The sequence below is a fragment of the Phoenix dactylifera genome, chromosome 11 (assembly GCF_051530095.1).
Source record: "Phoenix dactylifera cultivar Ajwa chromosome 11, Ajwa_hap1_PhDact_Kaust_v1.1, whole genome shotgun sequence".
NCBI classification, from domain to species: Eukaryota; Viridiplantae; Streptophyta; class Magnoliopsida; order Arecales; family Arecaceae; genus Phoenix; species Phoenix dactylifera.
The window spans coordinates 13,380,808-13,452,896 of record NC_143200.1 but is presented as its reverse complement, the minus strand read 5'-3'; the positions used below and the strand labels follow the sequence as shown (position 1 = coordinate 13,452,896).

The window sequence follows — 72,089 nt, the reverse complement described above, 5'->3', positions numbered from 1 at the left end:
TGTCAAAAGAAGAATATGAGCTTTTGAATTTCGAAAGTGTTCACACGGATTAAGACATAATAATGAATGTACCAATAAGCAAGTAATTCTAGGAGAAAAAAATCTCTAGACTTGACACGGGTATGTTGAGGTTTAAATCAGAGCGTGCAGAGGAAGTGTGGTGAATAGAATTATTTGACATTGGTTAAACAAGATGACTTTGATTTGAAGAGTGTTATGACTTGATTTGGAAGAAGTATTATTCTTGAACTGCATGTACAAAAATTTCATAGATTAAATTTCTTTTAAGGGAGGAAGGATGTGGGACCCTGGAACGGAGCCCAGTCCACTTGACCAGCCCAGCTCCAAACTTTCGGCCTCACGTGCGTTGCATGTGAGGGGGCGTGATGAAGGGGAGAATCATCCCGAAGAAGCCAGGAATGCCTGGTTATTTTTAGGGCTTCTTCCTCCTCCTTTGAAGCCATCCAAAGCGGAGCCGCCATGCCCAACTGGTTGGGGGTTCTCCTTCTTCTTCGTGTTGCCGCCCAAGAGAGAGGGAGGCGAGCCATTAAAGCAATGGGTTGGGTGCTCTTCTTCCTCCGTTTGCCGTCGGAAGGAAGCCGCCGGATTTTTGCCGAGGCTGAGGTAAAGATTCCTAGCCTTCACCTCTTTGTTATACCATTTGAAAAAAAAAGAGAAAGAAAGAAAGAAGAAGAGAGGGAAGAAGGAGAAGGCCGACCGCTGCGGGCTCTTCTTCTCCCATGCGCATGCCTCCTCCGCGGGAAGAAGGAGAGGGCCGGCCGCCGCGGGCATCGCCGGCCTCGACTTGGCCTCTCCCAAGTTCGCCGACCTCCCTTTGCGGGAGAAGAAAGAAGAAGAAAGAAAGCGGGGGAAGGAGAGGAAGTCGGGTGAAGAGAAGAGGAGGAGAAAGAAAAAGAAAAAAAGAAAGGGGGGAAGGAAGAGAGGAGTTGGGAGAAGATTCTGGAGAAGAAGAGAAGAAAAGAAAAGAAAAAGAAAAGAAAAGGAAAGAAAAGAAAAGAAAAGAAAAGAAAAGGAAAAGAAAAAGAAAAAGAAAGAGAAAAGGAAATATATATATATATATATAAAGGGAGGGAGGTGGTTTACGGGTATGAACCTGAACTCGGAGTGCTAGGCACTTCTGCAGGCTCGACCATGGAAGGATGTTAAAATTTAAGTTTTATATATATATATATATATATATATATATATATAGTGATGAATTTTAAAAGAAGAATATGATTTTTGGATATTAGGTTCTGTGAGGGATTTGCGTAATTAATTGGATTTGTTGTGGATCTCGTTCATAAGGTAAGTAATGTAACCTTTTTCTAGATTTATCGGCAAGTTATAAATATTTTCTCGAGTCGAGTTATTCTTGATTTACAAATTCGATGCATGGTGTTATATGTCTATTTTTAGAATATTGTATAATTCTGATTGAACATATTTGCTTTCGACTTGGATTGTGTTTGATTGATTCGATATCATATTTTCGGTTTAGAAAATTGAACGTAATGCAAGAAAAGAATAAGAACTCGTAATAGATTTGGACTCGCAGTCGGGCTATGTTGAGAACCCTGCCAATAGGGGCTAATACATTGGTACCGCAAGAAGATTAGTCGGTGATATGACCTTGCCACAGGAAACATGTGGTCATAGTTCTCGGCTGTTAAGTTGAATTCTGATAAATTGAAAGAAATTGAGATATGAACGATATTTGGTTTTGACGCTGCATGTTTTCATAACTGAAATATGAAATAGAGAACTAATTGAACTTCGACCTAGCTATATTGAGGACCCCGCCAATGGGGGCAGATACGTTGGCAATTGACTATCCTGAAGGACTCACCGCGAGAAGATTAGTCGGTATTGATGACCCTGCCACAGGAAACATGTGGTCATAGTCCAGGATCGACAAGATGAATTGAATATGTGAAAGAATCTCGAAACCGTGAAAAGAATCTTAAGAATTTAAGAAATATTTGATTTGTATCTTAGAACTGCATATATATTTATTTTCTGCATATTATTGCCTGATTTATCTAGCTAGAGTGTTTGTTACTTACTGGGCTGTTTAGATCATTATACAATTTATTGTTGTTTTACAGATCTCGAGAACTAGTCTATTGAGGTTTCAAAATGGGAGGGCGACTAGAAGGATTGTGGCACAAGCTATCTTAAATTAGGGTTATTTAAGTTGAACTATTATCTTGGACATTTATTATAATTGTTAGACATTGCTAGGTTTTGTTATTTTAAGAACTAAGTTTTGCATGTTGGTAAATTATTGTTCCGCTGCATATTTAGAACTGTGAGACTTTATGACTTGAGTTAGTCAATGAAATAAGATTGCATTTATTTAGTTGAATTATTTTAAATTTATATAAATTGAGATGTTGGCTAAGATGCCTTGCATGCTCGTGGGGAGAGTTTCCTACTGGTGTGCGGCGGTTGGCGCGACCCTTGGCTCGCGATTTCGGGCTGGGGGCGTGGCAATTTTAGTCATTTTGAAAAGGCAATACCTTCATCACTGCTTGCTATCATCAAAGAGTGTCAAAAGTTCTCATGGTTGTAAGGCCGTATCCAGCATATGTATTGGTACCACTAAACTTATTGTTGCTACTTGTTCACACTGAGGGTGAAATGACTTGAAACAATCAGTGCATTGTTGCCAGTTCAGCATTCTGGCAGCTCAAGTGGTTCCAAATATTTTCTTTCCTAAGGTGCAGCTTAATTTAGTTGTCAGAGTAGTTACAAAGGATAATCAAATTAAATAAACCTGCTTTTATTCCATAGCGTTTTCTTTATATGTTCATAATCTTTGTGCTCTTGTTAAAAATGTTTTTTTTTCTATTAGAGAACCAGCACTTGTGAAGAGAATTGGGGCTGCAACTGCTCTTGAAGTGAGAGCAACAGGTATTCCTTATGTTTTCGCTCCATGTGTTCGATAACAATGACATAAAACCATTATGTTGCTGTGAATTTTGGTTCTTACAGAAAAGATAAATAAGCTAAACATATCTCACGGAGAACATCCAGGACCATTCAGTTTCAGTCTTCTTCTGCTCGAGCCTTGTGCAGGTTTGTAGAGATCCAAGATGGGGTCGCTGCTATAAAAGCTACAGCGACGATCCAAAAATTGTCCAAGCAATGACAGAGATCATCCCTGGCCTGCAAGGAGAAATTCCAGCAAATTGTCCTTGTAGATCGGTTCGGTACGTCCGGTATGGAGATTGGTTCGGCATACCTCTCAGGTGCTCTTCGCGCTCTATTTGACCTTTGAAGAGGAGATGTGTGTTGTGGTTGTACCTTATCCATGGGTACATTTGGTTGAGGAATATCTTGTGTCTCCATTTGTAGGTCTTGAAGATGGATCTTCCTAACACTTCATGCTACACCGAAGATGGATCTTCCTAACACTCTTTATGCTTTTATTTTAAAAGGCTTGTAGCCAATTTGCATGCCTCTCCAAAAGATAAAAATTAAGAACACAGTCCCTAATGCAATGCTATGTGGTGGATTCCAAACCCTAGATCTATCTACTCTAATAAATTTCAATTCGCACTCATAGTTTAATTTAGTTAAATCAAGTTAGCAAATCCTTCTTCTTGATTTATTTTTAAAAGAAAAATAACTTATTCTTCAATCCCTGTGGACCGACACCCGTAATCACTATCCGACAGGATACGTGCTATTGCGTGGTTTATTTTCAAAATTGAAAGAACCGATCAAATTTTTGGCGCCGTTGCCGGGGATTGCTAGCATAGTTATTTTTCCTATCATTAAAAAAAATTAATTAATTAAAAAAAACTTTCAAAAAAAATATATATCTAAAATAAAATAAAAAATTATTTTCTATTATTGTTACTTTTTTATCTCCTTTTTCTCTTCTACTAATTTTTTTTTAAAAATTTTCTTTTGGTCTTATTTGATCAGGAATCGAAGAGGAGATCTGGGCTATCAAAAAGGAATGCTTTAGAGGTTTGCTTAAAAAAATTTTAAATTGCTGGAAAAATTCTCTTTGGTAACCTCTAAACCTTTCTTATTTAAATTAATTATTAGCTTGAAATTTTGTGGTGATTGTTTGATTTTAATTTCAGCAAAAGTGTGAATGCATGCTTGATATACATACACAAATTAATCCGCACATAGTAAGGGCAATCATCCCAACAAGATAAGAGCCGGATTTCATCATCGGACTCTTGCCCAACTTAGGTGAACTCAATCTCACATAGTGTCAGCTTAATTAAAATCAATTAGACATTGGCTCCTAGGGACATTCGAGCTCAATAGGACGAATATCACCGAAAGTTGCACCAATTTCGCTCTGTGGCTTAGTTGATGTCTAGGCAAGCTTTGTCCCTATAAGGGAGACAATTCATCTGTTCGAGGCAAGTGGGTTTTAAGTGGAACCTTTGCGAACGCATCGTGACCCCTCTACTTACCTGGGAGCTTACCTGGTCAACTCGGTTCATTAGACCGGATTGGAGGCTTAGGTGCCCTCTTCAAACCAGTTAGGAGCTGTCTAGTGGTTTTAGGACAAATACAAGGATTTATGTGTTTTTCTTTTATTGCATGCTTGATTGATCAAGTACTAGTGTATGCAAGAAAGTCGTTCTAGAGTATGTGACCTATTACCTTTTGACCCTGAAATAGAACGGACCCTTAGAAATATTCGAGCTGAAATCAAAACCTTAGAATCATTCCCACCTCCTGAGATGGCTGAAGAACAACCTAAACTCCTGAGGGAGTACTTTACTCCCACCATTTACACTTCCCCATCTTGCATTCGATTACCTGAAGTAGCAGCCGTACAATATGAAATAAAATCTAGTGTGATCCAAATGCTCCCATCTTTTTATGGGCTCACCAATGAAGACCCATATAAACACCTAGATGAATTCCTTGAGATTTGCACTACTGTCAAGATTCAGAACTTTACTGATGTTGCTCTAAAACTTAGATTATTCCCCTTCTCCCTCACTGAGCATGAAGCATGGCAATTATTTGAAAATCTAAATGAAAACTCCCTCCACTATGCTTCTTGTTCTCGTCAAGCACCCCCGAATTCTCAAAGAAAAGGGACCATTTATGAAATAAGTCATTCTATGGACCTTCTAGCAAGGTAGATGCATTGTCCCATAAGATTGACCAACTGATGATAGGTGGACATTACATGAACTCTTCCCAAGCACAAGTGTGTACTATCTATTCTAGCCCATCCCACCCTATTCATGAGTGCCCTTCAGCGCCCCAATTCCCCGAACTCGTGCAAGAACACATCAATGCTGCTCAAACACAGCCTAGATCGGGTACTGACCCATTTTCCAATACATATAATCCGGGATGGCGAAATCATCCAAATTTTTCTTGGAAGCAGCAAGCTTCGAACACAGCCCAACCCTATTCCCAAAATTTTCAAAATCCTCAGAATTTTCAAACCCCACAAAATATTCATCCCTACCGTCCCTCGATTCAATTTCAACACACTCCTCCTCCACCCCAAAGAAACACAGCCTTTGAGGAGAAAGTGTTGAACGCCCTTCAAGGTTTGGAAACCATTACACAATTGGTGCACTCTCACACGCAATCCATCGCCAAGCTAGAATCCCAAATGGGGCAACTAGCTAATGCACTGAACAAGCGAGAGGAACGAAAGCTTCCAAGCCAACCACTAAGTAATCCTAGGGGACAATATATGGCTCAAGAAAATCAATTAAATGCAATTCATCAGGAACAAGCCAATGCTTTGACTACCCTAAGGAGTGGACGTGTAGTAGACAATAAGATTGGGGAAGATAACAATAAGGAAGATGAAGAAGAGGATAGACATGTGTCAAATAAAAATCTAAAATCTTCTTATTCTTCAGCTAGTCCACCTTCTGCCAAAACTCACATCCCAAAGGCCCCATTTCCTGAAGCTCTTAATTCACCCTCTCCCTTTGGCAAGAAGGGAACTTCACTAGAGGAGATGATGGAGGTTTTCAAACAAGTGAAAATCAACCTTCCGCTTCTTGATGCTATTAGACAAGTTCCCTCCTATGCCAAATTTCTCAAAGATCTTTGTACACAAAAGCGAAAATCTAGGGCACATGTGCCTAAAAAGATCTTCCTAACTGAGCAAGTGAGTTCTATTCTCCAACACAACACTCCTCCAAAATTCAAAGATCCTAGTGCTCCCACCATCTCCTGTGTCTTAGGAAATAATTTCATTGATCGAGCACTCTTAGATCTAGGGGCAAGTGTCAACCTTTTACCTTATTCAGTTTATGAGAAACTTGGTTTAGGTGAGTTAAAACCAACCTCGGTATCCCTTCAATTGGCTGATCGATCTGTAAAAACACCACGTGGGATAATTGAAGATGTTCTTGTCAAGGTAGACAAATTCTATTATTCAGTAGATTTCATTGTCCTTGATATGGAGCATGAGCCTAATCCTAAGAAACAAATCCCCGTGATCCTTGGGCGGCCCTTTTTAGCAACAGCCAATGCATGCATCAATTGTAGAACAGGGGTAATGAACATATCATTTGGGAACATGAAGGTAAAATTAAATGTGTTCAATGCGGCCGACCAACCCGCGAGGGAAGTTGAGTGTTTTATGATAGACAAAATAGATGACCTCATAAAAGAAGATGCAAAAAACTATCTCACTGTGTCTGGCTGAAGACAATAAACTTAGCGCTTGTTGGGAGGCAATCCAATTCTTTTAGTTTTCTTTAACATTGAGGACAATGTTAGGTTTAGGTTTGGGGGTATTTTTAAGTATTTTTAATCATTTTTTGTTTTGTTTGCATCTCTTGCATTCGTTTTCACTTCATAATGTCAGGTTTATCAAAAAAATAAAAATATAAAAATATCTTTTTTAAAAAAAATATGTTCATTTTCATTTTTTATAAAAAAATAATAATAAAAAAAATTTAAAAAAAGTTTTTGTTTTTAAAAAACCTCATTTCTATACATTAATACGAGAATGCTAAACACACAAGGTATATAAAATCTAAAAAGCCCAATGACTAGTCGGAAGTAATACAAATTTAAGTTCTTTTAATTAAGTCTCTCTTAGGGAGTTGTAAGCTAATTAATACTTCGGAATTTCACTACACACTGGCCGACACTTCTAAGGTCTAGGCTCGACATTATATTGATAGTATAGTAGCAACCTTGGACCCTGATGAATCATACTTATCTAATTCAAAAAAAAAAAAAAATCATCAATAATAATGGATTTAGTCTGGAACATCGAAAAGGGCTACCTATTGTCAAAGGTCAAGTGGGCTTTTGATGAGAACTCCGAGCATAAGTCCGTAGGGGAGTCTTGATGCCTGACACCTTGTGCCAACTGGTGTGAGAGTTGTCGACTGATTGCTCGTTACATGGAGAAATCACGACAAGAGTAAAAGTGCACAATTTATATATCTTTATAAAAAAAAAACTCTGTATTGACCTTGAAAAAGATAATAGTGTGAAAGCCGTCGTTGTAAAAATTCGAGTAAACTGGAATATTACAGATAAAGCCCGTGAGGTACTAAAGTAAACATCCACAACTCTCGAAATCCTGCAGATAAGATGATTTTGAATCAGTAAGCAGGTTCTTTCGACCAATCCTTGGAAACTACTGGTATTAGCAACATTTTGGAGATCCAAACCCTTAGCTTGTGAACGGTCCAGATTTCACCGAGCACTCCAGTATAAATGAGTCTTACAACTTCCCTAACGGAAACTTGATGACTTCAACTTGAATTGCATCTTGACCTAGGATTTGGGCTGACTTAGTAAATAAAACCGTGTGTGCTTTGAAATTCTTATCATTTATGTATGTTAAATTAGATTTTTTTTTAAAAAAAGAAAAAGGAAAAAAAATTCATAACAATAATGATTTATTTTAATATTGAAGTTTGTGGGTATCTTCACTAGAAACCCTCACGAGAAAAAAAAAGAAAAAGAAAAAAAAATTCATAACAATAATGATTTATTTTGAAGTTTGTGGGTATCTTCACTAGAAACCCTCACGAGACTATAACTCGTCCACTAGGGTAACCTAGGGGTTTAAAGCCTTGTTGCATATGGTAAATGCAATCGCGATGCCTGCGAAAGTGAGTTAGAGCTTTTCTTTTTTTTTTTTTTTGCTCGAGGACTAGCAAAATGTAGGTTTGGGGGTGTGATAAGTGCTGATTAATCTATAATTTAATATTCTTTTTCCAGCACTTTTCAATGTTCTTAAACGGATAACCACTTATTTTACCATAAAATAGAACAATCTTTGAAATAAATTTAAAATATGATAAGAAGTAAATAATTCACATATCCTCGCCTTCCAAGCGTATCAGCCAGCACGTTTCAGTTCAATAACACTGGGTTCGAGCCCAATGCCCAACTGACATGCATGCACCCAAGCAATCTAACGGTTCATAAATTCCCATCTCCGTATCACGTTTGCAAACTAAGCAAAACAGGGGAGACCTTTAATTTAAATCCACATATGCCCATTTTCATGTCAAAATAGAGCAAGAAAAGAATTTTTTCCGAAAATTACTGGAATCACTGTTCATATGAACAGTGTTCCGTGAAAACACTGTTCATATGAACAGTGTTAGAAAAAAAAAAAACTAAAAATGCATTTCACTGTTTATCTTCTTCCCCTCCCGCAGATCCCGTGGCCGTCCACCTTCCACGGCAACCTCCCGACGATCCCGCGACCAGATCCTCCGGCCCTTCTTCTGCCCGTGACGCATCCGGAGCCAATCTCATCTTCCTGCGATCCGGCCTCCACCGAGAACTCGTGATCCATTTCTTCCTCCGTGATCCACGTAGTGCACCAGCGCCATTAGCCCGTTCCAGCCGCATCCAACGAGCACACTAGCGAGCAACTCCTCCGGATTCACCTCCCAGCAGCCAATGGTCCAAAGAAGGAAAGCAATGAAGCATGATTCCATCCACGGATCCACACCAGCCACCAGCTGCCGAATCACAGAAATGGCGTTCCGCCTCTTCCTCTTCCGGATTCCCATCGATCCTCCGATTGGCTCCTCCCAGCGCATCCCCGGCATCCGTGAAGGAAATCCCAGCAGCCGGTGATTCAGCCTCTCGCATCAAGCCAAGGATCACGCATCCAAATCGGGACATGTATTCAACCCCTTCTCCTGTCCGTATTCATCTTCCACCGACCACTCTTCCGCAACCAGCTCCCATGATCCAGCCGTTGATGCGCATTTCGCCCAAGGATCATGCGTCCGTTCCCCTTAGATTCATTGCCAGGGAGAGATCTATATAAAGGGTAGAAGAAGAGAGCCGAGGGAGAGGAGGGGGCTTCGACAGAAAAACAGGGGAGACCCCCTGTTTCGGTGAAAAGAAGAAGAAAGCCGAGAGGGAGAGAAAAAGAAATAAAAAAAAGAGAAAGGAGGGGAAAAGAGAATGTTTTGTGATATTTTGGGAATGATGGGAGGTGAAGGCTTTTATTTGCAGATGGGAGGTTGTCCGGAAGCCATGCGCGGCTAAACGTCTAGTCTAGGGCTAGATGAAGCCCTAGCAATGTATCAGGGCATTGTAGTTCTTATTTTTTTATATTATTTTGGAGCTTGTTTAAATTCTTATTTTCAATGAAATATTCCTTTATGATATTTAAACTTTGAGCATGCTAGTTACTAATCATGTTTGCTAAAGTAGTCTAAGATGATTCATGCCTAGAAAGATGAAGTGTGCTGCATCCTAGATTAGCATACTTAGGTAGACACTTCATGCTACACCGAAGATGGATTTTTCTAACACTCTTTATGCTTTTATTTTAAAAGGCTTGTAGCCAATTTGCATGCCTCTCCAAAAGATAAAAATTAAGAACACAGTCCCTAATGCAATGCTATGTGGTGGATTCCAAATCCTAGATCTATCTACTCTAATAAATTTCAATTCGCACTCATAGTTTAATTTAGTTAAATCAAGTTAGCAAATCCTTCTTCTTGATTTATTTTTTAAAGAAAAATAACTTATTCTTCAATCTCTGTGGACCGACACCCGTAATCACTATCCTACAGGATACGTGCTATTGCGTGGTTTATTTTCAAAATTGAAAGAACCGATCAGTAAGATGATAGAAGAGGTATCCTATACTCTCTTTAGGATAACCTACAAATACACACTTATCTGATCTAGCACTTAGCTTGTGTCTAAAATTTCTTTTGACATAAGCTTGACAGCCCCATATCTTAAGGTACTTAAGATTTGGCTTCTTACCTCTCCATATCTCATATGGAGTGCTAGATACAGATTTAGACGGAACCATGTTTAATACATATGCAGTAGTCTCTAGGGCAAAATCCCAGAAGAAAATAGAAAGGTCTGTAAAGCACATCATGGACCATACCATATTTAATAGAGTATGATTTCTCCTTTCTGCTACACCATTTAACTGTGGCGTATACGAAGGTGTCCATTCAGAGAGAATACCCTTTTCCTTAAGATGATTTAAAAACTCACTAAAAAGATATTCACCTCCTCGATCTGATTGAAGAATTTTAATACTCTTTCCAGTTTGTTTTTCAACTATACTTTGATACTCTTTAAACTTATCAAAGGCTTCGGATTTGTTTCATAAGATACACATATCCGAACCTTCATAAATTATTAGTGAATGTGATGAAGTAAGAGTATCCACCTCTAGCTGGAGTTGTCATAAGACCACATACATCTGTATGCACAAGTCCTAATAACTCACATGCCCTTTCTCCATGTCCAGTGAATGGAGACTTGGTCATTTTTCCATAAGACAAGATTCACAAGTTTCCAATGATTGATTCACTTATGTGACTAAGTCAGTAATGCCAAAGGAGGGTGTTATTCACATTTTCTCTTTTCCTTTTGCTGCTTTTATCAATATGATAGATATTGTCATTAAGAGACAGAGCTAGAAGACAATTTTCCATAATGCCATTGCGATAAAATTCATTAGAAAATAAAATAGAGCAACCATTGCTCTTTACATTAATTTCAAATCCTTTCTTTAATAATAAAGAAATAGAAATTACATTTCTAATAATTTTTGGCATATAATAACAGTTTTTCATTTTCAAGAGCTTGCCCGACGGCAACTCCAATCTGTAGGTTCAAACAGCTTCAGCCTGGATGGACTCTCCTCCGACGCCATAAAGCTCGAAGTCATCTTTCTTCAAACTTCTAATTCTTTGTAGTCCATGTAATGACTTGCATATATGAGAACCACAGTCGGTATCCAATATCCATGAATTTGAATTTGAAGAACTTAATGACAAACTGGCATGCAACATAAACATACCTTTTGATGCAACTCTTGCATCAGGCTTTACAGTTGCAAGAAAACTCTTGCAATTCCTTTTCTAGTAGCCTTTCTTGCCGCAATGAAAATAGATACTTGATCCGGAGATTTTCTTTTCTTTCTTCCTCTTCATCTTGCTACTTTTAGGGTTCAATGTTTTCTTAGAACTCTTACTGCCTGACCTTCTTTTATCTATAAGGAGTGGACCCTTATCTTTCTTGATATGGGTCTCGGCTGTCTTGAGCATATTCAACAGCTCAGGCAAAGAGGTATTCAGTTTGTTCATGTGAAAATTCACAACAAACTGAGAGAAGGATTCAGGAAGTGATTACAGGATCAAATCTTGACTTAGCTCACCATCCATAGCAAAACCTAGTTGACTCAATCTAGTGATCAAGTTAATAACCATAAGAACATGGTTTTGTACGGATATTCCTTCATTCATTCTTGCACGGAATAACTGCTTAGATATCTCATATCTAGCAGTTCTACTTTGTGCTCCATATAGCTCCTTTAGATTGAGAAGTATAGAGAGAGTATCCATGCTATCATGCTGCCTTTGCAATTCACTGGACATGGAGGCCAGCATGATACATTTGACAGTCAAACTGTCATTCTTCCACATCTTGTGTGTGGCAACCTCATCTTCAGTAGCATCATCTCCTATTGATCCAAGATCAGGAGTTTCGAGGATGTAAGAAAGTTTTTCTTGAGTGAGCGCAATCTTAAGATTCCTCAACCAGTCCACATAGTTCGGACCGGTCAACTTGTTGGCATTCAAGATGCCTCTCAATGATAGTGAAGAAGCTATTAATTCAGAATTAATTCTACATAAGCAAAGAACAAAACTAACATAAGCAGACCAATCATGATGACATATATACAATTAGATAAGAACTTCTATCTAATTGTTACTTTCACTATTTTTATCGAATATCATAGCCCTCTCCTATGATAAACGAGAAAACCCTAATTGATTTTTCTTAGTAAGGTTGAGATCCTAATTCCTCGTAAAAGGCTGTGTTAGTACAACAAACCTTTATGAGTTCAGAGGTAGGAAACTCTTTCCAATTGCATCTCATGCAATTCTCAACATTACCTTGTCCTCTAAAAACACTTATAGCCTTATGTTAGCACAAGAAACTATAATGTTTTAGTTAAGTCAGACCCTTCATTTCCATAAAGTCATATTTGAATAATGCTGCCCTTGTGTTAGCACAACAAAACAACATATTAAAATATGCCATAAGCATCTTAATGCACCAAGACAATATTATATCAGTCCCCTGAGCAAGCCTTGTGTTAGCACAACAAACTAGCATGGATCTTGACAAAATAGTATCGACGCATGAAGAAAGGCTAGGAATAGTGTTTTTCAACATTAAGCTATCTATAAAAGATAATTAACCAAATTGGCCAGGTAAGTAGGTGGGAGGCTCCCCGTGCTTTCGCAACGGTCCTAATTAAGTAACCACATTTAACACTTTCCTAGACACCAATTGATCAATTGATCCAGAATGGGTAAGCTTAAAGTATTTTTCACTACAACTTAATATAATTTTTATGAGGGCTTTCTGGTCTCTGGCACATTCTATGAATGTAACACATTCATACATAGCATTTCTATAGACATACTATAACATTGCTATCTCATAGCATATAACAATCATATAATATTGCACTCTTATAGCAATTATGAATCCTACATCATGCATGGTCATTTGATTGAACCAATAAAGATTGGCCTGATACCACTGTAGGGTTTCGAAGCGATCTAGGGGCGCAGCGGAAGCAAGGAATTTCAAAAATTTCTTAATAAAATTCCGTTACATTAGCCCGACTTCAATTTCATGTGATGGTAAAGCTTCACCAATACCAGATCACCAGCCTGAAACTCAGCTGCCCGCCGCTTTATGTCAGCCCACTTCTTCATCCAATTGGTCGCCTTCAACAAGGAGATCGGAACCAAATCTATATCCTCCTTCAGATCCCTCACGAACCTGTAGGCGGTCAGACTACGTCCCATGTAGTCCGCTGCGATACTTCCCGGAGTGTCTGGTTGCAACCCTATAATTACCTCAAACAGTGATTTACTTGTAGACTTCGATCGCTGTAAGTTGTAGCTGAATTGGGCTTGGTCCAAGAGTCGCACCCAATCCCGCTGGTTGACACTTACATAGTGCCTCAAATACATCTCCAATAATGCATTGGTTCGCTCTGTTTGGCCGCCTGACTGAGGGTGGAAGGCTGTGGACATCTTCAGCTCCGTTTCGAGATCCGAAATAACTCCGTCCAAAACCTCCCCGTGAAGCAAGCATCGCGATCAGAAACGATACTCCGCGGTATCCCCCAATATTTTACCACATATGTGAAGAATAACTGTGCCACGTCCTCCGCATGGCAAGTAGTAGGTGCTGGAATGAAGGCCCGTACTTCAAAAAATGATCCACCACTACCATGATAGAACTGTTCTCATCCATTGGAGGTAGCCCGATGATGAAGTCCATGGAGACACTCTCCCACGGATGCTCTGGTATATGTAATGGTTCCAACAACCTCGCAGGTCCTCGATGTTCAACCTTGTCTTGTTGGCATAGCAAACAAGTGAGAACATACTCCTCGATGTCATCCCGCATCTTCGGCCAATAATAGTTATGTTCTATGAGAGCTTGGGTCCCGCCCACATAGAATCATGGTGTTCTCGCAGCACCTCGCGCCTTAGCCCTCCGCCTGAAGGCACATAGACACGTCGCCCTCGTGTCAAAATATGCCCTCCTTCGGTTCAGAAACGGCGCGCCTTGCCGTCCATGATGAGTTTACCCATGGAAGTGGCCCACGGATCCTTCTCCATCTCGGCCTTGACCCTCTCTATTGGGTTACTTGCTGGTCCGAAAAAGGAAGAAACCGTAGCCAACTGTACCTTCCTACTCAAGGCATCAGGGACTGAATTAGTTCGGCCCGGCTTGTACTCGATGTCGAAATCAAATTCAGCGAGAAATTGCTGCCATCTCGACTGCTTAGAGGTGAGCTTTGGCTGGGTCTGAAAGTAGCTTGTGGCCATGTTATCCGTGCGCACCAGAAACTTAGATCCAGCGAGGTAATGGTGCCAGGTTCAAAGGCAGTGCACAATCGCTATCATCTCCTTTTCATGAACCGTATACCTACGCTCGGTGTCGTTCAACTTCCGACTCTCGTAGGCCACTGGGTGCCCTTCCTGCATGAGCACCCCTCCAATGGCAAAATCTGATGCGTCGGTGTGGACTTCAAAAGAAATGGAAAAGTCCGGTAGCACGAGGACCGGCTCCACCGTGACCACCTGCTTGAGACGATCAAACGCCTCCTGACATTGGTTTGACCACCACCATGGTCGATCCTTCTTTAACAAATCCATCGGTGGGGCACATAACTTTAAATATCCAGTGATGAACCTCCTAAAGTAATTTGCCAAGCCAAGAAAAGAGTGTAAGTGTGTAACTCATGTAGGTACCTCTCACTCGGCTATGGCCGAAATTTTCGAGGGATCCATCATGAGCCTTCCATCCCCAATGATGTGCCCGAGGAACGGCACCCTCCGCTGCGCAAACACATAGTTCTCCCTTTTCACAAAGAGCTGGTGCTGCCGTAAGGTGGAGAAGACTTGCCTCAGGTGCGCCACATGCTCATCCAACGTTCGGCTGTACACAACAATGTCATCCAAGTATACTACCACGAATGTATCGATGATTTAGAGCCTTTTTATACTATCAATGTCATCCAACAATGTCATCCAATGATCCAACAATGTCATCCAGGTGTGATATGTTGTGCTCAAGTTCGAAGATTTAGAGCCTTTTTATAGCCTCAGCTCAGGTAACCACAGGAGAGGCCCATAAAGACCTCAGCAGCTCTCTCAATAAAGACCTTAATGGTTTATGGACGGTAAGTTAGAAGTGATCGCACTCAAAGGCTACAGTATAAATTATGCAGCTGCAGAAAGAATGAGTTTAATATTTGCTCATAAAAAATGAATCAGTTCAATCATGCAATGAGATCTCAACTGTCTACGGCCAGAGAGGCCTTCAAAGCTATCAAGCAAAAGGCCGCAGAGCTTTCTACGAAGCTAGGTTAGGCTGAACAAAAGGCTAACAAGGTCTGAGAGTTTGTCATCTGAGCTAAGGGGTAAGTCGCAGAGGCCAAGGAGCTCGTCATCCAAGCCAAGTAGAGGGCCGCCAAGGCAATTGAGGAATATCTCTCCTTAGACTAGTATAAGGATGACTATGAGGAGAACGCGGCTGATGCTTTTGTAAAGGGCTTTGAGGAATGTTGAGCTCGGGACCAGCAACTCTTCCCGGAGATGGACTTTTTCGACCTTCAACCTAACTTCGGTGAAAGAAGCGATGAGGACGGCGAAGGTAGCGAGGCCGGCGGAGGCGGCAAAGATGGCGAGGACGGCGATGTTGGTGAGGGTGAAGGCAAAGAATGAAGCCCTTCACTTCTTTACCTTTTTTGCTTTGGACTGGGCTTGTACTTCATTTTTGGCTTGATTTTTACCGAGGTTGATGTACATCTATTTTTGCTCGACCTTTGTCGAGGTCAATGTATATATTTAAAAGTAATGAAAATAAAGAATTTTCTAAAATACCTAACTTCAGATTTTGCTTATGTTGTCTACTTTTTGCTTGTGTTTGGGTTATAGCATTGAACCTTCCTTTGACGCATCTTCTTATATTCAATTCCAACCACAGGATTGGCAAGGGTTTTTGGCCTATCTTGGGCTCCTCGGTTGATCCTTCTTGAGTTTGTCTCTAGATAAACTCTAGGTGAGCTTGGCTTTAGGAGGTTCCCGGTCGGCCTTGGGTGTCTTCTTAGTTGACCTCTTTGGAGTTCGTCTCCGAAGGAATTTTAAGTGAGCTTAGCTTGAGGAGGTCCCAAGTTGGCTTGGGGTGTCTCCTTAGTTGACCTCTTCGAAATTTATGTTAGGAGGAATTTTGAGTGAGCTTGGCTTGAGGAGGTCCCAGATGGATTCGGGGTGTCTCCTTAGTTGTTCTCTCTAGAGTTCGAGTCTAGAAGAACTTCAAATGAGCTCGGCTTGAGGATGTCCTAGACGGATTTGGGGTGTCTCCTTAGTTCGGAGCCCAGGCATTTGTGGGGTGTCTTGAGTCAAAATGCTTGTTATACTTGTCCAATCTAAAAGATAGAGACATAACGAGAAAATTTTTATTAGAAATAAACTTGAAATACAAACGAACCTTATTGGTGATAAATATGAAGATTGTCGAAATTCTAAGTTCATGGGATCAGAGCATCGTCAAGGTGCTCCAACTTATATATTCTAGGTCGCATTGATTCGGCTACTCAGTATGGGCCTTCCCAGTTTGGGTTTAGCTTTTCGGGCTCTCTTGGTCAAAATACTTCGATCTTTCTTAAGACGAGGTCGCTAAGTCAGAAGATCTTACTCTTGACCTTTGAGTTGTAGTACCGAGCTGCTTTCCACTGGTACTTTGCCAGGCGGATTTGAGTTTGCTCTCTAGTTTCTTCCAATAGATCAAGGTTGGCTCGGAGCTGATCGAGATTTGTTTGGTCATCAAAGCTTTTCACCCGAAGTGACGGAAGCCTAATCTCTAATGGGATTACTGCCTTTGTTCCAAAAGCAAGGTTGAAGGGCGTCTCTTTGGTGGGGACTCGAGACGTGGTTCTATATGCCCACAAAACACTGTAGAGCTCTTCAACTCACATGCCCTTTACTCAGTCCAGTCTTGCCTTTAGTCCCTACAAAATCGTTCGGTTGGTTACTTTGGCCTCTCTGTTTGATTGGAGGTGTGCCACCGAAGTAAACCGGTGGTCGATTCCGAGCTTAGTGTAAAATTCTGTGAATTGGGCATTGTCAAACTGACGCCCATTATCGGTGATGATCACTCGAGGGAGTCCGAATATAGAAATTATGGCCTTCCAAACAAAATTTTGAGCTTTCACCTTGGTAATCCAAGCCACTAGGTCGACTTTTGCCCATTTGGTGAAGTAGTCCACCGCCACAAAGAAAAACTGGCACTGCCCGATTGCCTTTGAAAAAGGTCCAAGGATGTCGATTCTCCACTGTGCAAATAACTAAAGGGCACTAATCGGTGTCAGCGACACAGCTAGTCATTATTGGATGCTTGCCTAGCATTGGTATTGGTTGCATCTCTTGACGATGTCGGCAGTATCCTTTTGCAGGGTGGGCCAACAGTATCTTTGTCGTAAGATCTTATAGGCCGAGGATATTCCCCCCAAGTGATTTCCACAGATGTCCTCATGCACTTTCTGAAGTGCATAATCTACCTCAGTCAGACAAAGGCATCTGAGGAGAGGCAATGAAAATGATCTCCAATATAACTTGTCATCAAGGAGAGCATTGTGGGAGGCTTGTTGCTTCATCCAGCAGGCTCCACCCTAGTTCGTAGACAATTTTTCGTCCTTCAAGAAGTCGAAGAGGGGATCAATCTAGCTCGGCTCGACAATAGTGTTTATCATGAACTCGGGCTCGTCGATGCTCGGCTTCTCTAGGACTTCGAGAGATGTAGCTTTGGTCGGGTCGACAATCTTCGAGGTGGCTAGTTTTGACAGCAGGTCGACCCTTGCATTCTCCGTATGAGAAATCTAATGTATATCAAAGCTATGAAAGGCTAAAGTGATGTCGTTTACTTTCTGTAGATATATGATCATCGATGGCCACCGAGCTTCGAATTCTCTTCGAACTTGGCCGACGATCAATTGTGAGTCTTTGAAGACCTTCAACTGCTGGACCCATGCTCCTTGGAAAGCTTGAGCCTGGTGATGAGCACTTCATATTTAGCCTTCTTATTTAAGGTCGAAAACTTGAATCGCAGAGCGTACTCTATGATTACTCCATCTGGGCTGGTAAGTATGAGCCCAACCCTACTGCCCCCTAGGTTTGATGACTCGTCTACGTGCAGGATCCATAACCACTCTGTGGTCTTTATTTTGGAGAGCTCGGCGGGATCTTCATTAGGGATGGTGCATTCCACCAGAAAGTATGCCAACCCTTTTGCCTTGATGGATGGCCTAGGTTGGTACTCCAAGTCGAATTCTTCGAGCTTCACTGCCCACTTCCCCAACTAATCTGCATTTCTGGGCTTTCTTATAATTTGCCTCACTGGCTGGTCGGTCAAGATTGTGACTGAATGGGTCTAGAAATATGGGCGGAGCTTCCGAGCAGAGATGATGAGAGCATAAACCACCTTCTCCAACTTAGAATATCTGGTCTTGGCATCTTGTAGGATACTACTTGTGTAGTAGATCAGTTTCTAGCATCCTTCTTCCTCCTGCACCAAGATCACACTCACAGCAGAAGGAGAAACGACTAATTATAAGTAAAGCATTTCTCTAACTTATGGCTTGGTGAGGAAAGGCGATAGAGCTGAGGTATTTCTTTAGTTGGTCGAAGGCCTTTTGACACTCTTTGATCCATTGAAAGTTCTTTGGATGCTTTAGGATCTTGAAGAATGGAAGGCAGCACTCCACTGATTTGGAGACAAATCTTGCCAGCGCGGCGACCTGACCAGCCAGGCGCCGAATTTCTTTGACGGTCTTTGGGAGTTGTATGTCCTGCACTGCTCAGATCTTCTTTGGATTTGCCTCAATGCCTCGCTGTGTCACTACGGAATCCAGAAATTTTCTTAACGCAACTCCGAAGGCGTACTTCGTCCGATTGAGCTTTATTTGGAACCTTTTGAGGGTCGCAAAAGTTTCCTCTAAGTCGGCTATGTGCTGCCCCATTACTTAGCTTTTTACAAACATGTTATCCATATACACCTCCATGTTTCGGCCGATTTGCTCCTTGAAGATCTTATTGATGAGGTGTTGGTAAGTTGCCCTTGTATTCTTTAAGCCAAAGGGCATTACCTTGTAGCAGTAGAGGCCTCTGCCAGTGAGAAAGGTTGTTTTCTACTCGTCTTCGGATGTCTTTTGGATCTGGTTGTACCTAGAGATTGCATCTATGGAGGTTGGTAATTGATGTCCAAAGGTCACATCTACGAGCTGATCAATCTTGGGGAGTGGAAAGCTGTCTTTCGGAAAAGTCTTATTCTGGTCGGTATAGTCGATGCAAACTTGTCATTTTTTGTTAGTTTTATTCACAAGTACAATATTGGCTGACCAATCAGAATAGTTCACCTCGTGAACAAAACTATTCTCCAAGAGTTTGTCAACTTTTTGGTCGATGACTTGTTGTTTTTCTACGATGAAGTTTTTCTTCTTTTATTACACAAGTCGATGAGTTGGGTCCACATTGAGCCTGTGAACCAACACCTTGGAGCTTAAACCCAGCATGTTGTTGGGCCGACTAGGTGAAGTCATCCGCATTGGCATAGAGAAATTGATTACTTTACCTCGATTTTCTTCACTCAAGTTGGAGCTGATCCAAACAGTTTGGTCAGGCTTATATTTCTTTAAGGGAACCTGCGCCAACTCTTCGGCTAGTTCTCCTCGCTGCTCCTTCAGTTTGTCCCTTGTGTCCAACCCTTCTATCGGTAGGATTTCTATGGATTTCTTTCTCTTGAGGGTGGCCCTGTAGCATTGACGAGCTATCATCTAGTCACCTCAGATTTCTCCTACTCTGCTCCTTGTGGGGAATTGCATGAGCAAGTGGTTGGTAGATACCACAGCCCTTTCTCCTCATAAATATGAGGTGGATTTATTGCTGGAAGACAACAGCCTCTAGCCAGCTTTTTTTTTTTTTTTCGGTTGAGCTGCTGAAGCAACAGGGCAAAAGGAACCATTAACATGCATATCAAGGCCCAAAGGAATCCACTGACCTACTATACATTCCAAATTACATGATCACCACATCAATCAAAATTAGAAAGAGATGTTTGATGATCTATCATGCTCATATATCTAAGTTCATTCCTTTCTCTTTGATGTATATACACCATCTTTAAATATCCAATGACACTTCTAGCTGCAGGATCTATTAGAAGTATGCCCTAGAAGCTAATTTGGCAGAAAAATTGTATATATTCTGAGACATAAATTTGTACTTGATCTTTTTATTAATTAATAAAATTGGATATTTTTTTCATTCATGTTATTATCCGTCCATGAATTGTCCAAAGAATTAATAAGATAATGACATATATTCTCAAGAGTTGAGAATTTAAAGCATGTGCCATTGTTGATTAATTTCTGAATTACTCTTGATCGATGGATCATTACGAAGGACGGTGATCGATTCGATGAGATTAGTGCACATATCATATTTTTTAATGGACGAGTCTTGAGTCCACAGTGTGGGGACACTGAAATGATTGTGCAAGTGCTTGTTAGAGAATAAGTGTACTGAGCGTGACCAAAACAAGAAGTCACTTGGATGTCAGTGATTTACTTGATGCTGCAGTTGTATGATTGGTACTTAGACCTGCGATGCCATAGCTATTCACAGTGAGGTCGCTGTAGTTTGACGAGCACATAAACACGGGCCCTATCCATTAGGATCCTTGTGGTGCAGATTGGCTGCAGTAGGTTCACTGTCGAATTAGGATTGCATCTAGATGGGATCTATCGATCTTGATAGACTAAGAGAGATCCTATGTGATTTATGAGTCTGAGTTCGAAAAACCTTGGCTAAGACATTTTGGAAAAGGAGTTTTCTAATCTCGAACTTAAGTCAAATAAATTTTGACATATGACAGATGATGGGGTTTGAGGAGTTATCCATGACCTCCATCTTGTCGGGATCCATGATAGAAGGACTATATCATACGCTAACTGCACCTAGAAGTTCATCTATTCCGTTTTACTGGATTGTCACTACATGCTGCTAGGTATCACTGGTGGATTGTGAGACTCGAAGGCATTCACTTGATGATCAGTAAATTCTGAAGAAAAGAGTTGAAATTATTTCAACCAATTGAAAGGAGTTTCAATAATATTATGATGGAGATCACAATATATCTCACTATCAGACAGAATAGAACCTATGGGATCACACATATAAGAGATTTTGATCATTCCGACGGTTGGATTGCGATTTAGAATTGCAATATATCTTGATTGTCAATTTGATTGATAATTGGTTTAACCCACTAAGAGTTAGTGAGTTAAAGAAGGAGGATTTCAATTGGACTAAATCAATTAGGCTTAACCTTATTAGATAAGGATGGAAAGTCCTAATTAATTAGAACTCCTTATTTGATAAGGAACTTAATTCATAAATCCAATTTGGATCCTAATTGGATTAGGATTTACATGAATCAAATTGGAGGACATATTGGGTCCTAATTAGATTAGGATTCAATTAATCAAGAGGAACCATATAATTCCTAATTGAATTAGAAAATCTAAAGCATAAAAGGAAGGAACTCCCCCTCCTTTTCTTCCTCGGGTGAAACAAAGGAGGGGCATCCACCCCTCCTTGAATCACGCCAAGAACCTCTTGATTGCATCACGCCCCACCCCTCCTTCCTTTTTTGGCCTTCCACACGGCACAAGGAGAGGCCATGTTGCCTCTCCTTGGTTCTCTCCAACCTCTTTTAAGTAAAGGATTGGAAGGGGTGAATCAAGAAAGAATTTCTCCAAATCCTTTTCCTTCTTTAAGCTAGACATGAGATGCTTACATAAAGAGGAGGGGGGCGTGAGGGCTAAATATGCATTAGAGATTATTGAATTCAGCCTTCTCTTCCTCTTCTTTAGCCGCAAGGAAGTCCTTTTCTTCTTCCTCCTTCCAAGAAAAAGAGAAAATGTTTCTTTTTCTTCTTCCTTCTTCCTCCTCTTGGAAGCAATCAAAAGTTAATTGCTTAAAAAAGTTTCAACCTTCAAAAGAGAATCTTCTATAAGAAAGCCAGCACTCTGATGAAATCAAGATGCTTGAAATGATCTGTACCTTGTGTGGATACCTATAAAGGTTGGACACTTGTACGGTTTAATCCTTCGATCATCAGATAGCGGTAAAGATCTACCCGCTCAAAGGTAAAATAGAATCCTTACAATTCTTTATTATAGAATTAAATTAATCAAGTTTTAATTTTAATCTCTTTTTTTTAATTCATAATTTTCTGAGTTTGTGAACTCAGAATTTTTTTGAATTCTACCCTTCCTGGAATGTTCATGTGATGAACAACCCCGCACGTGTGTTTCCACTGCAATCGTCGCAACGCGTGCGCGAGTAACCCGACGGGATCAACGCTCCAAAGCAATACAAGATCTAAATTACAGCCTTTTATGGCATATATGATACAGCAAGTTACACAGACTACAGATATGTACCACTTGACAGCAGCAGCCATTTTAACTAGGAGAGAAAACAGGTATTATAACTAGTTAACCGCACACAGCAGGCAGCTGCTGACACACTGCATTATGCATGATTGCAGCTATCTGATGATTGATTCCTTTTAATGGGAACACCTGAGGCTTTGCATCTTCAGACAAGTCATTGCCATCGTGGTGTTTCTTGCCTGTCACAACCAAAACGATATTGTTTTAAGGGAAGCATTTTCCTAGAATGTTAAGGATCAATCTCATGGTATAACAGAATTAGGCTTACACTATTCTCTTGACTGAATATATTCAGTACGCTAGTAGGAACAAACAATACTTAGCATATACAGTAAGTCTGTATTTACTATTAAGAATAAACTGAAGAATAGGTAATATTTGGCATATCAAAATCCACCGTATGGAGTACATCAACTTCTCTTTTTTTATGCTTCTCTGAATTGTGGGTGATGGCCATGATATATACCCTTGGTTAGATAACTAACATAAAAATAAGTTATATCTGATTGGAAGGTTAAAGGGATGAAAGGAAGAAACAATTTCTGATCAATAAATCATGCTGGGATTCTGTGGAGACGGTCAGTAACAAGCCGGCTCTGCTTTAGCTCTGAGCTGAATGGTGGAAAAGGAGATATTGCATTTAGAAAATGTGCACGAACTACTGCACCCAAAATCCTATCTGAATCAATTTTGTGGACTGGGTGACCCATGGTGGTCAAGATTTTCCTCCTAAATGAGCTATTGCCCAAGTATGTCCCTAGCACGCCGTATTTTTAAAACAAATTTGGACATCATATCTGACTGGGAAGTTGGATTTGCTGCAGCATAGCGAAACAAACATTTCCAGTTCCTTTCCCAGTCTTGATTTCATTTGGTCACTGAAGAAAAACAAACTAGCTTATTCAAAGTAACAAGTAGTTTTTATACACATGCAAGATAACATCCCAAGTTTGCCATACCTTCTTCACTTCAGGAACTGATTTACAGTCTGGAGGTTTCTCAACAGCCAGTTTGGTTTTGTATGGTATCAAGTTGTGACCAGGTGCATGCTGTGAGACTCCGGTTCTAGAATTTGTCACGTCTGACACAGACCTGTTGGTAGGAGGCCCAGATTCAACATTAGACCCTGGACTCTCCTGTTCCCTCAGAATCTCTCTGTCATCAACACTACTGATATCATTCTGTTCAATCTCTTCTATGCTTCTACTTAATGACGACAAGGATTCTCTGTCCAGGTCTTGCATCACAGCATGGTTAAAGTTTTTCTCTGGCTCAATTTTTTCCATGCTTCTTCTCAGCGAGTCTATATTTGATGTTGTGGATCCTGGATACAGCGGTCTAGTTTGAAGAGCTTGACTGCACTTCGTATCCTGCTTGAAGTTTAGTTCATTTTCAGTTTCTGTAGAAGGGGCATCAATAGTTTCTGCTGCCCCATCTCTAAGACTTCCATGCTGCAGAGCTGTTTCATCATCTTCTCCAGTTTGGCTAGAATTACTACCATCACCACCATAATCCAATGTGAGCTCAGTTTGCTGGTTCTGTTCCAAGGCCTTTAAAGCTCGAAGCCTTCTGTAGTATTCTTCAAAGTATGCTTTCTTTTCGGCAACTAAGCCACTAAACTTGTCCAGTTCCTCCTGGCGTCTGTCGTGAGTAAACACTGACCTTTTCTCCCATGACAATGACTCAGCTGCAAATCTTCCAAAGGATATAGAACCATGATCAAGCATTTGCGAGACCGAAGCTTCCTGCAAACCACATTAACAATATTAATACTCTACATAAATGAAAGAAAACAATATATTTAAATAATTACAGCACCCCAATTATCTTTCATTGGCTTCTTTGTATCACATGCTATATTCTCTGCTAACTTTGTATCAAACTTAATATAATATCCATATAAATCAACAGAAAATGTAAGAAACAAAAAGGGGAAAATTAATATACCAACACAGCTGAAAGGTAATGTATCATGAGTTCAGAATTCAATATAGGAGAAGAATAACAAAGTAGGTCACATCAAGAAATACAGAGAAATGAAACTCAGGTACTTAATAAAGCTCAAGCACCCATTTAGCCACCCAATAACAACAGAATAGGAAAATTATATTCATTATAGACCTTTTGCATAGCAATCTAACTTAATAAGCAGATGTAAGGAGTTTATATCATCCCAACTGTATATACTTCAAAAACAGCAATGAAACTGCAAGGAGAGGAAAACAAGCAAAATAGAACCAATAAGACCACAGCAGAGAATAAAAGAACTCGTACCATTCTGTTGCAAATATAGTGTAGAATTTGATACAATATATTACATGTAGGATCATATATTAAAAAATCTGAAATGCAAAATGAAACTAGCAATAGATAAATATCGTATCATTGTAGTTAGCATTTATGTAACCTGAATAATGTCATTAAAAAAGGGTTAAAGAGCAAAAAATAGATGGTTTGATACATGTAAGAATGAATTGCTGTTAGTTTAGCACTCTAAAGGAGCATTAAAGATTTTTTTAGACAAATAATTATGATGGTGAACAACCCAAAGAGATTAGAAAAAAATTACTTGAGAATCATCTCGATCAGATAACTCCTCCTGTGACCATCCATAATAAGTCTGACCAACACTGGTCGCCATTTCATGTCAACCAGTTACTTTACAATTATTACACAATATTATGGAGGCAAAAGCAGTCAGTTGATGGTGCCTCCCATTCTACAAAAGTATAAGCAAGGGCAGATACCTACATTAGGAAAAAGAACGACAGTTTTAGTCCTTAACCTTGATAGCGTAAAAGTCAAAACACTGAGAATCATATTCTAGTTTAGATTGTCACGGTAACAATGTCAAAATATGGGATAACGATGATAGAGGAAATGTAATAACATGAGATAAAGTTGCGAGTAAAGTAGGAAAAATAACGAATCTCCTGAAATTTGAGTATGTAAAAGGGAAGAGTACAGCAAAATCTTGTCACAGTGATTTGTAAAGTACTTGCAAACTTTGCTAGATTTTTAAAAATACTCTATTCATCAAGAAAATTATAAATATATTTTCAATGACCATTGTGCTAATAGCATGGGGTTGAAAACTTCTTGACCACAAGCAGATGAGAGTATAATCAATTTAGGTTTACATAAAATTCAACTTCTTTAATTGCATTTAAGAAAGTCTTCATCCAAAACAAGAAAACAATATCTGAAATAGGCTGGGTCAAAAGCAAGGTAGTGTTCCAACTTTAATCCAAGAAAAATTAATGTTTTTTCCATAGGTTTGACTTTGGGGCAAAATTTTATATCACATTTATAATTGTCTTGTAAAAATTGGTTGAAATCCTTTACATGATAAAAAAAGAATTAACAACAGTAAAATTATGATGCTCTGATAGGGATAGGAAATTGATGGGAAAAATGAAAAATCAAATAACTTAATACAGACTAAATAAAAAGCCATGGAGCAAATTTTTCTTCCAAGCCTCAAGGAGAACAGTAAAGGAATGATTTAAATTCCTTGGGGACCTTTTCAGATGCGACATACTTAACAAAAGACTGCTGTAATCATTAAACAATCCAAATAAATTAAGTTTTGTAAACGAGCTAAGATAGTAAATTAAAGTTAGTCCAACACTCACGGCAGTCATAGTTAAAACATAAGCTGAAAACATATCATATCTACTTTTACGAGGTCAGAACATTCTTGGACAAGCTAAACAATTGAGAAAAAAAAAATCCTGGCTTCTGAATATTGCCACCTATTCTTCAATCTTCAAAACCCAAATTCAGATCTTTTTGTTTTTCACAACTCAAGCAGATGTTTAACTAGTGCCAAATTTCGACTCTCAATAAATAGAAACTAAAATCAGGAAAAAAAAATTATCAAAGCAGCTCTTCCATGATATTATAAAATCCAAACTCCAACGTTAGATAAGTGACTCTAAATACCTGGCATGAGACGCGCGCGCGCTGGAGAGAGAGAAATAACAAAGCAAATAAGAAATAAAGAATTCAGCTAAATAATAATTAGAAAAAAAAGACAATGAAAAATTTAAAGAGATCAAGATAAAGGTTCCATCTTTGATGGGCAATCAAGATAGAGATTCCAAAACCAAATCTTTGGCAGAAAATCGAATCCAATAGAAAGAAAAACATAAAATCTAGCTCCCGAACCTTGGCTAGGGGCAACAAATCATCCATTTTGGGATCAAAAACAAACCCAGAAAGAAAAAATCCCCTTCGAAAAGGCATAAAAGTAATACTATGACAAATTGTTGGCAAATAAATCAAAATATACTTACATACTTCAAGAAATACTGCGATCGGAAAACAAAGATGTAAATGTCAGAAAAACACCAGAGCATCCCAAATTAAATGAGAGCAGAAATAAAAATGAAAAAACAAATTAAATTAATTAGCCAATCGCAACAATTAGGAGAAAAGTTATCCAATGGTGAAGCAGGCATTTCAGCTAACTTAATAACAAGAGACATAAAAGAATTGCAGAAAAAAATAGCACAATAAGATTCACACAAACTGGAAGTTCATGTAAAAAAGCCCATCTATTTATGGTCGGGATTTTGTGAAGGAGAAAATGTAAATATGCGACACATTCTAGTATTGAGCAAACAACTCCTGATTTCTGACAAGCAAAACACGAACTTTGAGAATGTCGGTTCTCGAAGTCAAAATCGTACCTTTATTGATACCATCTTTATCTCGAAACTATCATCAGCCTCCAAATCATATGAATTCTTCAGGAACAGCAGAAAAAACACATCAGAAGAAATTTAATTACAGTTTTGTAATTAAAGATGCCTTAAAAAAATATAATCTTCAAAAAACAAGAAATTAGAAGGCAAAATGGGAAAAGGAAAAAGAGGCTCAAATTCGCCACTTCCAGATGTTCCCCGCCAATTGCTAGAGAAGCTGACACGCAAAGAAGAAAAGAGCAATTTTACAAGTCACCCATCATCTCATCAATATACATACATACACACAAAAAAGAGGAGAAGATCCCCGCTCCTCCTCTCCTCGGGTGATGACCTCTCCAACTTACAATGAATGCAGATTGGTTGTCAGCAGTGTAGTAGACCTTCCAAAAATGCCTCGCCTATTGCCAGAGAAGGTGGCATGCAAAGAAGAGAACAAATTTAGAAGTCAACCCTTGTTGCATCAATATTCCTGCAAAAATGCATCCATACAAACAAAAAAGCAAGGAATGCTGTACCGGCCGGTTCAGCCCGTACCGAACCGATACTGGCTCCGAACGGTCTGGTTCGGTGTTAAAAATCCGTACCGGCCCGAACCGGCTAACCGTATCGGCCTGTACCGGTTCCAAATTTTTTTGGAGCATTTGGATACGTGAACCAAGAGGGTTCCCTCCCAACCCGCAAGCTACCAATGCTTTCAAATCAAGATCTGGCCAGAACAGGTCAGCAACACATGGATAATTTAATCTAGTATACCAGTCCAAAAATTGATGTCCAAGACTATTGATGCTTGTTGAACGTCAATAATAGACCAAAAAGCTAATTTGATTCAAGAAATCACAGCCTAAAGCAATAAAAGTAATACTATGACAAATTGTTGGCAAATAAATCAAAATATACTTATATACTTCAAGAAATAATGCGATCAGAAAATTTTTCGACCTGAGCACGCTGTTCCACCAATCAGATATGCTTGCTAAAGAGACATCAATGGTTAGGATTTATCGAGGACAGCTTCCACAGAAAATCACGAATCAAGCCCCTATAAGATAAGATGACTAGGAGCTGTAATATTTCATTTAAAGGCTATCAAAGAAAGGAGTAAAGATGTCATCATCACCCAAAAGGTTCGGACTTTAGCTGCTGCATAGGGTCAGCAATAGCTCAGAAGATAAATAGATAAGTAAGACAACAACAGACACGAATATACTTGAACAGTTTTTATGAGTTTGGTAAAATTCTAGGATGATGCAGTTTGAAGGTCCGAGCCACAAAAACTGATGAAGTAGATTTACCATGAATAAAGCGGAATGCAAAGTGTATAATCAACATAAAAGTTGTGGTTAAAAAGGGATAGCTGGCAAAGAGAGTGGCTATCCATAATTACCTAAACTACAAAGGCCGGCGGACAATAGAAACTCAAGCAAGTACATTATCATCTGAACGCAATACAAGTGTACTATTTATGTAAATAAATTAAACAAACTTAGTCTCAAACTAGGTGGAATCAAGCAACTTCATCTCATCTAAAGGGAACCAGAAAGAGTATGGCCGTCAAACCACGTACAGGTCAAGGAATTATCTATGTTCAATAGAAATCATTAGGTCTAGCATGGAAGGTGCAAGAAGACAACGTTTTTTATTAAAAAAAGAAAAAAATATTAAAAAATGTTAGAAAAAAGAAAAAGAAAAGAAAAGAATGGCTTCCAATAATAAAGAACACAAAGCTATATCCACTACAGGCCAGACACAAGTCAATTCTTGTATAAAAATAAATGGAGCCTTTTTGGAAGCCAAAAAAGGAATCATGTTTAGCCTACGAGAAGTGAGTCCTAAGAAACCAAAACAGACAATTTACCTAGAATACACAATATTTGGCTTTGTAACGAGCCAACCTCAGTTCGAAAAATAAATCACCGAGTCAACCAGATATGCTAATTGTTGGTCCATTTGAACTTTAGAAGATAAGACTACATCCTAAAAAATAATAATCATAAAACAATCATTCACAACTTAATAGAATATAATCATCCCGACATATCACAAGCCTTACCTTTATGATACATAATACATTCAAGAAAACAAAAAAAGGCATCCCCAAGGTTTCTGCCACTTAGCATCTGAGCTGTTTCGAATACATGATGCACAGGTCAAATGGAGCAACCTTACCATTGCACCAAGCCCCGCCCGCACGTAATACATTAACAAACATGCTCAGGCATGAAATCATGAAAATTAAAGAGAAAGAGAGGTTGAAAAAGAAATGGTAAAGTATCCAGAACAACATGCAGAAATGTTTTCCAAGCCAATGGAAAGTCATGCAGATCAATGTAACCAACAAGGTTAACAAAAAATGATTAAATGATTGAAGGATTGGAATTACCACACAGTATGTCACAAGGATATAACCATAACTGATGGCCAGCAGACAAAACAAAGAGAAATTCTTCTGGTTCTGAACTTGATCTAATATAAAAAGGCATAGGAGCTATACAGGGATTAGTCTAATAGTTCGGTTCTGAGATTATGCAAATGCATTTTCAGAAGATCATGTCATTATCTCATGGGAACTGCATATGATACTATTTGAAAGTGTACTAAGAGAACCAACCACATTTGTCAAATAAAATATTAAGCAACATACACAGCACATAAAAATGGGAGCAAAAGTAGAGCTGCCACTGTCATGATTTATAGAAAACAAGGATGTAAATGTTAGAAAAACACCACAGCTTCCCAAATTAAATGAGAGCAGAAATAAAAATGAAAAAACATATTAACTTAATTAGCCAATCGCAACAAATGGGAGAAAAAGTTATCCAATGGTGAAGCAGGCATTTCAGATAACTTTATAACAAGAGACGTAAAAGAATTGCAGAAAAAAAAAAGCACAATAAGATTCACACATAAACTGGTAGTTCATGTAAAAGAGCCCATGTATTTATGGTCGGGATTTTGGGAAGGAGAAAATGTAAAAATGTGACACATTTGAGTATTGAGCAAACAACTCCTGATTTTTGACAAGCAAAATACAAACTTTGAGAATTTGGGTTCTCGAAGTCAAAATCGTACCTTTATCGATACCATCTTTATCTTGAAACTATCATGAGCCTCCAAATCCTATGAATTCTTCAGGAACAACCGAAAAAACACATCAAAAGAAATTTAATTACAGTTATGTAATTAAAGAAGTCTTACAAAAATATAATCTTCAAAAAACAAGAAATTGAAAGGCAAAAAAGGAAAAGGAAGAAGAGGCTCAAATTCACCACTTCCAGAAGTTCCTCGCCTATTGCTAGAGAAGCTGACACGCAAAGAAGAGAAGAAGAGTAATTTCACAACTTGCCCATCATCTCATTAATATACATGCACACAAAAAAGAGGAGAAGATCCCCGCGCCTCTTCTCCGATGGTGATGACCTCTCCAACTTACAATGAATGCAGCTCAGGTGCCAGCAATGTAGCAGACCTTCCACATATGTCTCGCCTATTGCTAGAGAAGATGGCATGCAAAGAAGAGAAGAACAATTTTTAGAAGTCACCCTTGTTGCATGAATATTCATACAAAAATAAATCCGTACACAAAAAAGCGAAGAAGAAAAGGAGAAGGAACAATGCTTGAAAGGTAACTGAGAAATCACTATAGATGCTCACCTCCTCTCTCAAGTAGAAAGCTAGGAGAAAGGAGAGGTGGAAGGCTGAGCCTTGTTTACCAACATATAAGAACCAGCTCTTTGAGAAGGCGATTATCCATCACATTGTATGCCCGCCCATGCTCCTAATTCTTGGAACCATTATAAGTACCATTTTGAACCTTATGTCTTACATGAAAAGTTAACATAATCTGCGGCATTAGATAAACAGGTCTACTGCAATAAATAAATAAGGTTTACTGCAAATCCGAATATGACTCAGAGGGTACCCTCTCAACTCACAACCTACCAATGCTTTCAAATCAAGATATGGTCAGAACAGGTCAGCAACAAATGGATAATTTAATCTAGTATACTAGTCTAAAAATTGGTGTCCAGCACTATTGATGCTTGTTCAACGTCAATAACAGACCAAAAAGTTAATCTGATTCAAGAAATCACAGCCTTAAGCAATAAAAGTAATACTCTGATAAATTGTTGGCAAATAAATCAAAATATACTTACAAACTTCAAGAAATACTGCAATCGAACAGTTTTTCGACTTGAGCATGCTGTTCCACCAATCAAATATGCTTGCTAAAGAGACATCAATGGTTAGGATTTATCGAAGACAATTTCCACAGAAAATCACGAATCTAGCCCCTATAAGATGAGATGACCATGAGTTGTAATAGTTTATTTGAAGGCTATCACCGGAATGAGTAAGGATGCTGTCATCATTGCCCAAAAGGTTCGGACTTTTGCTGCAGCATAGGGATCCAACCATGGAATGCCGTACCGGTCCAGTCCTAGACCGGTACCGGAACGGATAAAAAACCGGTATTTTCTGATTTTTTATCCGAACCGGCCGGTACGGATGCGTACCGGCCGGTTCGGAGCCCGTACCGGCCGGTACCGGCCTCATACCGGTGCGAACCGGCCGGTTCGCACCGGTACGATTTTTTTTTTTTAGAACCACAGCGCCGCGCGCTGTGGTTTTTGAAACTACCGCATACCGGCCGGTACGGTACCGGTACCGGCCGGTACGTACCGGACCGGACCGGACCGTCCAACAATAGCTCAGAAGATAAATAGATAATTAAGACAACAACAGAGACAAGAATAAACTTGAACAATTTTTATGAGCTTGGTAAAGTTCTAGGATGATGCAGTTTTGAAGGACCGAGCCACAAAAACTGATGAAGTAGATTTACCATGAATAAAGCGGAATGCAGAGTGTATAATAAACATAAAATTTGTGGTTAAATCTCTCAGAAATTCAAGAAACCCTTAAAAAGGAATATTGAAAACAATAATCCCAGCAACCGGAAAGCAAAGAAGGGGAAGATGGAGAAGGAGACTCAGATTCACCAATTGATCTGCAACTAATAAATCAAAACGGCTGCAAACGGTTGCCTGCAGAACAACAGCAGCAGACCATCCAAGATTGCCTCACCATCAAGAGAATAGTTGCTTTCCTCTTAAAATGTAGCAAAACCCTCATCCAAGAATCATCACAGCCTCTTTGCATGGACCGAGCCACAAAAACTGATGAAGTAGATTTACCATGAATAAAGCAGAATGCAGAGTGTATAATCAACATAAAATTTGTGGTTAAAAGGAATAGTTGGCAAAGAGAGTGGCTATCCATAATTACCTAAACTACAAAGGCTGACGGACAATAGAAACTCAAGCAAGTACATTATCATGTGCAACTTAGACAAAAGGCATTATCTTAACCAAGTTCAAAACTTTTGAAGATATACTGAAGAAAAGGGAGAGAGGGATAGAGAGACTTTTACCAAGATCTCCCCACTTCCTACGCTCTCCACCAAAATCTACTTTAAATCTCTCAGAAATTCAAGAAACCCTTAAAAAGGAATATTGAAAAAAATATCCCAGCAACTGGAAAGCAAAGAAGGGGAAGATGGAGAAGGAGACTCAGATTCACCAATTGATCTGCAACTAATAAATCAAAACGGCTGCAAACGGTTGCCTGCAGAACAACAGCAGCAGACCATCCAAGATTGCCTCACCATCAAGAGAATAGTTGCTTTCCTCTCAAAATGTAGCAAAACCCTCATCCAAGAATCATCACAGCCTCTTTGCATGGAACCCAAAAGCAATGCCGCTCTCCCAGTTTGCGAAACAAAGAAGAAGAAGAAAAGCAAAAGAGAAGAAACATAAACAAACAAAGAGAACAAGATAACAAGAAGCACACCATCGCGGCCATTATCCACCCGGGAGACCAACAACAAGTTGAAGGAGAAGAAAGAGAAGACCAACAAATCTTGAGTAAGAGAACTAGAAGCCGACCTGGGGAAAAGATCCCACAGTGTCTCTTTTTCTCCTCCCCCCATCGAACGATCGTTGCTGCTCGGCTGTCTGCGGAGCAGCAGACCTTCCAGAGCTGCTCACTCAATCGCTGCTAAAGAGCCGCGGCCAGATCTGCACCCTCTTGTCTATGATATCTGCTATCTGGTGGGGGAGGTGGACTCCTTCCGAGCCACGCATGTCTTTCGTGAGGCGAACAGTGCAGCAGACTGGGTCGCCTCATTCGTAGCACACCACTCTGGAGCCGTCCTATGGAGGGGTTTCGAGCGAGTGCCGATGGCACTAGAGCGTGTTTTGCTTTTTGATTATTCTGGGCGTTTTCACGGTTTGCAGTGAGATGCCGGTACACCAAAAAAAAAAAGAGAACATAATCTCAAGCACCAAACTATTACATCCACCATGAAAGGCTTGATCAAATCATTCAAAGTTGACAGTAAGAGACAACAAAAGCAGAGAAATTACTATAACAGATCCATGAAAACACTAAAGTTATATGTCACAGTCACAAAGGCAAAAAATAGCATACAAAACCACACAAATAGATGTTGGGGCATTCCACAGACGTGGTGCATGCAACAACAAATAAAAGCAGGTGGACAACCAATTGAATCACCAAGGCTAACAGAGCAAAAAAAGTTTGCTCAAAATTTGATGACCATCATTCATGTCATCAAATGGAGCAAGCAATGGCAGCGAACTGAGACAACAACCAGCACAAATCTATGTACAACAACCAAGCAAAATGAGAGATATAGAAGCAATAAAATAATCCAAACTCTTTATATGAACCAGAGAAATAGTCTTAGCATCTGACGAGATAAGCCTCCAAAGAAATTCTATATAGCAACCTTTTAAGCTCAATGGTTTAGGATTTTCCATGGATTTCGTTTGATTCTGGCTATTCACATTTCTTTATTTCAGTCGGTTTTTCTAGAGAATTACATTGCATACCAAAGAATTGAGGTATGATTAATTTCGAGGACGAAATTTATTTAAGAGGGAAAGAATGTAATGTCCAGGCCCGATACTAACTAGGCCCAATACTTTTGAAGCCCAGTTTAAGGGTATTTGGGCCAGGTCATTAATGGGGCCGTATTGGGCCCATGGATGGCAACCCTCACCTCAAGCCTAAGGACTGAAGTGACGGGCCCCAGCTGGCCAGTAAGGGGGAAGGCCAGCTGTTGGGCCCTCATCCATGCATAATGGGAGTCTTCCACCTCTCACCCTGGTTGAAAGGACAAGCCCAGCTGGCCTGAGGGAAAGGGCAGCTGTAGGCTTCCGAAGCAAGGAGGAAGGAGAGGGTGCCACCTCTCCAATAAGCAGAGTTTATTTAAACTCCCAGTTTCTTAGCTTAGGAGTTAATATACCCTCTTATTCCTTAGCCCTCTGGAGTACTATACCATAGAAGCCGAACCCTAGAGCCGAAGGTTGAAGGAGCTGAACCTCTGAAGCCCTAGGAGAGGAAGGAGGGATTTCTTGAAGGGTGTACTGCTCGGCTACAACCAACCCGGAGCAAAGTATGACCTGATTTACTAAAATAGGTTTAAACAAAATAAAAAGAGGGGAAGTTCCTCTGTGGAATGTTTCTTCCCTCTGTTTCATGTTTCAACAGTAAAATAGAGGGAGGAAGACTCTGGCACAGAGATGGAAGAAGAAATAACCTGTACTACCTTATATGATACACTGCAAATATTTTAAAAATATGACAGTTTGACTAGTCTGACTACCCTGTTACCCATGTATGAGGCTTCGTGCTATTGTGGGCGGTAGTCGGCAATAGCACGGCCGTGTCACGGATCGTGTCCAGGGCGTGACATATGTCACCTCAGTTGTGGTTATGATAAAAATTTAAAAGGGAACAGAAATACTTTGAACACAACTGCAATTAATATAACTTATGACGTGAATGCTTTAAGGCCTGCAGCATCACGAGAAGATTGAACTTAGGTGAGATCAAATGAATAATGCTTATCGAACATTGAATTAAAACAACAAAATCCAATTAACATAGCCCAAAAAAAAAAATTTGTTAGTCCGAAAATTAACTATTTATCAAAGATGGATAAATTGACGGGGAGTGCAATCAACTAGCAGACCATTTCATCCACAGTTTAGACCAACAGGGACCTACAGACAGCATCTACCAAAAAAGGGTTGATCATATCATTCAAAGTTGACAGCAAGAGGTAACAAACGCAAAGAAATTACCATAATGCAACCATGAAAATACTAGTTATGTGTGTCTCAGTCATAGCGGCAAAAACAGCATACAAAACCACATAATGCCAACATTAAATAGATGCTCGGGCATTCCACAAACGTGGTGCGTGCAACAACATATTAAAGCAGGTGGACAACCAATTGCATCACCAAGACTACCGGACCCAAAAAAAAGTTTGCTCAAAATTTGATGACCATCAATTACGTATCATCAAACAGAGCAAGCAATGGCAGCCAACCGAAACAACAACCAGCATAAATTTATGTACAACCACCAAGCAGGACGAGAGATATAGAAGCAATAAAATAATCCAAACTCTTTCTATGAAGAACTAGAGAACTAGTCCTAGCATTTAACGAAATAAGCATCCGAAGAAATCCTATATAGCAACCTTTTAAGCTCAATGGTTTAGAATTTCCCGTGGATTTAGAACGTCAGAGATCATTTCACATGCCAGAACAATATAGAACATAACCTCCAGAACCAAATTAGACGGAGTCCCACCAACAACCAAGAATACCAAATGTAGATTGAACAAACACCGATCAAAATATTATCTCACTATCATTCAAGTCCAGAGAGAACTTAAAGCAAAGTTAACAAAATAAAATATCTGAACCAAGTTCAAAACTTTTGAAGATATACTGAAGAAAAGGGAGAGAGGGAGAGAGACTTTGACCAAGATCTCCCCATTTCCTACACTCTCCACCTAAATCTACATTAAAATCTCTCGAAAACACAACCGTAAAAAAGAATATTGAAAACAAAAATCCCAGCAATTTGAAAGCAGAGAAGGGGAAGATGGAGGGGGGCTCAGATTCACCGATTGATCTGCAACTAATAAATCAAAATGGCTGCAAACAGTTGCCTGCAAGATTGCCTTGCCGTCAAGAGAATAACTGCTTTCCTCTCAATTGTAGCGAAACCCTCGTGCAAGAATCATCACAGCCGCCATGTAAAGAACCCAAAAGCAGCGCCGCTCTCCCAATTTGGGAAACAAAGAAGAATAAGAAAAGCAAAAGAGAAGGCACATAAACAAAGAAAGAGAAAAAGATAACCAGAAGCACAACATTGTGACCATTATCCACCCGGGAGACCAAGAACAAGTAGAAGGAGAAGAAGAAATAGAATACCAGCAAATCTTGAGAAAGAGAACTAGAAGCCGACCTAGGGAAAAGATCCCACAATGTCTTCTTCTCCTCCCCCCATCTAACAATGGCCGCTGCTCGGATGTCTGCGGGACAGCAGACATTCGAAAGCTGCTCGCTCTACCTCTACTGAAGAGAATATAACCTCCAGCACCAAACTATTTCATCCACAGCTTAGAGTTTAGACCAACAGTGACCAACAAACAACATCCACCTTGAAAGGCTTGATCATATCATGACAGGAAGAGGCGACAAAAGCACAGAAATTACTATAATACATCTATGAAAACACTAAAGTCATATGTGTGTCTCAGTCACAGTGGCAAAAACAGCATACAGAACCACATAATGCCGACTTTAAATTGATGTTTGGGCATTCCACAAATGTGGTGCGTGCAACAACAAATTAAAGCAGGTGGACACCCAATTGCATCACCAGGACTAACGGACCTAAAAGACGTTTGCTCAAAATTTGATTAACATCATTCACATATCATCAAATGGAGCATGCAATGGCAGCCAACCAAAACAACAACCAGCACAAATTTATCTACAACAACCAAGCAGGATGAGAGAAATAGAAGCAATAAAATAATCCAAACTCTTTATATGAAGAACCATAGAACTAGTCTTAGCATCTAGCTAAATAAGCCTCCGAAGAAATCCTATATAGCAACCATTTAAGCTCAATGGTTTAGGATTTCCTATGGATTTAGCATGTCAGAGATCATTTCACATGCTATAACATTAACAATTGAAAAGAGGGAGAGATGGCACATCGAAACAATATAAACATAACCTCCAGAACCAAATTAGACAGAATCTCACCAACAACCAAGAATACCAAATCCAGATTGAACAAATAGCGATCAAAATATTCTCTCTCCATCAAAACCCTCATCCAAGAATCATCACAGCCTCTTTGTATAGAACCCAAAAGCAATGCCGCTCTCCCAGTTTGCGAAACAAAGAAGAAGAAAAGCAAAAGAGAAGAAACATAAACAAACAAAGAGAACAAGATAACAAGAAGCACAACATCACGGCCATTACCGAAAGCGATCCTATGATGCTAGTAGTGATAGCATGTTGAAATTTAGAATTTTTCAAAAATAATGGCTGTACCTGTTGGGGTTGCCTACGTACCCCCTTCACAAGGGAGATCAAGCCATACGTAGTTCTTTTAATTTTGAAATTCACAGCGAAAAAATCGAATTAGACATTTTAATTCAGATATGCATAAGAAATCAAATTTCAAAGTACCACTACAAGTATACATGATCAATATGTCGGGATTGTTTAAACGATTAAGCTAAAATCATTGCACGATTAATTTCAGATCTGAAATGAAATTATTAATTAAGTTCTAAACTCAACTAATCTAACACCCAACTAATCTTCGAATGCCCATCGAATAGGCTCAGAAGATTACTCTGTGAAGAGCCCCAAAAGAGGTTTAACCCTCGGGGATTGAAACCTATAAGATATATCTTTCGACCTAGATTTATACGGATTATACCTTTATGAAATCTGAAAGTAACGGATCTGATGCTCGAGCTTCGTAGCCACACACTCGTCTGGCCTCTACAAGTAATCCACACGAAGCTCCTGGAGTGATCCAATCCCGCGGAAGTGCTAGCTTGCGCAGGATCTTCCTTTGCTGAATTTTGATCTTTCCAACGCTATCAACTTTTGGTTCGCCTTCTTGGAAGAACTTGGAGGAATGGTTAGTAGGGATTGAAGAGGACTTAGATCTGATCTAAAGGCTCTTATCTGGGATCCCTATCAGCTATGGCGAGATGGACTCAGAGGAAGATGAAAATGGGCGAGATGGACTCAGAGGAAGATGAAAATGGGCGAGATGGAAGGCTGAATTTCATTCACAAAATTTCATTTCTTTTTTAGCCACAATTGGAACTCTTCTTTTAAAGGCGCGCCATCTGATCATTTGAATTCAAAATTCAAATGGAAATTTGGTATCTTGTTGGCGCATGAAGGTGTTGGTTGTAACAAGATAGTTCTTATCTTGTTTGAACTCAAAATTCAAACAATAGATGGTTCATGCAGGTGAGATAGGATCGAAATAGATGGTGCTGATATTCCATCATCATCTAACCATTCTCCCACGTCCCACGATCCAAATCCCTTCACTTTTCATTGAAAATCCACGTCCGGATCGAATCCCCCGAATTCAGCCCGTCCACGAGTTTCCGGATTTTCAGAAGGAGTCGACCTTCCCGATCTCGAGTCGACTCCAAGTCGCCTCGAGTCGACTCCTTCCCCTTCGAGTCGTACTCCAAAGTCGACCCGAGTCGACCCCATAGCTTCGCAGGTCAACCCTGGCTGAGACGACAGAGAACTCCTGATACCCCCAACGAGTCGACCCTTTCAGAGCTCGAGTCGACCCCAACTTGCTTCGAATCGACCCTAAGGAAACTCGAGCCGACCCCATCTGGAAAAACAGAAGTCGTTCTTTGGATTGTCTGAGAGAGTCGACCCCAACCCATCTCCAGTCGACCCCTCTTTACTTCGAGTCGACCCCACCTGGGAAGAATTCGTTCTTTGGATTCTCTGAGAGAGAGTCGACCCCAGCCAAGCTTGAGTCGACCCCAGCCCATCTCGAGTCGACCCCTCTTTACTTCGAGTCGACCCCAGCGCCACTAATCCAATTAGGTCAAAACCAAAATTAAATCCAATTCAATTTGGCTCATCCTTAGTCCGTTTACTCAATCAAATTGAGTTTATTAGTAATCTAATTACTAATTAATCCTCCAATAATTACTTTAATTATTTTATAGGATAATTTGCCAATCGAGTTGACCAAATTATTCCTAAATGATTCTCAATCATCCATCAGCTATCTTGATCAATCAGAAAACTTCTATGCGTGTGACCTCATTGGTTCGAACCTAAGCCGGTAGTACAGGAACGACTTCTTGCACTAATCGATGTGACCATCTAGCAATGGTATCCGACGTCCGGATAGGCCGAATATATACGAAGCAAATATTCTGAAACCCTAGACTATGGTTACTGTATAATTCATCCCTTTGACTACTAATGCTAGGATGACCTCAGAGTTCTGTCAACTCTCTAATCAGTACATCCACTATGTGATCAACTTTAGAAATCCGGTGACTCATCACAAGGATTGCCCTGGCCAAGATTTTGCTAAATTGAACACAGCATTATCTCCTATTTCAAGGAGGGGTCAATTCCATCTTGACTCACGCACTGATTTCGCAAGTACTTGACTGCACCCAGTAACCTTCCGTTCCAGAATTAGAAATTCTGCTAGTTCGGTACCAAAGTACAGTAAGTTGCTTGCTAATCACTGTGGTGATCTCAGGTCTGAGAGATATTTACACCCATATCCACTTGGAACATCTCTTGACAGTAGAGCATTCCGGAATTGGTCACGTTCAGTGAAATGTACTCCACTTCACCTGTGTGACATATCAGTATCTCCACACTCCTTGGTTAAGAGGACAACCAACGTATATGTCTCATAACGACCTAATCTCGACAATGCTGTTGTCCTATTAACAACATATCATTTGGTCGCAAATAGGTTTAAGAACATAAATCCTTCTTTATCATAAAATAAGTCTTAAGAACATCATATAAGAGATCATTTGAAGATGTACAATGAAATGATGAATAATGCCAAATAACACTTTATTAATTTGTCAATCAATTCCCAACAATGAATATAAGAGATCAACACGCTGACGATTGATACGTAGGATACAACTCCCAACAATTACCCCCCCCGGGAGACCAACAACAAGTTGAAGGAGAAGAAGAAAGAGAAGACCAACAAATCGTGAGTAAAAGAACTAGAAGCCGACCTGGGGAAAAGATCCCACAGTCTCTTATTCTCCTCCCCCCATCGAACGATTGTTGCTGCTCAATTGTCTGCGGAACAGCAGACCTTCCGGAGCTGCTCGCTCAATCGCTGCTGAAGAGAACATAATCTCCAGCACCAAACTATTTCAACCATAGTCTAGACCAACAGTGACCTACAAACAACATCCACCATGAAAGGCCTGACCATATCATTCAAAGTTGACAGCAAGAAGCAACAAAAGCATAGAAATTACTATAATCGATCCATGAAAACACTAAAGTTATATGTGTGCCCCAGTCACAAAGGCAAAAAATAGCATACAGAAGCACTTATTGAACACGTGAAGATTGAACATAGGTGAGATCAACTGAATAATGCTTATTGAACATTGAATTAAAACAACAAAATGCACATTACCATAGCCCAAAAAAATAAAATTGTTGGTTCAAAAATTAACTATTTATCAACGCCAGATACGATGACTAGAAGTGCAATCAACTAGCAGAACATTTCATCCACAGTTCAAACCAACAGTGACCTACAAACAGCATCTACCAAGAAAGGGTCGATCATATCATTCAAAGTTTATAGCAACAGGTAACAAACGCGCAGAAATTACTATTATTCAAAGTTATATGTGTCTCAGTCACAGTGGCAAAAAACAGCATACAGAACCACATAATGCCAACATTAAATAGATGCGGGGGCATTCCACAAACGTGGTGCGGGCAACAACAAATTAAAGCGGGTGGACAACTAATTGCATCATTAAGACTAACAGACCCAAAAAAAGTTTGCCCAGAACTTGATGACCATCATTCACATGTCATCAAATGGAGCAAGCAATGGCAGCCAACCGAAACAACAACCAGCACAAATTTATGCACAACAACCAAGTAGGATGAGAGATATAGAAGCAATAAAATAATCCAAACTCTTTATATGAAGAACCAGAGAACTAGTCTTAGCATTTAACGAAATAAGCCTCCGGAGAAATCCTAAATAGCAACCTTTTAAGCTTAATGGTTTAGGATTTCCCATGAATTTAGCATGTCAGAGATCATTCGCAAGCCAGAACATTAACAATTGAAAAGAGGGAGAGAGAGCACATCGAAACAATATAGAACATAACCACCAGACCAAATTAAACGGAGTCCCACAAACAGCCAAGAATGCCAAATCCAAGATTGCCTCGTCGTCAAGAAAATAGCCGCTTTCCTTTCATAACAAAACCCGAGTCCAAGAATCATCACAACCTTCTGGAGAAAATGGCCTTAACATATAAATTCAAAAGCTATCAATAAAAGAATAAAGTGCAATATATAATGAACAAATCAACCAACAGAAGAGTAGGAAAAGAAATGGTATACAGAGTTGAGTAGGAGGAAAGGCATTTAGCGATCCAAAAATCTTGTCCAGTCTCCAATAGGCTGCAGCAGTAGCCTGCAGAACAATGGACCTTCCAACTTGCAAAGCATAAAATTTTTATATTTTATTTCCGCCCTTTCCAATTTGATTAGCAAGTAATACTACGAAATAGCTAGGAAGAAAAAGGGGCAAATAAATAGCTATGAAGAAAAAGGGGCAAATAAATAGAAGTGAATCTTATAAATAACAAATTCGGAATAATTCTAGTAGTCAAACAATAGTAATAAGTTTATAAGGAAAGAGTATTTCATGAACAGTTGTAGTGGAAAATCAAATTCAAACTATTGTATAGAAATTCCTGCAGCAGCAACCGATAGACCACCACATAGCAATAGAGTATGATCCAGGCCTCTGAAGCATAAAAGTTTACAAGTGAATCAAATTACCACCAGATATACAGAGATAAGTAGCAAGATCAGGAAAAATAAAAGTAGACAAAGGACCAGAATAAATAATTGATTGATTGGATAACTGTTACCAAGACTAAGGACATCATCATGGGAAAGTCCAAAGAGATTACCCTAGTTAATACCAACTCTAGAGAAATTTCTACCTCGGCTTCTGCAACTCCTACATAAATGAAGCGCAAAAATGGAACTTAAAGTTATCACCAGCACTAGTTGGCCTCTAAGCAAGCCACTTCGTCTTTTTTCACACTATTACTTGAAGAAAAGATGGAAAATAGAGAATAATGAAGGATGATAGAATCCATGCAAGACCAAAATTTACCTGGGAAAGAATAAGTGCAATAAAAAAGAAGAGTCAGGAAAACTGAAAAAATGAGGTTGGAATGCGAGTAGATTTGAAACATGTAAAAATGTGACAGCCTGTTATTGAGCAAACAACACCTGATTTTTGACAAGCAAAATAGAAACTTTGAGGATTTGGGTTCTCGAAGTCAAAATCGTACCTTTTTTTATAGCATCCTTATCCCAAAACTTTCATCAGCCTCCAAATCCTATGAATTCTTCAGGAACAGAAGAAAAAACACATCAAAAGAAATATAATTACAGTTATGTAATTAAAGAAGTCATAAAAAAACATAATCTTCAAAAAACAAGAAATTAAAAGGAAAAAAGGGAAGAGGAAGAAGAGGCTCAAATTCACCACTTCCAGAAGTTCCTCGCCTATTGCTAGAGAAGCTGGCACGCAAAGAAGAGAACTGCAATTTTACAAGTCACCCATCTTCTCATCAATATACATACATACACAAAAAAGAGCAGAAGAAAGCTAGGGGGCAGGAGAGGTGGAAGGCTGAGCCTTTTTTACCAACATACAAGAACCAACTCTTTGAGAAGGCGATTATCCGTCACATTGTATGCCTGCCCGTGCTCCATCTAAAGCATGGAACCATTATAAAAGCCATTTTGAAGCTTATGTCTTGCATGACAAGCTCACAAAATCTCGAGCATTAGATAATCAGGTCTACAGCAATAAATAAATAAGGTTTACCGCAAATCTGAATATGACTCAAGAGGGTTCCCTCCCAGCTCACAACCTACCAGTACTTTCATATCAAGATATGGTCAGAACCGGTCAGCAACACATGAATAACTTAATCTAGTATACCAATCTAAAATATGACTAGCTCTATTGATGCTTGTTGAACATCAAGAACAGATCAAAAAGCCAATCTGATTGAAGAAAGCACAACCATAAGCAATAAAGGTAATAGTAAGGCAAATTGTTGGGAAATAAATCAAAATATACTTACGTACTCAAAGAAATACTGCGATCGGCCAGTTTTTCGACCTTTGCATGTTGTTCCACCAATTAGATATGCTTGCTTAAGAGACATCAATGGTTAGGATTTATCAAGGACAGCTTCCACAGAAAATCACGAATCTAGCCCCTATAAAATGAGATGACCAGGAGTAGAAATAGTTCATTTGAAGGATAACACAGGAATGAGTAAAGATGCTGTCATCTTCACCCAAAAAGTTCGGACTTTTGCTGCAGCATAGGGTCCAACAATAGCTGAGAAGTGAGTACTAAGAAATCAAAACAGAAAATTTACCTAGAATACACGATATTTGGCTTTGTAACAAGTCAATCTCAGATCCAAAAATAAATCAGAGTCAACCAACATATGCTTATTGTTGGTCCATTTGAACTTCAGCAGATATGGCTACACCCTACAAAATGATAAGGATAAAACAATCATTCACAACTTAATAGAATATAATCATTACAAGATATCACAAATCTCACCCTTATTAGACATAATACATTCAAAAGAAAAAAAAAGGCGTCCCAAGGTTTCTGCCCCACAGGATCTCGAGAGGTGGTTCGAACTCATAATATGCACAGGTCAAAATGGAGCAACCTTACCACTGCACCAAGCCCCGCCCACATAAAATACATTAACAAACATACTAAAATTACAATACAAACTCAGGCATGAAAACATGAAAATTAAAGTTTCCAAGCAAATGGAAAGTCATGCAGATTCATTGTAACCAACAAGGTTAATAAAAAAAGATTAAAGGATTGGAATTACCACACGGTATGTCACAAGGATATAACCATAACTGATGGCCAGCAGACAAAACAATGAGAAATTCTTCCGATTCGAAACTTGATCTAATAGAAAAAGGGATAGGGGCTATACAGGGATTAGTCTAATAGTTCTAAGATTATGTAAAAGCATTTTCAGAAGATAATGTCATTATCTCATGGCAACTGCATATGATATGATTTGAAAGTTGTACTAAAAGAACCCATCACTTTTGTCAAATAAAAGATTAAGCAACATACACAGCACATAAAAACCAAAACAAAAGTAGAGGTGTCACTGTCATGATGTATAGAAAACAAGGATGTAAATGTCAGAAAAACACCAGAGCATCCCAAATTAAATGAGAGCAGAAATAAAAATGAAAAAACAAATTAAATTAATTAGCCAATCGCAACAATTAGGAGAAAAGTTATCCAATGGTGAAGGAGGCATTTCAGCTAACTTAATAACAAGAGACATAAAAGAATTGCAGAAAAATATAGCACAATAAGATTCACACAAACTGGTAGTTCATGTAAAAGAGCCCATCTATTTATGGTCGGGATTTTGTGAAGGAGAAAATGTAAATATGCGACACATTCTAGTATTGAGCAAACAACTCCAGATTTCTGACAAGCAAAATACGAACTTTGAGAATGTGGATTCTCGAAGTCAAAATCGTACCTTTATTGATACCATCTTTATTTCGAAACTATCATCGGCCTCCAAATCCTACAAATTCTTCAGGAACAACAGAAAAAACACATCAGAAGAAATTTAATTACAGTTTTGTAATTAAAGAGGCCTTAAAAAAAATATAATCTTCAAAAAACAAGAAATTAAAAGGCAAAATGGGAAAAGGAAGAAGAGGCTCAAATTCGCCACTTCCAGAAGTTCCCCGCCTGTTGCTAGAGAAGCTGACACGCAAAGAAGAGAAGAGCAATTTTACAAGTCACCCATCATCTCATCAAGATACATACATACACAAAAAAGAGGAGATCCCCGCTCCTCTTCTCCTCGGGTGATGACCTCTCCAACTTACAATGAGTGCAGATTGGTTGCCAGCAATGTAGTAGACCTTCCGAAAATGCCTCACCTATTGCTAGAGAAGATGGCAAGCAGAGAAGAGAACAAATTTAGAAGTCACCCCTTGTTGCATCAATATTCATGCATAAATGCATCCATACAAACAAAAAAGCAAGGAATGCTGTACCGGCCGGTTCAGCCCGTACCGAACCGATACTGGCTTGGAAAGGTCTGGTTCGGTGTTAAAAACCCGTACCGGCCCGAACCGGCTAACCGTATCGGCCCGTACCGGTTCCAAATTCTTTTGGAGCTTTTGGATACGTGAACCAAGAGGGTTCCCTCCCAACCTGCAAGCTACCAATGCTTTCAAATCAAGATCTGGCCAGAACAGGTCAGCAACACATGGATAATTTAATCTAGTATACCAGTCTAAAAATTGGTGTCCAAGACTATTGATGCTTGTTGAACGTCAATAATAGACCAAAAAGCTAATTTGATTCAAGAAATCACAGCCTAAAGCAATAAAAGTAATACTATGACAAATTGTTGGCAAATAAATCAAAATATACTTACATACTTCAAGAAATACTGCGATCGGAAAACAAAGATGTAAATGTCAGAAAAACACCAGAGCATCCCAAATTAAATGAGAGCAGAAATAAAAATGAAAAAACAAATTAAATTAATTAGCCAATCGCAACAATTAGGAGAAAAGTTATCCAATGGTGAAGCAGGCATTTCAGCTAACTTAATAACAAGAGACATAAAAGAATTGCAGAAAAAAATAGCACAATAAGATTCACACAAACTGGTAGTTCATGTAAAAAAGCCCATCTATTTATGGTCGGGATTTTGTGAAGGAGAAAATGTAAATATGCGACACATTCTAGTATTGAGCAAACAACTCCTGATTTCTGACAAGCAAAATACGAACTTTGAGAATGTCGGTTCTCGAAGTCAAAATCGTACCTTTATTGATACCATCTTTATCTCGAAACTATCATCAGCCTCCAAATCATATGAATTCTTCAGGAACAGTAGAAAAAACACATCAGAAGAAATTTAATTACAGTTTTGTAATTAAAGAAGCCTTAAAAAAAATATAATCTTCAAAAAATAAGAAATTAGAAGGCAAAATGGGAAAAGGAAAAAGAGGCTCAAATTCGCCACTTCCAGATGTTCCCCGCCAATTGCTAGAGAAGCTGACACGCAAAGAAGAAAAGAGCAATTTTACAAGTCACCCATCATCTCATCAATATACATACATACACACAAAAAAGAGGAGAAGATCCCCGCTCCTCTCCTCGGGTGATGACCTCTCCAACTTACAATGAATGCAGATTGGTTGTCAGCAGTGTAGTAGACCTTCCAAAAATGCCTCGCCTATTGCCAGAGAAGGTGCATGCAAAGAAGAGAACAAATTTAGAAGTCAACCCTTGTTGCATCAATATTCTTGCAAAAATGCATCCATACAAACAAAAAAGCAAGGAATGCTGTACCGGCCGGTTCAGCCCGTACCGAACCGATACTGGCTCCGAACGGTCTGGTTCGGTGTTAAAAACCCTTACCGGCCCGAACCGGCAAACCGTATCGGCCCGTACCGGTTCCAAATTTTTTTGGAGCTTTTGGATACGTGAACCAAGAGGATTCCCTCCCAACCCGCAAGCTACCAATGCTTTCAAATCAAGATCTGGCCAGAACAGGTCAGCAACACAAGGATAATTTAATCTAGTATACCAGTGCAAAAATTGGTGTCCAAGACTATTGATGCTTGTTGAACGTCAATAATAGACCAAAAAGCTAATTTGATTCCAGAAATCACAGCCTAAAGCAATAAAAGTAATACTATGACAAATTGTTGGCAAATAAATCAAAATATACTTATATACTTCAAGAAATAATGCGATCAGAAAATTTTTCGACCTGAGCACGCTGTTCCACCAATCAGATATGCTCGCTAAAGAGACATCAATGGTTAGGATTTATCGAGGACAGCTTCCACAGAAAATCACGAATCAAGCCCCTATAAGATAAGATGACTAGGAGCTGTAATATCTCGTTTAAAGGCTATCAAAGAAAGGAGTAAAGATGTCATCATCACCCAAAAGGTTCGGACTTTAGCTGCTGCATAGGGTCAGCAATAGCTCGGAAGATAAATAGATAAGTAAGACAACAGCAGACACGAATATACTTGAACAGTTTTTATGAGTTTGGTAAAATTCTAGGATGATGCAGTTTGAAGGTCCGAGCCACAAAAACTGATGAAGTAGATTTACCATGAATAAAGCGGAATGCAAAGTGTATAATCAACATAAAAGTTGTGGTTAAAAAGGGATAGCTGACAAAGAGAGTGGCTATCCATAATTACCTAAACTACAAAGGCCGGCGGACAATAGAAACTCAAGCAAGTACATTATCATCTGAACGCAATACAAGTGTACTATTTATGTAAATAAATTAAACAAACTTAGTCTCAAACTAGGTGGAATCAAGAAACTTCATCTCATCTAAAGGGAACCAGAAAGAGTATGGCCGTCAAACCACGTACAGGTCAAGGAATTATCTGTGTTCAATAGAAATCATTAGGTCTAGCATGGAAGGTGTAAGAAGACAACGTTTTTTATTAAAAAAAGAAAAAAATATTAAAAAATGTTAGAAAAAAGAAAAAGAAAAGAATGGCTTCCAATAATAAAGAACACAAAGCTATATCCACTACAGGCCAGACACAAGTCAATTCTTGTATAAAAATAAATGGAGCCTTTTTGGAAGCCAAAAAAGGAATCATGTTTAGCCTACGAGAAGTGAGTCCTAAGAAACCAAAACAGACAATTTACCTAGAATACACAATATTTGGCTTTGTAACGAGCCAACCTCAGTTCGAAAAATAAATCACCGAGTCAACCAGATATGCTAATTGTTGGTCCATTTGAACTTTAGAAGATAAGACTACATCCTAAAAAATAATAATCATAAAACAATCATTCACAACTTAATAGAATATAATCATCCCGACATATCACAAGCCTTACCTTTATGATACATAATACATTCAAGAAAACAAAAAAAGGCATCCCCAAGGTTTCTGCCACTTAGCATCTGAGGTGTTTCGAATACATGATGCACAGGTCAAATGGAGCAACCTTACCATTGCACCAAGCCCCGCCCGCACGTAATACATTAACAAACATGCTCAGGCATGAAATCATGAAAATTAAAGAGAAAGAGAGGTTGAAAAAGAAATGGTAAAGTATCCAGAACAACATGCAGAAATGTTTTCCAAGCCAATGGAAAGTCATGCAGATCAATGTAACCAACAAGGTTAACAAAAAATGATTAAATGATTGAAGGATTGGAATTACCACACAGTATGTCACAAGGATATAACCATAACTGATGGCCAGCAGACAAAACAAAGAGAAATCTTCTGGTTCTGAACTTGATGTAATATAAAAAGGCATAGGAGCTATACAGGGATTAGTCTAATAGTTCGGTTCTGAGATTATGCAAATGCATTTTCAGAAGATCATGTCATTATCTCATGGGAACTGCATATGATACTATTTGAAAGTGTACTAAGAGAACCAACCACATTTGTCAAATAAAATATTAAGCAACATACACAGCACATAAAAATGGGAGCAAAAGTAGAGGTGTCACTGTCATGATTTATAGAAAACAAGGATGTAAATGTTAGAAAAACACCACAGCTTCCCAAATTAAATGAGAGCAGAAATAAAAATGAAAAAACATATTAACTTAATTAGCCAATCACAACAAATGGGAGAAAAAGTTATCCAATGGTGAAGCAGGCATTTCAGATAACTTTATAACAAGAGACGTAAAAGAATTGCAGAAAAAAAAAGAACAATAAGATTCACACATAAACTGGTAGTTCATGTAAAAGAGCCCATGTATTTATGGTCGGGATTTTGTCAAGGAGAAAATGTAAAAATCTGACACATTCGAGTATTGAGCAAACAACTCCTGATTTTTGACAAGCAAAATAGAAACTTTGAGAATTTGGGTTCTCGAAGTCAAAATCGTACCTTTATCGATACCATCTTTATCTTGAAACTATCATCAGCCTCCAAATCCAATGAATTCTTCAGGAACAACCGAAAAATTACATCAAAAAAATTTAATTACAGTTATGTAATTAAAAAAGTGCTACAAAAATATAATCTTCAAAAAACAAGAAATTGAAAGGCAAAAAGGGAAAAGGAAGAAGAGGCTCAAATTCACCACTTCCAGAAGTTCCTCACCTATTGCTAGAGAAGTTGACACGCAAAGAAGAGGAGTAATTTCACAACTTGCCCATCATCTCATTAATATACATGCACGCAAAAAAGAGGAGAAGATCCCTGCACCTCTTCTCCTCTGGTGATGACCTCTCCAACTTACAATGAATGCAGATCGGGTGCCAGCAATGTAGTAGACCTTCCATATATGTCTCGCCTATTGCTAGAGAAGATGGCATGCAAAGAAGAGAAGAACAATTTTAGAAGTCACCCCTTGTTGCATGAATATTCATACATAAATACATCCATACACAATAAAGCGAAGAAGAAAAGGAGAAGGAACAATGCTTGAAGGGTAACTGAGAAATCACTATAGATGCTCACCTCCTCTCTCAAGTAGAAAGCTAGGAGAAAGAAGAGGTGGAAGGTTGAGCCTTGTTTACCAACATAAAAGAACCAGCTCTTTGAGAAGGCGATTATCCGTCACATTGTATGCCTGCCCATGCTCCTAATTCTTGGAACCATTATAAATACCATTTTGAACCTTATGTCTTACATGACAAGTTCACATAATCTCCAGCATTAGATAAACAGGTCTACTGCAACAAATAAATAAGGTTTACTGCAAATCCGAATATTACCCAAGAGGGTTCCCTCCCAACTCACAACCTACCAATGCTTTCAAATCAAGATCTGGTCAGAACAGGTCAGCAACAAATGGATAATTTAATCTAGTATACCAGTCTAAAAATTGGTGTCCAGCACTATTGATGCTTGTTGAACATCAGTAACAGACCAAAAAGTTAATCTGATTCAAGAAATCACAGCCTTAAGCAATAAAAGTAATACTGTGACAAATTGTTGGCAAATAAATCAAAATATACTTACAAACTTCAAGAAATACTGCAATCGGACAGTTTTTCGACCTGAGCATGCTGTTCCACCAATCAGATATGCTTGCTAAAGAGACATCAATGGTTAGGATTTATCGACAATTTCCACAGAAAATCACGAATCTAGCCCCTATAAGATGAGATGACCATGAGATGACCAAACTATTTCATCCATAGTCTAGACCAACAGTGACCTACAAACAGCATCCACCATGAAAGGCTTGATCATATCATTCAAAGTTCACAGCAAGAGGCAACAAAAGCATAGAACTTACTATAATCGATCCATGAAAACACTAAAGTTATATGTGTCTCAGTCACAAAGGCAAAAAATAGCATACATAACCCCATAATGCCAACATCAAATAGATGTTGGGGCATTCTACAAACGTGGTGCGAGCAACAACAAATTAAAGCAGGTGGACAACCAATTGAATCACCAAGTCTAACGGAACCAAAAAAAGTTTGCTCAGAATTTGATGACCATCGTTCACATGTCATCAAATGGAGCAAGCAATGGCAGCGAACTGAGACAACAACCAGCACAAATCTATGTACAACAACCAAGCAAGATGAGAGATATAGAAGCAATAAAATAATCCAAACTCTTTATATGAAGAACCAGAGAAATAGTCTTAGCATCTGACGAAATAAGCCTCCAAAGAAATTCTATATAGCAACCTTTTAAGCTCAATGGTTTAGGATTTACCATGGATTTTGTTTGATTCTGGCTATTCACATTTCTTTATTTCAGTCAGTTTTTCTAGAGAATTACACTGCATACCTAAAAAATTGAGGCATGATTAATTTCGAGGATGAAATTTATTTAAGAGGGAAAGAATAAATGTCCGGGCCCGATACTAACTAGGCTCAATACTTTTGAGGCCCAGTTTAAGGGTATTTGCGCCAGGTCGTTAATGGGGCCGTATTGGGCCCATGGATGGCAACCCTCGCCTCACGCCTGAGGACTGAAGTGACGGGCCCCAGCTGGCCAGTGGGGGGAAGGCCAGCTGTTGGGCCCTCATCCATGCAAAATGGGAGTCTGCCACCTCTCACCCAGGTTGAAAGGACAAGCCCAGCGGGCCAGAGGGAAAGGGCAGCTGTAGGCTTCGGAAGCAAGGAGGAAGGAGAGGGTGCCACTTCTCCAAGGGTCACCTCCTAAGCAGAGTTTATTTAAACTCTCAGTTTCTTAACTTAGGAGTTAATATACTCTCTTATTCCTTAGCCCTCTAGAGTACTGTACCAGAGAAGCCGAACCCTAGAGCCGAAGGTTGAAGGAGCTGAACCTCTGAAGCCCTAGGAGAGGAAGGAGGGATTTCTTGAAGGTTGTACTGCTCGTGCTATTGTGGACGGTAGTCGGCAATAGCACGGCCGTGTCGCGGATCGTGTCCGGGGCGTGACATATGTCACTTCAGTTGTGGATATGATAAAAATAAAAAAGGGAACAAAAATACTTTGAACACACCTGCAATTAATAAAACTTTTGACGTGAATGCTTTAAGGCCTGTAGCATCACGTGAAGATTGAACTTAGGTGAGATCAAATGAATAATGCTTATCGAACATTGAATTAAAACAACAAAATGCACATTATCATAGCCCAAAAAAAAAAATTTGTTAGTCCGAAAATTAACTATTTATCAAAGACGGATACAATGACGGGGAGTGCAATCAACTAGCAGACCATTTCATCTACAGTTTAGACCAACAAGGACCTACAGACAGCATCTACCAAAAAAGGGTTGATCATGCCATTCAAAGTTGACAGCAAGAGGCAACAAATGCAAAGAAATTACCATAATCCATCCATGAAAATACTAAAGTTATGTGTCTCAATCACAGCGGCAAAAAACAGCATACAAAACCACAAAATGCCTACATTAAATAGATGTTCGGGCATTCCACAAACGTGGTGCGTGCAACAACATATTAAAGCAGGTGGACAACCAATTGCATCACCAAGACTACCGGACCCAAAAAAAGTTTGCTCAAAATTTGATGACCATCAATTACGTGCCACCAAACGGAGCAAGCAATGGCAGCCAACCGAAACAACCACCAGCATAAATTCATGTACAACAACCAAGCAGGACGAGAGATATAGAAGCAATAAAATAATCCAAACTCTTTCTATGAAGAACTAGAGAACTAGTCCTAGCATTTAACGAAATAAGCATCCGAAGAAATCCTATATAGCAACCTTTTAAGCTCAATGGTTTTGAATTTCCCATGGATTTAGAATGTCAGAGATCATTTCACATGCCAGAACGTCAACAATTGAAAAGAGAGAAAGAGAGCACAATGAAACAATATAGAACATAACCTCCAGAACCAATTGAATCACCAAGGCTAATGGAACCAAAAAAAAGTTTGCTCAAAATATGATGACCATCGTTCACATGTCATCAAATGGAGCAAGCAATGGTAGCGAACTAGGACAACAACCAGCACAAATCTATGTACAACAACCAAGCAAGATGAGAGATATAGAAGCAATAAAATAATCCAAACTATTTATATGAAGAACCAGATAAATAGTCTTAGCATCTGACGAAATAAGCCTCCAAAGAAATTCTATATAGCAACCTTTTAAGCTCAATGGTTTAGGATTTCCCATGGATTTTGTTTGATTCTAGCCATGCACATTTCTTTATTTCAGTTAGTTTTTCTAGAGAATTACACTGCATACCTAAGAATAGAGGTATGATTAATTTCGAGGATGAAATTTATTTAAGAGGGAAAGAATGTAACATCCGGGCCTGATACTAACTGGGCCCAATACTTCTGAGGCCCAGTTTAAGGGTATTTGGGCTCGGTCTTTAATGGGGCCGTATTGGGCCCATGGATGGCAACCCTCACCTCACGCCTGAGGACTGAAGTGACGGGCCCCCGCTGGCCAATAGGGGGAAGACCAGATGTTGGGCCCTCATCCATGCAAAATGGGAGTCTGCCACCTCACCCAGGTTGAAAGGACAAGCCCAGCTGGCCTGAGGGAAAGTGCATCTGTAGGCTTCCAGAGCAAGGAGGAAGGAGAGGGTGCCGCGTCTCCAAGGATCACCTCCTAAGCAGAGTTTATTTAAACTCTCAGTTTCTTAACTTAGGAGTTACTATACCCTCTTATTCCTTAGCCCTCTCGAGTACTGTACCAGAGAAGCCGAACCCTAGAGCCGAAGGTTGATGGAGCTGAACCTCTGAAGCCCTAGGAGAGGAAGGAGGGATTTCTTGAAGGGTGTACTGCTCGGCTGTAGCCAACCCGGAGCAAGGTATGACCTGATTTACTTAAATGGGTTTAAACAAAATAAAAAGAGGGAAAGTTCCTATGTGGAATGTTTCTCCCCTCTGTTTCAACAGTAAAACAGAGGAAAAAAGACTCTGGCACAGAGATGGAAGAAGAAATACCCTGTACTACCTTATATGATACACAGCAAATATTTTAAATATATGACAGTTTGACAAGTCTGACTACCCTGTTACCCATGTATGAGGCTTCGTGCTATTGTGGGCGGTAGTCGGCAATAGCACGGCCATGTCACGGATCCGGGTCCGGGGCGTGACATATGTCACTTCAGTTGTGGATATGATAAAAATAAAAAAGGGAACGGAAATACTTTGAACACAATTGCAATTAATATAACTTATGACGTGAATGCTTTAAGGCCTGTAGCATCACGTGAAGATTGAACTTAGGTGAGATCAAATGAATAATGCTTATCGAAAATGAATTAAAACAACAAAATGCACATTATCATAGCCCCAAAAAAAAAATTTGTTGGTCCGAAAATTAACTATTTATCAAAGACAAATACAATGACAGAGAGTGCAATCAACTAGCAGACCATTTCATCCACAGTTTAGACCAACAGGGAACTACAGACAGCATCTACCAAAAAAGGGTTGATCATATCATTCAAAGTTGACAGCAAGAGGTAACAAATGCAAAGAAATTACCATAATCCATCCATGAAAATACTAAAGTTATATGTGTCTCAGTCACAGCGGCAAAAAACAGCATACAGAACCACATAATGCCAACATTAAATAGATGTTCGGGCATTCCACAAATGTGGTGCGTGCAACAACATATTAAAGCAGGTGGACAACCAATTGCATCACCAAGACTACCGGACCCAAAAAAAGTTTGCTCAAAATTTGATGACCATCAATTACGTGTCATCAAACGGAGCAAGCAATGGCAGCCAACTGAAACAACAACCAGCATAAATTTATGTACAACAACCAAGCAGGACGAGAGATATAGAAGCAATAAAATATCCAAACTCTTTCTATGCAGAACAAGAGAACTAGTCATAGCATTTAACGAAATAAGCATCCAAAGAAATCCTATATAGCAACCTTTTAAGCTCAATGGTTTAGAATTTCCCATGGATTTAGAATGTCAGAGATCATTTCACATGCCAGAACGTCAACAATTGAAAAAAGGGAGAGAAAGCACATCGAAACAATATAGAACATAACCTCTAGAACCAAATTAGATGGAGTCCCACCAACAACCAAGAATACCAAATCTAGATTGAACAAACACCGATCAAAATATTATCTCACTATTATTCAAGTCCAGAGAGAACTTAAAGCAAAGTTGACAAAATAAAATATCTGAACCAAGTTCAATACTTTTGAAGATATACTGAAGAAAAGGGAGAGAGGGAGAGAAACTTTGACCAAGATCTCCCCACTTCCTATACTCTCCACCTAAATCTACTTTAAAATCTCTCGGAAACACAACCGTAAAAAGAATATTGAAAACAAAAATCCCAGCAATTTGAAAGCAGGGAAGGGGAAGATGGAGAGGGGGGCTCTGATTCACCGATTGATCTGCAACTAATAAATCAAAATGGCTGCAAATAGTTGCATGCAAGATTGCCTTGCCGTCAAGAGAATAACTGCTTTCCTCTCAATTGTAGCGAAACCCTCGAGCAAGAATCATCATAGCCTCCTTGTAAAGAACCCAAAAGCAGCGCCGCTCTCCCAATTTGGGAAACAAAGAAGAATAAGAAAAGCAAAAGAGAAGGCACATAAACAAAGAGAAAAAGATAACAAGAAGCACAACATCGCGACCATTATCCACCCGGGAGACCAAGAACAAGTAGGAGGAGAAGAAATAGAATACCAGCAAATCTTGAGAAAGAGAACTAGAAGCCGACCTAGGAAAAAGATCCCACAATGTCTTCTTCTCCTCCCCCCTTCTAACCATGGCCGCTGCTCGGATGTCTGCGAAACAGCAGACATTCAAAAGCTGCTCGCTCTACCGCTACCGAAGCGACATAACCGCCAGCACCAAACTATTTCATCCACAGCTTAAGAGTTTAGAACAGTGACCAACAAACATTATCCACCTTGAAAGGCTTGATCATATCATGACAGGAAGAGGCGACAAAAGCACAGAAATTACTATAATACATCCATGAAAACACTAAAGTTTTATGTGTCTCAGTCACAGTGGCAAAAACAGCATACAGAACCACATAATGCCGACTTTAAATTGATGTTCAGGCATTCCACAAATGTGGTGCTTGCGACAACAAATTAAAGCAGGTGGACAACCAATTGCATCACCAAGACTAACGGACCTAAAAGAAGTTTGCTCAAAATTTGATTAACATCATTCACATGTCATCAAATGGAGCATGCAATGGCAGCCAACCAAAACAACAACCAGCACAAATTTATCTACAACAACCAAGCAGGATGAGAGAAATAGAAGCAATAAAATAATCCAAACTCTTTATATGAAGAACCATAGAACTAGTCTTAGCATCTAGCTAAATAAGCCTCCGAAGAAATCCTATATAGCAACCATTTAAGCTCAATGGTTTAGGATTTCCTATGGATTTAGCATGTCAGAGATCATTTCACATGCTATAACATTAACAATTGAAAAGAGGGAGAGATGGCACATCGAAATAATATAAACATAACCTCCAGAACCAAATTAGACAGAATCTCACCAACAACCAAGAATACCAAATCCAGATTGAACAAATAGCGATCAAAATATTCTCTCTCCATCAAAACCCTCATCCAAGAATCATCACAGCCTCTTTGTATAGAACCCAAAAGCAATGCCGCTCTCCCAGTTTGCGAAACAAAGAAGAAGAAAAGCAAAAGAGAAGAAACATAAACAAACAAAGAGAACAAGATAACAAGAAGCACAACATCACGGCCATTACCGAAAGCGATCCTATGATGCTAGTAGTGATAGCATGTTGAAATTTAGAATTTTTCAAAAATAATGGCTGTACCTGTTGGGGTTGCCTACGTACCCCCTTCACAAGGGAGATCAAGCCATACGTAGTTCTTTTAATTTTGAAATTCACAGCGAAAAAATCGAATTAGACATTTTAATTCAGATATGCATAAGAAATCAAATTTCAAAGTACCACTACAAGTATACATGATCAATATGTCGGGATTGTTTAAACGATTAAGCTAAAATCATTGCACGATTAATTTCAGATCTGAAATGAGATTATTAATTAAGTTCTAAACTCAACTAATCTAACACCCAACTAATCTTCGAATGCCCATCGAATAGGCTCAGAAGATTACTCTGTGAAGAGCCCCAAAAGAGGTTTAACCCTCGGGGATTGAAACCTATAAGATATATCTTGGACCTAGATTTATACGGATTATACCTTTATGAATCTGAAAGTAACGGATCTGATGCTCGAGCTTCGTAGCCACACACTCTTCTGGCCTCTACAAGTAATCCACACGAAGCTCCTGGAGTGATCCAATCCCGCGGAAGTGCTAGCTTGCGCAGGATCTTCCTTTGCTGAATTTTGATCTTTCCAACGCTATCAACTTTTGGTTCGCCTTCTTGGAAGAACTTGGAGGAATGGTTAGTAGGGATTGAAGAGGACTTGATCTGATCTAAAGGCTCTTATCTGGGATCCCTATCAGCTATGGCGAGATGGACTTAGAGGAAGATGAAAATGGGCGAGATGGAAGGCTGAATTTCATTCACAAAATTTCATTTCTTTTTTAGCCACAATTGAAACTCTTCTTTTAAAGGCGCGCCATCTGATCATTTGAATTCGAAATTCAAATGGAAATTTGGTAATCTTGTTGGCGCATGAAGGTGTTGGTTGTAACAAGATAGTTCTTATCCTGTTTGAATTCAAAATTCAAACAATAGATGGTTCATGCAGGTGAGATACGATCGAAATAGATGGTGCTGATATTCCATCATCATCTAACCATTCTCCCACGTCCCACGATCCAAATCCCTTCACTTTTCATTGAAAATCCACGTCCGGATCGAATCCTCCGAATTCAGCCCGTCCACGAGTTTCAGGATTTTCAGGAGTCGACCTTCCCGATCTCGAGTCGACTCCAAGTCGCCTCGAGTCGACTCCAAGTCGCCTCGAGTCGACTCCTTCCCCTTCGAGTCGACTCCAAAGTCGACCCGAGCCGACCCCATAGCTTCGCAGGTCAACCCTGGCTGAGACGACAGAGAACTCCTGATACCCCCAACGAGTCGACCCTTTCAGAGCTCGAGTCGACCCCAACTTGCTTCGAATCGACCCCAAGGAAACTCGAGTCGACCCCACCTGGAAAAACAGAAGTCGTTCTTTGGATTGTCTGAGAGAGTCGTCCCCAACTCATCTCCAGTCGACCCCTCTTTACTTCGAGTCGACCCCACCTGGGAAGAATTCGTTCTTTGGATTCTCTGAGAGAGAGTCGACCCCAGCCCATCTCGAGTCGACCCCCCTTTACTTCGAGTCGACCCCTGCGCCACAAATCCAATTAGGTCAAAACCAAAATTAAATCCAATTCAATTTGGCTCATTCTTAGTCCGTTTACTCAATCAAATTGAGTTTATTAGTAATCTAATTACTAATTAATCCTCCAATAATTACTTTAATTATTTTATAGGATAATTTGCCAATCGAATTGACCAAATTATTCCTAAATGATTCTCAATCATCCATCAGCTATCTTGATCAAACAAAAAACTTCTATGCGTGTGACCTCATTGGTTCGAACCTAAGCCGGTAGTACAGGAACGACTTCTTGCACTAATCGATGTGACCATCTAGCAATGGTATCCGGCGTCCGGATAGGCCGAATATATGCGAAGCAAATATTCTGAAACCCTAGACTATGGTTACTGTATAATTCATCCCTTTGACTCCTAATGCTAGGATGACCTCAGAGTTCTATCAACTCTCTAATCAGTACATCCACTATGTGATCAACTTTAGAAATCCTGTGACTCATCACAAGGATTGCCCTGGCCAAGATTTTGCTAAATTGAACACAGCATTATCCCCTATTTCCAGGAGGGATCAATTCCATCTTGACTCGCACTGATTTCGCAAGTACTTGACTGCACCCAGTAACCTTCCGTTCCAGAATTAGAAATTCTGCTAGTTCGGTACCAAAGTAGAGTAAGTTGCTTGCTAATCACTGTGGTGATCTCAGGTCTGAGGGATATTTACACCCATATCCACTCGGAACATCTCTTGACAGTAGAGCGTTCCGGAATTGGTCACGTTCAGTAAAATGTACTCCACTTCAACTGTGTGACATATCAGTATCTCCACACTCCTTGGTTAAGAGGACAACCAACGTATATGTCTCATAACGACTTAATCTCGACAATGCTGTTGTCCTATTAACAGCATATCATTTGGTCGCAAATAGGTTTAAGAACATAAATCCTTCTTTATCATAAAATAAGTCTTAAGAACATCATATAAGAGATCATTTGAAGATGTACAATGAAATGATGAATAATGCCAAATAACACTTTATTAATTTATCAATCAATTCCCAACAATGAATATCAGAGATCAACACGCTGACGATTGACACGTAGGATACAACTCCCAACAATTACCCCCCCGGGAGACCAACAACAAGTTGAAGGAGAAGAAGAAAGAGAAGACCAACAAATCGTGAATAAAAGAACTAGAAGCCGACCTGGGGAAAAGATCCCACAGTGTCTCTTATTCTCCGCCCCCCATCGAATGATTGTTGCTGCTCAATTGTCTGCGGAACAGCAGACCTTCCGGAGCTGCTCGCTCAATCGCTGCTGAAGAGAACATAATCTCCAGCACCAAACTATTTCAACCACAGTCTAGACCAACAGTGACCTACAAACAACATCCACCATGAAAAGCCTGACCATATCATTCAAAGTTGACAGCAAGAAGCAACAAAAGCATAGAAATTACTATAATCGATCCATGAAAACACTAAAGTTATATGTGTGCCCCAGTCACAAAGGCAAAAAATAGCATACAGAACCACTTATTGAACACGTGAAGATTGAACATAGGTGAGATCAACTGAATAATGCTTATTGAACATTGAATTAAAACAACAAAATGCACATTACCATAGCCCAAAAAAATAAAATTGTTGGTTCAAAAATTAACTATTTATCAACGCCAGATACGATGACTAGAAGTGCAATCAACTAGCAGAACATTTCATCCACAGTTCAAACCAACAGTGACCTACAATCAGCATCTACCAAGAAAGGGTCGATCATATCATTCAAAGTTTATAGCAACAGGTAACAAACGCGCAGAAATTACTATAATACATCCACGAAAACACTAAAGTTATATGTGTCTCAGTCACAGTGGCAAAAAACAGCATACAGAACCACATAATGCCAACATTAAATAGATGCGGGGGCATTCCACAAACGTGGTGCGGGCAACAACAAATTAAAGCGGGTGGACAACCAATTGCATCACCAAGACTAACAGACCCAAAAAAAGTTTGCCCAGAACTTGATGACCATCATTCACATGTCATCAAATGGAGCAAGCAATGACAGCCAACCGAAACAACCACCAGCACAAATTTATGCACAACAACCAAGTAGGATGAGAGATATAGAAGCAATAAAATAATCCAAACTCTTTATATGAAGAACCAGAGAACTAGTCTTAGCATTTAACGAAATAAGCCTCCAGAGAAATCCTAAATAGCAACCTTTTAAGCTTAATGGTTTAGGATTTCCCATGAATTTAGCATGTCAGAGATCATTTCACAAGCCAGAACATTAACAATTGAAAAGAAGGGGAGAGAGCACATCGAAACAATATAGAACATAACCACCAGAACCAAATTAAACGGAGTCCCACAAACAGCCAAGAATGCCAAATCCAAGATTGCCTCGTCGTCAAGAAAATAGCCGCTTTCCTTTCATAGCAAAACCCGGGTCCAAGAATCATCACAACCTTCTGGAGAAAATGGCCTTAACATATAAATTCAAAAGCTGTCAATAAAAGAATAAAGTGCAATATTTAATGAACAAATCAACCAACAGAAGAGTAGGAAAAGAAATGGTATACAGAGTTGAGTAGGAGGAAAGGCATTTAGCGATCCAAAAATCTTGTCCGGTCTCCAATAGGCGGCAGCAGTAGCCTGCAGAACAATGGACCTTCCAACTTGCAAAGCATAAAATTTTTATATTTTATTTCCGCCCTTTCCAATTTGATTAGCAAATAATACTACGAAATAGCTAGGAAGAAAAAGGGGCAAATAAATAGCTATGAAGAAAAAGGGGCAAATAAATAGAAGTGAATCTTATAAAAAACAAATTCGGAATAATTCTAGTAGTCAAACAATAGTAATAAGTTTATAAGGAAAGAGTATTTCATGAACAGTTGTAGTGGAAAATCAAATTCAAACTATTGCATAGAAATTCCTGCAGCAGCAACCGATAGACCACCACATAGCAATAGAGTATGATCCAGGCCTCTGAAGCATAAAAGTTTACAAGTGAATCAAATTACCACCAGATATACAGAGATAAGTAGCAAGATCAGGAAAAATAAAAGTAGACAAAGGACCAGAATAAATAATTGATTGATTGGATAACTGTTACCAAGACTAAGGACATCATCATGGGAAAGTCCAAAGAGATTACCCTAGTTAATACCAACTCTAGAGAAATTTCTACCTCGGCTTCTGCAACTCCTACATAAAGGAAGCGCAAAAATGGAACTTAAAGTTATCGCCAGCACTAGTTGGCCTCTAAGCAAGCCACTTCGTCTTTTTTCAAACTATTACTTGAAGAAAAGATGGAAAATAGAGAATAACGAAGGATGACAGAATCCATGCAAGACCAAAAATTACCAGGTAAAGAATAAGTGAAATAAAAAAGAAGAGTCAGGAAAACTGAAAAAATGAGGTTGGAATGCGAGTAGATTTGAAACATGTAAAAATGTGACAGCCTGTTATTGAGCAAACAACACCTGATTTTTGACAAGCAAAATAGAAACTTTGAGGATTTGGATTCTCGAAGTCAAAATCGTACCTTTTTTTATAGCATCCTTATCCCAAAACTTTCATCAGCCTCCAAATCCTATGAATTCTTCAGGAACAGAAGAAAAAACACATCAAAAGAAATATAATTACAGTTATGTAATTAAAGAAGTCATAAAAAAACATAATCTTCAAAAAACAAGAAATTAAAAGGAAAAAAGGGAAGAGGAAGAAGAGGCTCAAATTCACCACTTCCAGAAGTTCCTCGCCTATTGCTAGAGAAGCTGGCACGCAAAGAAGAGAACTGCAATTTTACAAGTCACCCATCTTTTCATCAATATACATACATACACAAAAAAGAGCAGAAGAAAGCTAGGGGGCAGGAGAGGTGGAAGGCTGAGCCTTTTTTACCAACATACAAGAACCAACTCTTTGAGAAGGCGATTATCCGTCACACTGTATGCCTGCCCGTGCTCCATCTAAAGCATGGAACCATTATAAAAGCCATTTTGAAGCTTATGTCTTGCATGACAAGCTCACAAAATCTCGAGCATTAGATAATCAGGTCTACTGCAATAAATAAATAAGGTTTACCGCAAATCTGAATATGACTCAAGAGGGTTCCCTCCCAGCTCACAACCTACCAGTACTTTCAAATCAAGATATGGTCAGAACCGGTCAGCAACACATGAATAACTTAATCTAGTATACCAATCTAAAATATGACTAGCTCTATTGATGCTTGTTGAACATCAAGAACAGATCAAAAAGCCAATCTGATTGAAGAAAGCACAGCCATAAGCAATAAAGGTAATAGTAAGGCAAATTGTTGGAAAATAAATCAAAATATACTTACGTACTTAAAGAAATACTGCGATCGGACAGCTTTTCGACCTTTGCATGTTGTTCCACCAATTAGATATGCTTGCTTAAGAGACATCAATGGTTAGGATTTATCAAGGACAGCTTCCACAGAAAATCACGAATCTAGCCCCTATAAAATGAGATGACCAGGAGTAGAAATAGTTCATTTGAAGGATAACACAGGAATGAGTAAAGATGCTGTCATCTTCACCCAAAAAGTTCGGACTTTTGCTGCAGCATAGGGTCCAACAATAGCTGAGAAGTGAGCACTAAGAAATCAAAACAGAAAATTTACCTAGAATACACGATATTTGGCTTTGTAACAAGTCAATCTCAGATCCAAAAATAAATCAGAGTCAACCAACATATGCTTATTGTTGGTCCATTTGAACTTCAGCAGATATGGCTACACCCTACAAAATGATAAGGATAAAACAATCATTCACAACTTAATAGAATATAATCATTACAAGATATCACAAATCTCACCCTTATAAGAAATAATAAATTCAAAAGAAAAAAAAGGCGTCCCAAGGTTTCTGCCCCACAGGATCTCGAGAGGTGGTTCGAACTCATAATATGCATAGGTCAAAATGGAGCAACCTTACCACTGCACCAAGCCCCGCCCACATAAAATACATTAACAAACATACTAAAATTACAATACAAACTCAGGCATGAAAACATGAAAATTAAAGTTTCCAAGCAAATGGAAAGTCATGCAGATTCATTGTAACCAACAAGGTTAATAAAAAAAGATTAAAGGATTGGAATTACCACATGGTATGTCACAAGGATATAACCATAACTGATGGCCAGCAGACAAAACAATGAGAAATTCTTCCGATTCGAAACTTGATCTAATATAAAAAGGGATAGGAGCTATACAGGGATTAGTCTAATAGTTCTAAGATTATGTAAAAGCATTTTCAGAAGATCATGTCATTATCTCATGGCAACTGCATATGATATGATTTGAAAGTTGTACTAAAAGAACCCATCACTTTTGTCAAATAAAAGATTAAGCAACATACACAGCACATAAAAACCAAAACAAAAGTAGAGGTGTCACTGTCATGATGTATAGAAAACAAGGATGTAAATGTCAGAAAAACACCAGAGCATCCCAAATTAAATGAGAGCAGGAATAAAAATAAAAAAACAAATTAAATTAATTAGCCAATCGCAACAATTAGGAGAAAAGTTATCCAATGGTGAAGCAGGCATTTCAGCTAACTTAATAACAAGAGACATAAAAGAATTGCAGAAAAATATAGCACAATAAGATTCACACAAACTGGTAGTTCATGTAAAAGTGCCCATCTATTTATGGTCGGGATTTTGTGAAGGAGAAAATGTAAATATGCGACACATTCTAGTATTGAGCAAACAACTCCAGATTTCTGACAAGCAAAATACGAACTTTGAGAATGTGGATTCTCGAAGTCAAAATCGTACCTTTATTGATACCATCTTTATTTCGAAACTATCATCGGCCTCCAAATCCTACAAATTCTTCAGGAACAACAGAAAAAACACATCAGAAGAAATTTAATTACAGTTTTGTAATTAAAGAGGCCTTAAAAAAAATATAATCTTCAAAAAACAAGAAATTAAAAGGCAAAATGGGAAAAGGAAGAAGAGGCTCAAATTCGCCACTTCCAGAAGTTCCCCGCCTGTTGCTAGAGAAGCTGACACGCAAAGAAGAGAAGAGTAATTTTACAAGTCACCCATCATCTCATCAAGATACATACATACACAAAAAAGAGGAGAAGATCCCCGCTCCTCTTCTCCTCGGGTGATGACCTCTCCAACTTACAATGAGTGCAGATTGGTTGCCAGCAATGTAGTAGACCTTCCGAAAATGCCTCACCTATTGCTAGAGAAGATGGCAAGCAAAGAAGAGAACAAATTTAGAAGTCACCCCTTGTTGCATCAATATTCATGCATAAATGCATCCATACAAACAAAAAAGCAAGGAATGCTGTACCGGCCGGTTCAGCCCGTACCGAACCGATACTGGCTTGGAAAGGTCTGGTTCGGTGTTAAAAACCCGTACCGGCCCGACCCGGCTAACCGTATCGGCCCGTACCGGTTCCAAATTCTTTTGGAGCTTTTGGATACGTGAACCAAGAGGGTTCCCTCCCAACCTGCAAGCTACCAATGCTTTCAAATCAAGATCTGGCCAGAACAGGTCAGCAACACATGGATAATTTAATCTAGTATACCAGTCTAAAAATTGGTGTCCAAGACTATTGATGCTTGTTGAACGTCAATAATAGACCAAAAAGCTAATTTGATTCAAGAAATCACAGCCTAAAGCAATAAAAGTAATACTATGACAAATTGTTGGCAAATAAATCAAAATATACTTACATACTTCAAGAAATACTGCGATCGGAAAACAAAGATGTAAATGTCAGAAAAACACCAGAGCATCCCAAATTAAATGAGAGCAGAAATAAAAATGAAAAAACAAATTAAATTAATTAGCCAATCGCAACAATTAGGAGAAAAGTTATCCAATGGTGAAGCAAGCATTTCAGCTAACTTAATAACAAGAGACATAAAAGAATTGCAGAAAAAAATAGCACAATAAGATTCACACAAACTGGTAGTTCATGTAAAAAAGCCCATCTATTTATGGTCGGGATTTTGTGAAGGAGAAAATGTAAATATGCGACACATTCTAGTATTGAGCAAACAACTCCTGATTTCTGACAAGCAAAATACGAACTTTGAGAATGTCGGTTCTCGAAGTCAAAATCGTACCTTTATTGATACCATCTTTATCTCGAAACTATCATCAGCCTCCAAATCATATGAATTCTTCAGGAACAGCAGAAAAAACACATCAGAAGAAATTTAATTACAGTTTTGTAATTAAAGAAGCCTTAAAAAAAATATAATCTTCAAAAAACAAGAAATTAGAAGGCAAAATGGGAAAAGGAAAAAGAGGCTCAAATTCGCCACTTCCAGATGTTCCCCGCCAATTGCTAGAGAAGCTGACACGCAAAGAAGAAAAGAGCAATTTTACAAGTCACCCATCATCTCATCAATATACGTACATACACACAAAAAAGAGGAGAAGATCCCCGCTCCTCTCCTCGGGTGATGACCTCTCCAACTTACAATGAATGCAGATTGGTTGTCAGCAGCGTAGTAGACCTTCCAAAAATGCCTCGCCTATTGCCAGAGAAGGTGGCATGCAAAGAAGAGAACAAATTTAGAAGTCAACCCTTGTTGCATCAATATTCCTGCAAAAATGCATCCATACAAACAAAAAAGCAAGGAATGCTGTACCGGCCGGTTCAGCCCGTACCGAACCGATATTGGCTCCGAACGGTCTGGTTCGGTGTTAAAAACCCGTACCGGCCCGAACCGGCTAACCGTATCGGCCCGTACCGGTTCCAAATTTTTTTGGAGCTTTTGGATACGTGAACCAAGAGGGTTCCCTCCCAACCCGCAAGCTACCAATGCTTTCAAATCAAGATCTGGCCAGAACAGGTCACCAACACATGGATAATTTATTCTAGTATACCAGTCTAAAAATTGGTGTCCAAGACTATTGATGCTTGTTGAACGTCAATAATAGACCAAAAAGCTAATTTGATTCAAGAAATCACAGCCTAAAGCAATAAAAGTAATACTATGACAAATTGTTGGCAAATAAATCAAAATATACTTATATACTTTAAGAAATAATGCGATCAGAAAATTTTTCGACCTGAGCACGCTGTTCCACCAATCAGATATGCTTGCTAAAGAGACATCAATGGTTAGGATTTATCGACGACAGCTTCCACAGAAAATCACGAATCAAGCCCCTATAAGATAAGATGACTAGGAGCTGTAATATTTCATTTAAAGGCTATCAAAGAAAGGAGTAAAGATGTCATCATCACCCAAAAGGTTCGGACTTTAGCTGCTGCATACGGTCAGCAATAGCTCAGAAGATAAATAGATAAGACAACAGCAGACACGAATATACTTGAACAGTTTTTATGAGTTTGGTAAAATTCTAGGATGATGCAGTTTGAAGGTCCAAGCCACAAAAACTGATGAAGTAGATTTACCATGAATAAAGCGGAATGCAAATTGTATAATCAACATAAAAGTTGTGGTTAAAAAGGGATAGCTGGCAAAGAGAGTGGCTATCCATAATTACCTAAACTACAAAGGCCGGCGGACAATAGAAACTCAAGCAAGTACATTATCATCTGAACGCAATACAAGTGTACAATTTATGTAAATAAATTAAACAAACTTAGTCTCAAACTAGGTGGAATCAAGAAACTTCATCTCATCTAAAGGGAACCAGAAAGAGTATGGCCGTCAAACCACGCACAGGTCAAGGAATTATCTGTGTTCAATAGAAATCATTAGGTCTAGCATGAAAGGTGCAAGAAGACAACGTTTTTTATTAAAAAAAAGAAAAAAAATATTAAAAAATGTTAGAAAAAAGAAAAAGAAAAGAAAAGAATGGCTTCCAATAATAAAGAACACAAAGCTATATCCACTACAGGCCAGGCACAAGTCAATTCTTGTATAAAAATAAATGGAGCCTTTTTGGAAGCCAAAAAAGGAATCATGTTTAGCCTACGAGAAGTGAGTCCTAAGAAACCAAAACAGACAATTTACCTACAATACACAATATTTGGCTTTGTAACGAGCCAACCTCAGTTCGAAAAATAAATCACCGAGTCAACCAGATATGCTAATTGTTGGTCCATTTCAACTTTAGAAGATAAGACTACATCCTAAAAAATAATAATCATAAAACAATCATTCACAACTTAATATAATATAATCATCCCGACATATCACAAGCCTTACCTTTATGATACATAATACATTCAAGAAAACAAAAAAAGGCATCCCCAAGGTTTCTGCCACTTAGCATCTGAGGTGTTTCGAATACATGATGCACAGGTCAAATGGAGCAACCTTACCATTGCACCAAGCCCCGCCCGCACGTAATACATTAACAAACATGCTCAGGCATGAAATAATGAAAATTAAAGAGAAAGAGAGGTTGAAAAAGAAATGGTAAAGTATCCAGAACAACATGCAGAAATGTTTTCCAAGCCAATGGAAAGTCATGCAGATCAATGTAACCAACAAGGTTAACAAAAAATGATTAAATGATTGAAGGATTGGAATTACCACACAGTATGTCACAAGGATATAACCATAACTGATGGCCAGCAGACAAAACAAAGAGAAATTCTTCTGGTTCTGAACTTGATCTAATATAAAAAGGCATAGGAGCTATACAGGGATTAGTCTAATAGTTCGGTTCTGAGATTATGCAAATGCATTTTCAGAAGATCATGTCATTATCTCATGGGAACTGCATATGATACTATTTGAAAGTGTACTAAGAGCACCAACCATATTTGTCAAATAAAATATTAAGCAACATACACAGCACATAAAAATGGGAGCAAAAGTAGAGGTGTCACTGTCATGAGTTATAGAAAACAAGGATGTAAATGTTAGAAAAACACCACAGCTTCCCAAATTAAATGAGAGCAGAAATAAAAATGAAAAAAACATATTAGCTTAATTAGCCAATCGCAACAAATGGGAGAAAAAACTTATCCAATGGTGAAGCAGGCATTTCAGATAACTTTATAATAAGAGACGTAAAAGAATTGCAGAAAAAAAAAAGCACAATAAGATTCACACATAAACTGGTAGTTCATGTAAAAGAGCCCATGTATTTATGGTCGGGATTTTGTCAAGAAGAAAATGTAAAAATGTGACACATTCGAGTATTGAGCAAACAACTCCTGATTTTTGACAAGCAAAATAGAAACTTTGAGAATTTGGGTTCTCAAAGTCAAAATCGTACCTTTATCGATACCATCTTTATCTTGAAACTATCATCAGCCTCCAAATCCAATGAATTCTTCAGGAACAACCGAAAAATTACATCAAAAAATATTTAATTACAGTTATGTAATTAAAAAAGTGCTACAAAAATATAATCTTCAAAAAACAAGAAATTGAAAGGCAAAAAGGGAAAAGGAAGAAGAGGCTCAAATTCACCACTTCCAGAAGTTCCTCGCCTATTGCTAGAGAAGTTGACACGCAAAGAAGAGGAGTAATTTCACAACTTGCCCATCATCTCATTAATATACATGCACGCAAAAAAGAGGAGAAGATCCCTGCACCTCTTCTCCTCTGGTGACGACCTCTCCAACTTACAATGAATGCAGATCGGGTGCCAGCAATGTAGTAGACCTTCCACATATGTCTCGCCTATTGCTAGAGAAGATGGCATGCAAAGAAGAGAAGAACAATTTTAGAAGTCACCCCTTGTTGCATGAATATTCATACATAAATACATCCATACACAATAAAGCGAAGAAGAAAAGGAGAAGGAACAATGCTTGAAGGGTAACTGAGAAATCACTATAGATGCTCACCTCCTCTCTCAAGTAGAAAGCTAGGAGAAAGAAGAGATGGAAGGTTGAGCCTTGTTTACCAACATAAAAGAACCAGCTCTTTGAGAAGGCGATTATCCGTCACATTGTATGCTCGCCCATGCTCCTAATTCTTGGAACCATTATAATACCATTTTGAACCTTATGTCTTACATGACAAGTTCACATAATCTCCAGCATTAGATAAACAGGTCTACTGCAACAAATAAATAAGGTTTACTGCAAATCCGAATATTACTCAAGAGGGTTCCCTCTCAACTCACAACCTACCAATGCTTTCAAATCAAGATCTGGTCAAAACAGGTCCACAACAAATGGATAATTTAATCTAGTATACTAGTCTAAAAATTGGTGTCCAGCACTATTGATGCTTGTTGAACATCAGTAACAGACCAAAAAGTTAATCTGATTCAAGAAATCACAGCCTTAAGCAATAAAAGTAATACTCTGATAAATTGTTGGCAAATAAATCAAAATATACATACAAACTTCAAGAAATACTGCAACCGAACAGTTTTTCAACTTGAGCATGCTGTTCCACCAATCAGATATGCTTGCTAAAGAGACATCAATGGATAGGATTTATCGAAGACAATTTCCACAGAAAATCACGAATCTAGCCCCTATAAGATGAGATGACCAAACTATTTCATCCATGGTCTAGACCAACAATGACCTACAAACAGCATCCACCATGAAAGGCTTGATCATATCATTCAAAGTTCACAGCAAGAGGCAACAAAAGCATAGAAATTACTATAATCGATCCATGAAAACACTAAAGTTATATGTGTCTCAGTCACAAAGGCAAAAAATAGCATACATAACCCCATAATGCCAACATCAAATAGATGTTGGGGCATTCTACAAACGTGGTGCGAGCAACAACAAATTAAAGCAGGTGGACAACCAATTGAATCACCAAGGCTAACGGAACCAAAAAAAGTTTGCTCAGAATTTGATGACCATCGTTCACATGTCATCAAATGGAGCAAGCAATGGCAGCGAACTGAGACAACAACCAGCACAAATCTATGTACAACAACCATGCAAGATGAGAGATATAGAAGCAATAAAATAATCCAAACTCTTTATATGAAGAACCAGAGAAATAGTCTTAGCATCTGACGAAATAAGCCTCCAAAGAAATTCTATATAGCAACCTTTTAAGCTCAATGGTTTAGGATTTACCATGGATTTTGTTTGATTCTGGCTATTCACATTTCTTTATTTCAGTCAGTTTTTCTAGAGAATTACACTGCATACCTAAAAATTGAGGCATGATTAATTTCGAGGATGAAATTTATTTAAGAGGGAAAGAATAAATGTCCGGGCCCGATACTAACTAGGCTCAATACTTTTGAGGCCCAGTTTAAGGGTATTTGCGCCAGGTCGTTAATGGGGCCGTATTGGGCCCATGGATGGCAACCCTCGCCTCACGCCTGAGGACTGAAGTGACGGGCCCCAGCTGGCCAGTGGGGGGAAGGCCAGCTGTTGGGCCCTCATCCATGCAAAATGGGAGTCTGCCACCTCTCACCCAGGTTGAAAGGACAAGCCCAGCGGGCCAGAGGGAAAGGGCAGCTGTAGGCTTCGGAAGCAAGGAGGAAGGAGAGGGTGCCACCTCTCCAAGGGTCACCTCCTAAGCAGAGTTTATTTAAACTCTCAGTTTCTTAACTTAAGAGTTAATATACCCTCTTATTCCTTAGCCCTCTGGAGTACTGTACCAGAGAAGCCGAACCCTAGAGCCGAAGGTTGAAGGAGCTGAACCTCTGAAGCCCTAGGAGAGGAAGGAGGGATTTCTTGAAGGTTGTACTGCTCGTGCTATTGTGGGCGGTAGTCGGCAATAGCACGGCCGTGTCGCGGATCGTGTCCGGGGCGTGATATATGTCACTTCAGTTGTGGATATGATAAAAATAAAAAAGGGAACAGAAATACTTTGAACACACCTGCAATTAATATAACTTATGACGTGAATGCTTTAAGGCCTGTAGCATCACGTGAAGATTGAACTTAGGTGAGATCAAATGAATAATGCTTATTGAACATTGAATTAAAACAACAAAATGCACATTATCATAGCCCAAAAAAAAAAATTTGTTAGTCCGAAAATTAATTATTTACAAAGACGGATACAATGACGGGGAGTGCAATCAACTAGCAGACCATTTCATCTACAGTTTAGACCAACAAGGACCTACAGACAGCATCTACCAAAAAAGGGTTGATCATGCCATTCAAAGTTGACAGCAAGAGGTAACAAATGCAAAGAAATTACCATAATCCATCCATGAAAATACTAAAGTTATGTGTCTCAATCACAGCGGCAAAAAACAGCATACAAAACCACAAAATGCCTACATTAAATAGATGTTCGGGCATTCCACAAACGTGGTGCGTGCAACAACATATTAAAGCAGGTGGACAACCAATTGCATCACCAAGACTACCGGACCCAAAAAAAGTTTGCTCAAAATTTGATGACCATCAATTACGTGCCACCAAACGGAGCAAGCAATGGCAGCCAACCGAAACAACCACCAGCATAAATTCATGTACAACAACCAAGCAGAACGAGAGATATAGAAGCAATAAAATAATCCAAACTCTTTCTATGAAGAACTAGAGAACTAGTCCTAGCATATAACGAAATAAGCATCCGAAGAAATCCTATATAGCAACCTTTTAAGCTCAATGGTTTTGAATTTCCCGTGGATTTAGAATGTCAGAGATCATTTCACATGCCAAAACGTCAACAATTGAAAAGAGGGAGAGAGAGCACAATGAAACAATATAGAACATAACCTCCAGAACCAATTGAATCACCAAGGCTAATGGAACCAAAAAAAAGTTTGCTCAAAATTTTATGACCATCGTTCACATGTCATCAAATGGAGCAAGCAATGGTAGCGAACTAAGACAACAACCAGCACAAATCTATGTACAACAACCAAGCAAGATGAGAGATATAGAAGCAATAAAATAATCCAAACTCTTTATATGAAGAACCAGAT

At 39.0% G+C, this 72,089-nt stretch overlaps 1 protein-coding gene across 3 annotated transcripts; it reads right to left on the bottom strand.

Moving 5' to 3' along the window:
- Positions 1-22,441: 22,441 nt before the first annotated feature.
- LOC120109287 (uncharacterized) lies at positions 22,442-46,368 on the bottom strand. 3 transcript variants are annotated; one of them, XM_088706848.1, is made up of 4 exons: positions 46,352-46,368; positions 25,110-25,287; positions 23,500-24,285; positions 22,442-22,719 (listed from the first exon to the last, which is right to left on the bottom strand). In XM_088706848.1, the coding sequence occupies exons 2-4, from the start codon at positions 25,179-25,181 to the stop codon at positions 22,657-22,659; spliced, it is 921 nt and encodes a 306-aa protein (XP_088562974.1). In that variant the 5' UTR covers positions 25,182-25,287; positions 46,352-46,368; the 3' UTR covers positions 22,442-22,656. The 3 variants fall into 3 exon arrangements, with proteins under 3 accessions (XP_088562974.1, XP_088562975.1, XP_038978974.1); XM_088706849.1 differs by lacking the exon at positions 46,352-46,368 and adding an exon at positions 30,322-30,336; XM_039123046.2 differs by lacking the exons at positions 22,442-22,719; positions 46,352-46,368 and adding an exon at positions 23,311-23,418 and having other exon boundaries at positions 25,110-26,561.
- Between the last annotated feature and the right edge of the window lie 25,721 nt (positions 46,369-72,089).

Excerpts from the sequence above, each read along its gene's own strand:
- LOC120109287 (XM_088706848.1), bottom strand. The coding sequence starts at position 25,181 with ATGGCGACCAGTGTTGGTCAGACTTATTATGGATGGTCACAGGAGGAG. Across the intron at positions 24,286-25,109 it reads CTGATCGAGATGATTCTCAA|GAAGCTTCGGTCTCGCAAAT; the intron begins GTAATTTTTTTC and ends TGTGGTTTGCAG. Across the intron at positions 22,720-23,499 it reads CAGTTCCTGAAGTGAAGAAG|GCAAGAAACACCACGATGGC; the intron begins GTATGGCAAACT and ends TGGTTGTGACAG.